Consider the following 72089-nt stretch of genomic DNA (forward strand, 5'->3'; position numbering starts at 1 on the left):
TTAACAATGGGGGCACTCTCCGGCCCCCTTTTTACGTCTATGTCAGAAGCTTTCACTGTCTCTTTCATACTTTAATAAAACTCTGATACACAAAAGCTCTTGAGTGATCAAGACTGGTCCCTGGTCCCAAAGCTAAATCTTCTTCTTCAGAGATCTAGAATCTGACACCATTCATCATAAGCTATCATCTTGAGAGCTCATCCAGGATCTTTTTTTTTTTTTCTTTTTTTCATCCAGGATCTTTAGGACAAGGTAAGAACACTCAGAGATCTAGCCTCTCTGCTTTCTCAGTATATACGTTTTCTACTTTACTTTACTAACTCTATGGTGTGCTTGTGTGAATGAATGACACGCCCTGATACTGTTTACCATAAGCTATCAATATCTTCCTGTTTTGTTAGTCTTTGCTCATTTACATGGGGGAGGTGAGCAAAGTGGATAAATATGGTAGTTTGCTTTATCTGGTGGCTCAGATGGTAAAGCGTCTGCCCGCAATGCGGGAGACCTGGGTTTGATCCCTGGGTCGGGAAGATCCCCTGGAGAAGGAAATGGCAACCCACTCCAGTACTCTTGCCTGGAAAATTCCATGGAAAAAGGAACCTGTAAACTACAGTCCACAGGGTCGCAAAGAGACGGGCACGACTGAGCGATGTCATTTCATTTGCTTTATCTGTTTACCCAAGTGGAGTCGCTCAGTCGTGTTCGACTCTTTGCAAACCCATGGACTGTAGCCCACCAGGCTCCTCCATCCATGGAGTTTACTAGGCAAGAGTACTGGAGTGGGTTGCCATCTCATTCTCCAGGGGATCTTCCTGACCCAGGAATCGAACCAAGGTCTCTGGTATTGCAGGCAGACGCTTTACTGTCTGAGCCACCAGAAAATCCCTTTTACCCTAAACCATTTCCAATAAAAATGAAAACTCTGGAGAGTATTATACAATATAATGAAAGACTTAGATCTTAGATTATTGAAATTTGTGAATATATTTCCCAGTCATTTCATAGAGCTATTATTTCTATACAAATATTTTTACAACCCACTCTCGGATTTGCCTTGTCCTGACTCCATAGATGACTGGGTTAAGGGCAGGTGGGACAACCACATATAGATTAGCCAAAAGAATGTGAATGTAGTGGGGAGTATTATAACCAAAGTGGTGTGTCATAAAAGAAAAAAATGCCGGTGTGTAAAAGCACAGCATGACACAGACGTGAGAACCATAGGTATTGAGAGCCTTCAGTTGGGCATCCTGACAGGGGAGATGGAAAACGGTTTGAAGGATCAGTACATAGGAAGAGGCAATCAGAATCACATCTACAATAACATTAGAAATCACCATGAGCCCATAGATAACATTGATCTTAATGGGTGCACAGGCCAATCGGGCAAGACCCATGTGCTCACTGTATGGGGAACAATGTGGTGCCCACAGAAGGGCAGCCTCAGAATGAGAAACACAAATGGAGTCACAAGAAGTAAATTTATGCCCACAACAACAGAGGCTAAAATGCCAATGGTTTTACTGGTGAGGATGGTGGTCTACTGGAGGGGGTTGCAGATGGCAACAAAGTGGCCATAAGCCATGGCCACCAGTAGAACAGTCTCCATTCCTGTAAACATGTGGATAAAGAACATCTGAGCAAGGCAGCCTCCAAGGCTGATCTCTTGGAGGTTGAACCAGAAGATGCCCAGCATTTTGGGGATGGTGGAGGTGGACAGACCCAGATCAATCATGGACAACATGGCCAGAAAGTAAAACATGGGCTGGTGGAGACTGTGTTCGGTCTTGATCACATATAGAACAGTGATGTTCCCCACAAGGGCAATCAGATACACAACACAGAATGGGAAAGCAATCCAGATATGTACAGTCTCCAGCCCTGGTATTCCTAGCAGGAGAAAGAAGGGAGGATGGAACTGGGTGTCATTGATAGAAGGCATTTTCCTAGAGGTGTCATTGAATTCTTGGTCAGAAAGTAGGATCACAGTGTTTTTCTTATCAATGAGTCCTGGAAAGATGAACGACTTTCAATCATCACTGGAGGTTATGGTAAAAGTAGTTAATTTAGAAATATTAGATATTCTCCTGTTTCCTGAGAGTAGTCAACAACTCTCTCAGTAGAAGTTATTGTTCTGAGGTTCATCAGTTCAGTTCAGTCCCTCAGTCATGTCCAACTCTTTGTGACCCCATGGACTGCAGCATACCAGGCTTCAGTGTCCATCATCAACACCCAGAGCTTACTCAAACTCAAGTCCATTGAGTCAGGGATGCCATCCAACTATCTCATCCTCTGTTGTTCCCTTCTCCTCCCGCCTTCAATCTTTCCCAGCATCATGGTCTTTTTAAATGAGTCAGTTCTTAGCATGAGGTGGCCAAAGTATTGGAGTTTCAGCTTCAGCATCAGTCCTTCCAATGAATATTCAGGACTGATTTCCTTTATGATAGACTGGTTCGGTCTCCTTGCTGTCCAATGGGCTCTCAATAGTCTTCTCCAACACCACAATTCAAAAGCATCAATTCTTCAGCACTCAGCTTTGCAGGCAATATTATTTTTTCTTATATATGAGAATTTTGAAGGAACTGGCCATATTTCAAAAAAGAGTGCATACTATTTTTTATGGTATTCTCTTCCTTTCCTTTTCCAAAAAGTTTTTTGGTTACTTTTGAGAAATTATTATACCTAGAGTTTGTCAAAGTGTGGTCTGGTGTTAAAGAATCCTAGGTCTAAATGAAAACTGCTGACTTATACCACTGTTTGTGTTTGATATTATACAAATATAGGGATTTCCCTCATGGATCTGTTGCAGCCAAATTATGGGAAGCAGGGCTTCCCTCATAGCTCAGTTGGTAAAGAATCTGCCTTCAGTGCAGGAAACCCAGGTTCTATCCCTGGGTCAGGAAGATCCCCTGGAGAAGGAAATGGCAACCCACTCCAGTATTCTTGCCTGGAGAATCCCACAGAGGAGCCTGGCGGGCTACAGTCCATGGTGTTACAAGAGTCAGACATGACTTAGCAACTAAACCACCACCAGTCAGATGGTCTCTCTTAGAATTTTCTTCTTTCTCTTTATACTAGAAAGCCATTGTTATTTTTGATGCGTGCTAATCTTATGGAATTAACAAGCATCATAAATCTAATCTAAGCTGCTAATCTTACTTTGGCCACCTGATGCAAAGAGCCAGCTCATTGGAAAAAACCCTGATGCTGGGACACGTTGAGAGCAGGAGAAAGAGGTGACAGAGGATGAAATGATTGGATGGCATCACTGACACAATGGACATGAGTTTGAGCAAACTCTGGGAGATAGTGAAGGACAGGGAAGCCTGGCATACTGTAGTTAATGAGGTTGCAGTGTCAGACATGACTAAGCAACTGAACAACAACAGCAACAAATCTTATGAAAAGGTTTGGTTTCTGATCTGATACCTACAGATTCCTGTTTATTCTGTAATCCCTTGATGTTCTTACAATAAGTACAGTAATTTGCTTTTTGTTTATCAGCTAAATCATGTTCATATGCCTTACATGCCTTAACATCACAAATTAATATGAAAAGTTGCACTCATGTCCTGAAATTATGCTTAGCTTCAGGTTTATATAGATAAAATGCCTAGCAAATTTAAGTGACATGAAAATTAAAGCATTGTGAATGAATCTTTCCTTAGGCTTAAAAGTAATAAAGTTATGTTTTTTTTAAGTTTTGGCATCTCTAGGATATTATCCAACTCTGCAGCATCTAACATAGCATGATTTTATTTATATATTTTTCTATTCCCTACCAACATAAATGCTGCTATTGGAGGTAACAAACCAGGAGTATTTACTTTAGTATCCCTAACATTGCTATATGAGGATATGGCTCCCAGTTTTTCAGAATGCAGCTGTTGAATAGAATAAGGATTTGTGTATGTGTTTGTTTATATTTATGTATGGGTGAGAGAGAGAAAGTATGTGTGAATGTATGTGTAAAGGAGAGAGAAAGAGCAGAAATATTCTGTGTATAACTCAGTGACATATTACTGTTTTCTCACCTGTGGTCATCTGCTTTAATCCCGTATGCTATGTCATGTTTTGTTTGTGTGGCAAGAATAGAAAATGGTTACTTTGGATAACTTCTCAGCAAAGAGGAGGCTGCTGTCCCATTCTCTCTTCATTTGCCTCTTCTCCTCCTTTCTGTAGCATCTCATTTCCCTCTTTCATGTGTCCTTACCTTTCCAATATTTCCTCCTCCAGGCCTTCCTTGGAACAGCATGTCACAGTATAAGCCCTGGAGCTAAAGATGGTGATGAGAACCCCAAGAAACCTCTGGGTTTCAGTCTGTCCTATCACATGGAAAAAAACTTTATAGTGAATGAGAGTGTCTCTAAGTCTAAGCATGTCCCAGAATTCCCCAAGCTTAGCCTTCAAAGTCCTCTGGGCATAAACATGGGCTCATGGGTCATTAAACCCAGCTAACTCTTTGTTCTTCCCTACTCCATCTGCAGAGACACATCACCATACCAGACATAATTCCTTAGCTCACAGGAAGGGATGTCTCTTGTGCTATTAGGAAGGAAAACATCCGAAAGGGGGAGGAATCAGCATAGGGGATGGCACTGACTCTGTCCATTTCAAAAGGCATGAAAGTATTGAATGTAGACCATTAAGTTTTCAAAGTGTGACTTCCTAGGGATCTATCCTTAGCAAGTCTTTTGCTTTGTTGAATATAAATATGTGAATCCTGATGCAGTTTGACAATGCTACAAGTGAATTTCAAAAGTTAAAGAAGATCTGTCAGGTAGATGCATTGGACTCTGTAACAGTAAATTTTGGTTTGGGGTGGTGCTCATCATACCTGTAGAAAATGATATCAACTTTCTTCCAACCCAGTAAGACTCTCCTTCTTGAATTATAACTAATGGTAACAGGCAAAATCTTCAGAGAGGGGCTTTCTTATGTTTCAATTCTCTGGGCAGAAGGCAAAAGAAGCTCCCTGATCTCCCGAGAAGACAGAATTCAGCTAGAGCTCAAATTTTAGAGTTTACTTAGAATTTCTCCTCCTGGGTGGTGATGGAGTTGACCTGAGAGTACCAGGGTGCGCCATAGATCATGCTTTTCCTGAGTGCCAACAGAAAAAGACTGACACAAAATTGAATATACTAGACAATCAGTTTTTCTTTTTTATCTTCCAAGTTCAGATAATTTTGTGTTATTATGCAGAAGATAATGTTTGTGATAAAAAAGATTCTGGTTCAATCTCAAATGTTCCTGTTTTTTCACTGCTTCTCTTTTTGATTAATGAGACCTGTACTTCCAGTCTCCCCTATCACTTTCTCATGTTATCCATCCTCACCATTGTGTCAATATTTACTTTCCAAATCAAGTCTGACTTTGTCAAATCTCTTGTTAAAATTCCTCCCTATGACTTTCATTTCTCTGGTGTGTATTATAGACTTTATTTGGTAAAGCATACTCAACATTGTTGCTAAAACCTTCAGTCAATACCTAATCAACATTTTAAACTTTAACTCTACATCATGAATCTTCAAAACACTATGCTATTTGGTGATCAAAAGTTCTCTTTACGAAACCATTTATTTCAGTTTTCCTTCAGCCCTCCCTTATTTACCATGTCTTTTATGAAGAGTCTGTATGAAGAAGATATGATCTGTATGTCTCCAGTATCAGTTTGTTATACTATTATAACATGAACAAATTATTTTATTTGATTCTGTGTTTACTCCCTTTCCCATTTTCCCCAATATTTTATTGTGATAGAAACACTTTACACAAAATTTTCTGTCTTATCTATTTTTAAGTATATTTCAGTAGTACTAATGTCATGCGAGTGTATGCTCCTCGGTTCTGTCTCATTACAACAAAGATTTGGAGTGACAGACATTAAGGCCTCCTCGCCGTGTCACAGCTCTCAAGTCTTGGACAGACCGTGTTATAGCTCTTAGACAAATCAATGTTACAGCTCAGTGTTACAGCTCTATTTTATTTAGAAGAGAGCAGGAAAATCCATCTTCTAGGTGTGAAGGCATGTCGATCCAAAGACATGAAGAGAAGAGCGCTCCAGTACATGGGAGAGAGAGAGAGCTAGCTTTGGCTCCTCTTTTTATACGTCCCCCACCCCCACCCCGCCCAACCCCCGGGCCTGTCCTATGTAAATTGGGCCAGCCAGTAGTGTTGTTTGTTTTACCTGAGGTCCTCACTCCGGGTCCTTGGACTTCCTGTATTCTATTTTTGCTAGCTTTTCACTTCCTTATCTTTTAGCCACCGCCATTCTGGATTCCTTTTTCCCTATTCTAACTACCTAACACTAAGTACGAGGTCAGGGGCAGTGGCCAAGTGTGCCAGGCTGCGACGGCGCAGGAACGGCCTAGAGGAGCCACCCCTCATCTGAGGTCAGGGGCGGCAGCTGGGAAGATCAACCCACATTCAAGGAGCAGTGGCTGCACTGGTGCAGGAAGGCCTAGAGGAGCCATCCCACGTTGAAGGTCAGGAAGGGTGGCGGTAAGGAGATACCCCTCATCCAAGGTAAGGAGCAATGGCTGCGCTTTGCTGGAGCAGCTGCAAAGAGATACCCCACGCCCAAGGTAAGAGAAAACCAAGTAAGATGGTAGGTGTTGCAAGAGGGTATCAGAGGGCAGACACACTGAAACCATACTCACAGAAAACTAGTCAATCTAATCACACTAGGACCACAGCCTTGTCTAACTCAATGAAACCAAGCCATGCCCGTGGGGCAACCCAAGACAGGCGGGTTATGGTGGAGAGGTCTGACAGAATGTGGTCCACTGGAGAAGGGAATGGCAAACCACTTCAGTATTCTTGCCTTGAAATCCCCATGAACAGTATGAAAAGACAAAATAATAGGATACTGATTGAGGAACTCCCCAGATCAGTAGGTGTCCGATATGCTACTGGAGATCCGTGGAAAAATAACTCCAGAAAGAAAGAAGGGATGGAGCCAAAGCAAAAACAGTACCCAGCTGTGGATGTGACTGGTGATAGAAACAAAGTCCGATGCTGTAAAATGCAATATTGCGTAGGAATCTGGAATGCAGGCCCATGATTCAAGACAAATTGGAAGTGGTCAAACAAGAGATGGCAAGGGTGAACGTTGACATTCTAGGAATCAGTGAACTAAAATGGAGTGGAATGGGTGAATTTAACTCAGATGACCATTACATCTACTACTGCGGGCAGGAATCCCTCAGAAGAAATGGAGTAGCCATCATGGTCAGCAAAAGAGTGCGAAATGCAGTACTTGGATGCAATCTCAAAAGTGACAGAATGATCTCTGTTCGTTTCCAAGGCAAACCATTCAATATCACTGTAATCTAAGTCTATGCCCCAACCAGTAATGCTGAAGAAGCTGAAGTTGAACGGTTCTATGAAGACCTACAAAACCTTGTAGAACTAACACCCGAAAAAGATGTCCTTTTCATTATAGGGGACTGGAATGCAAAAGTAGGAAGTCAAGAAACACCTGGAGTAACAGGCAAATTTGGCCTTGGAATGCAAAATGAAGCAGGGCAAAGACTAATAGAGTTTTGCCAAGAGAATGCACTGGTCATAGCAAACACCCTCCTCCAACAACACAAGAGAAGACTCTACACATGGACATCACCAGATGGTCGACACCGAAATCAGACTGATAATATTCTTTGCAGCCAAAGATGGAGAAGCTCTATACAGTCAACAAAAAAAAGACAGGGAGCTGACTGTGGCACAGATCATGAACTCCTTCTTACCAAATTCAGACTTAAATTGAAGAAAGTAGGAAAACCGCTAGACCATTTAGGTATGAGCTAAAATCAAATCCCTTATGATTATACAGTGGAAGTGAGAAATAGATTTAAGGGCCTAGATCTGATAGATAGAGTGCCTGATGAACTATGGAATGAGGTTTGTGACATTGTACAGGAGACAGGGATCAAGACCATCCCGATGGAAAAGAAATGAAAAAAAGCAAAATGGCTGTCTGGGGAGGCCTTACAAATAGCTGTGAAAAGAAGAGAAGTGAAAAGCAAAGGAGAAAAGGAAAGATAAAAGCATCTGAATGCAGAGTTCCAAAGAATAGCAAGAAGAGATAAGAAAGCCTTCTTCAGCTATTAATGCAAAGAAATAGAGGAAAACAACAGAATGGGAAAGACTAGAGATCTCTTCAAGAAAATTAGAGATACCAAGGGAACATTTCATGCAAAGATGGGCTCGATAAAGGACAGAAATGGTCTAGCCCTAACAGAAGCAGAAGATATTAAGAAGAGGTGGCAAGAATACATGGAAGAACTGTACAAAAAGGATCTTCATGATCCGGATAATTACGATGGTGTGATCACTCATCTAGAGCCAGACATCATGGAAAGTGAAGTCAAGTGGGCCTTAGAAAGCATCACTATGAACAAAGCTAGTGGAGGTGATGGAATTCCAGTGGAGCTATTTCAAATCTTGAAAGATAATGCTGTGAAAGTGCTGCACTCAATATGCCAGCAAATGTGGAAAACTCAGCAGTGGCCACAGGACTGGAAAAGGTCAGTTTTCATTCCAATTCCAAAGAAAGGCAACGCCAAAGAATGCTCAAACTACTGCACAATTACACTCATTTCACATGCTAGTAAAGTAATGCTCAAAATTCTCCAAGCCAGGCTTCAACAATATGTGAACCATGAACTTCCTGATGTTCAAGCCAATTTTAGAAAAGGCAGAGGAACCAGAGATCAAATTGGCAACATCCGCTAGGTCATGGAAAAAGTAAGAGAGTTCCAGAAAAACATCTATTTCTGCTTTATTGACTATGCCAAAGCCTTTGACTGTGTGGATCACAATAAACTGTGGAAAATTCTGAGAGAGATGGGAATACCAGACCACCTGATCTGCCTCTTGAGAAATCTGTATGCAGGTCAGGAAGCAACAGTTAGAACTGGACATGGAACAACAGACTGGTTCCAAATAGGAAAAGGAGTACATCAAGGTTGTATATTGTCACCCTGCTTATTTAGCTTCTATGCAGAGTACATCATGAGAAACGCTGGACTGGAAGAAACACAAGCTAGAATCAAGATTGCCGGGAGAAATATCAATAACCTCAGATATGCAGATGACACCACCCTTATGGTAGAAAGTGAAGAGAAACTAAAAAGTTTCTTGATGAAAGTGAAAGAGAAGAGTGAAAAAGTTGGCTTAAAGCTCAGCATTCAGAAAACGAAGATCATGGCATCTGGTCCCATCACTTCATGGGAAATAGATGGGGAGGCAGTAGAAACAGTGTCAGACTTTAATTTTGGGAGCCCCAAAATCACCGCAGATGGTGATTGCAGCCATGAAATTGAAAGACATTTACTCCTTGGAAGAAAAGTTATGACCAACCTAGATAGCATATTCAAAAGCAGAGACATTACTTTGCCGACTAAGGTCCGTCTAGTCAAGGCTATGGTTTTTCCTGTGGTCATGTATGGATGTGAGAGTTGGACTGTGAAGAAGGCTGAGCGCCGAAGAATTGATGCTTTTGAACTGTGATGTTGGAGAAGACTCTTGAGAGTCCCTTGGACTGCAAGGAGATCCAACCAGTCCATTCTGAAGGAGATCAACCCTGGGATTTCTTTGGAAGGAATGATGCTAAAGCTGAAACTTCAGTACTTTGGCCACCTCATGCAAAGATTTGACTCATTGGAAAAGACTCTGATGCTGGGAGGGATTGGGGGCAGGAGAAGAAGGGGACGACAGAGGATGAGATGGCTGGATGGCATCACGGACTCGATGGACGCGAGTCTGAGTGAACTCTGGGAGTTGGTGATGGACAGGGAGGCCTGGCGTCCTGCAAGTCATGGGGTCGCAAAGAGTCGGACACGACTGATCGACTGAACTGAACACTAAGTACATTCATATTGTTTCACTTTGTTAAAATAAAATCTATATCCACTAAACAATAACTCCTGATGATCTACTCCCTTCATTCCTTGACAACTACTTTTAACTTTTTAAATAATCTTTTTTCTCCTAAGCCCCAGCATGTGGTAATTGCCATTCTACTCTCTGTTACTATGAGTTTGAGTTCTTTTAATAAAGGTGCCACATAAAACCAAGATCATGTGATGTTTGTCTATGTGACTGGTTTATTTCACTTGGCATAACTTCCTGTTACTTCCATGTTTTTGCAATGACGGGATTTCCTTCTTTTCTAAGGCTGAATAATATTCCATTTTATATATAAAACTAACTTTAAAATGTCTGCATTGAAGTTTTCAGTTCAGTCATTATATTCTTTAGTTCCAGTATTGCTGTTTAGTTCATTTTTATAGTATTTATTTGTTAGCCTTCTTATTTTATTCCCCATGTCCTGTAGCCCACCAGGCTCCTCCATCCATGGAATTTTCTAGGCAAGAGTACTGGAGTGGGTTGTCATTTCCTTTTCCAGGGGATCTTCCCAACCCATGGATTGAACCCAGGTCTCCCGCACTGTGGGCAGATACTTTACCATCTGAGCCATCGGGGAATCCTTTATTTTATTCATGTATTGTTTTCCTGATTGCATGTAGTTGTATATTTTCTCTTGTAGTACACTGAGCTTCTTTAAGATAATTATTCTGAATGATTTGTCAAGCAGTTCATGGATCTCCATCTCTTTAGGAACAGTCATTGGCGCTTTATTAGTTACCTTCATTGGTATTTGTCTGATTCCTTGTGGTCTATCTAGCCTTGAGTTGATATGCACATTTGAAGAAACAAACATGTCTTCCAAGATTTAGATTGGTTTTAGCAGGTAATGTTATTCTCCTGCTAGGATCCTGGGTTGATGGGACTGTCGCTGAGACCATTGTTGGATAAAAGTGGAACTGCTATTATCTGATCTATAGTCAGGTCTGCAATTGGCAGGATAGTTGCCAGGTTGCAAGGGGTGTGGTTTCCACTGGTCTGAGAGTGCTCTCATTGGGTCTTGGGTCTCTATTTGGGAAGAATTGCCCCTAGTCTGTGCTAGAGTGGAACGGCATTGGGGGTCATGATTAGGTCTGAAGCTGCCATATCTATCACATGGGGAACAGATAGGTTTGGTTCTTCATAGGCCCCTTGGCAGCAGTAGCTAGTGATAGAACTACATACAAGAGGGACTGGAGCTGAACTCAAAGAGGACAGGGGTGTTTCCAGTATGCAGTCAGAACCACAACATCAGGCCTGATACTGATGTGCTGGTTTGCATTCCCATAACAGTCCTCTTTAATCATAAGCTCTACCTGGATTCCAAGCTCCCTCAAAGACATTATTTTTCTTCATGGATGGCTGCCAAATATTTGTTTCTCTGGGTGGACATAAGTTGGGCTATTCTTGGTTGAAAGTTTTTTCTTTTAGCATTTTGAATACATCCTGCCACTTCTGATCTGCAAACTTTCTGCTGAAAAATCCACTGGAAGTTTTATTGGGTTTCCCTTGGGTGTTAACAAGTTGTTTTTCTCTTGCTTCTAAGATTTTCTTTATCTTTAACTTTTGACATTTTAATTGTAATTGTGTCTTGGTGTGAATCTCTTTAGGTTCATCTTATCTGGAATTCTCTATGCTTCCTGGGGGCTTCCCAGGTGGCTCAGTAGGTAAAGAATCTGCCTGCAATGCAGGGGAAGCAGGAGACATGGCTTTGATCCCTGGGTTGGGAAGATACCCTGGAGGAAGACATGGCAACCCACTCCAGTATTACTGCCTGGAGCATCTCATGGTCAGAGGAGTTGGTGGACTATAGTCCATAGGGTTCCTGGACCTGGATATATGTTTCCTTCCTCAAATTAGAAAAAAAATCTTCAGGCATTATTTCTTCAAATAAGTGTTTCATCTATTTCTCCTTCTGGGACTCCTACAGTGCAAATATTATTGTGCTTGATGACATATATTCTATTTCCCAATAATGCTATATATTTATTATTTTATTTCTAGATTATCATTAATTTCAGCATGTTTTTGAAGGAGAGCAGAAATGAGTATTTATGCTCAAAATATATCTTGACACAGAAATGTAGGCAGAACTTTTTGAAAAAAATTCAGTTATAAAATGTGTAAATTAAGTGTGTATTTGTCCCTCATTACTTTAAGGCATAAAGAATATTTATCAATATTTCTGGAATTCAATGTATGATTATGAAAACCTGTGGGCATGTTATTTTTTGCTGTTCTCTTCTGTCACCTCAATATTAACTCTTCTGAGATTGAAATATCATTAATAATATATTTTTCAATGTTGACTTTGTATATTAAATTAATAAGAATCACTAGGCTAGGAATGTCATAGAATTAGATGAATTGATTACTGTGGTAATTTTCAAAGTCAAATTTGAGCTTGGAGAATATTCTATTGATACTTAGGTCAGTCATCCTTTAAAAGTTTTATTTTACATTATCAGTTTTCTTTTCTATTGACATTTTTGTAAACCAGAAATACATTGTTTATACCTACTTCATCCACTTTATATATTTCTCTTATATTTACTTTTTCACATTCCAAAATTTTAAGGTCCTTTACAATCCAATTTCTTTATTTGTGTTTTGAAGTTCATAAATAAGTTTCTTTTTTTCTTCTTATATATTTCAACAGTTGAAGTCGTCTAGTTAAAAACCAATGAACAAAATAAATATTAACCCTTGCTCTCTCTTGCTACTGTGTGGCTAAGTTGTGCCCCATGTCTCTCTCTTGTATCTCATACCTGACATCTTCGCTTTACTTGCATTATAATTATTCAAATTACAGTTCTCCTTGAGTCATAAAATTATCAGAAATCAACTTTGTGTTTCACTAATTGTCTATGTCCTATCTTTCCTAAATGCTAATGTGACATAAGACTTTCTAAACTCTCACATAATCATTTTACTCACTAGTTTACAAACTTCAATTTCTAAGTGAATAAACTTCAGGCCACTAAACACACCTTTTTAATCTTTTCAAAGTATTACTCAATTGTTCAGTAACATTTTGCTATATTCAGTCACTCAGTCATGTCCAGCTCTTTGCAACCCCATGGACTATAACCCGCTAAGCTCTTCTGTCCATGGAAATTTCTAGGCAAGAATATTGGAGTGGGTTGCCACTTCCTTCTCCAGGGGATCTTCCTGACTCAGGGATCAAACCCATGTCTCCTGCATTGGCAGGTGGGTTGTTTACCAGTCTGCCACCTGGGAAGAAACATATTCCTTTATTATCTCTGTTTTTAACTAAATTGCTTAATCAATTGCTAAAACATATGTCTTATAATGATTTTCATTCTTTCCACAGCATTTTTAAACTCCAAGAAGGAAGAATGTTTCATTGTCACAAAATAAATAGTGTTAAATTTACCATTTCATGAATGAAAGTGTTTATAGGAGGTTAGGCTTATGAAGCACTTCATAGAATCAGAAACTTGAGAGCATGGAAAGGGAGGAAAACACTACAAAAATGTCAATAGAAAAGAAAGAATGATAATTTAAAATAAAACTTTTAAAGGATGACTGACATAAGTATCAACAGAATATTCTCCAAGCTCAAATTTGACTCAAGCTCAAAAAAATTAGTCTAATTTTTATCATTTGCTTGATCATTCTTTGGTAAAAATTTTACTATTTACTTTTAGGCAGTACTTTATTTTCAAAATTAAAAAAAATATATATGGGAGAATAGTTGCTTTACAATGTTGTGTTACTATCTGCTGTACAGCAAAGTGAATCAACTACATATTTACATATATCCCCTTTTATGGATTTCCTTTCCATTTAGGTCTCTGTGTTATACAGTAGGATTTCACTAGTTATCTATTTTATGCCTAGTATCAATAGTGCATATATGTCAATCCCAATCTCCCAATTTATCCCACTCCCTTCTTCCCCCTTTGTATCCATACGTTTGTTCTGTTGACTTAGAATATATTCACAACTTAAAAGTTCAGAATTATGTTTTATTTGGCAGGAATTTTTAGGACTTCAAGCCCAGTAGGCAATATCTCAAGTAACCCTAATAGAACTGATTCAAGGAGGCAAGCAGGGGAGGGGAGCCAGGAGATATAGAAGTTTTGAAACAAAGGTAGTCTGATCACTGAAAGATTGTTATTAATTTAAAAAATAACAGATATCCAAAGTTAAGAAATTTAGTGTTTTTCTGTTTTTCTATGTATGGGAAGGTGCAAGAGTCTAGGCTAACTGAAATCATTCTTTTGGTATGCACCTTAGTCATCTGGGGCCAGTAACCTGTGTTTTCACATTCAGAATTTCTTCATGGCTCACTCTGAGGAGGGACTGCAGTCTGATGGCTGCTAGACAACAGGTATTCTTTTCCTTCCTGAGTTCCCTCAAGGCCCACCAGCTCATTTATAAAAACTTTGCATTTTACTTGCTACTCGTCATGTGATCTCATTGAATATCCTTATGAAAGAAATCTTATTACTATCTGAAAGAGATCTAGAGCACGTTACAGTTTTAACAGAAAGCTATTTCTTCAGTGGATAAAATCTCTCCTCCTTGAGATTTACTCTTGCATAGCATATTCTATGCCTGGGTCAATAGTGAATATCATTGCAAGTATACATTGAGACATACACAAACATACATGCCTGCAACAATTACAACCAATATTTCTTTTCTATGTCTACATATAATCTATATGGTACTTACACAACTTTAAGGGAATTCCCTGATGACTCAGTGGCTAAGAATCCACCTGGAGTGCAGCAGACACAGGAGAGTACAATCCCTGGATCAGAAAGCTCCCTAGAGGATGAAATGGCAACTCACTCCAGTATTCTTGCCTGGGAAATCCCATGAACAGAAGAGCCTGGTGGGCTGCAGTCTATGGGGTCTTAAGTGACTAAGTTCAAGCATATATATATATATATATATATATATATATATATATATATATATGTATATATATATATATATAATTTGGGTGAAATACATTGCTTTATTAATTTAATCACAAATGTCAGTCTTCCTAGACTATACCTTTATAAGCTGAATGAATTACCTCTAATCCAATCTTTTTAACCAAATATACTCTGTATATGCTCCTGGATTTGCATGGTCCTGATTACATAAATGACTGGGTTGAGGGCAGGGGGGACAACTACATAGAGATTAGCCAGAAGGATATGGATATACTGGGGGATGCTATGACCAAAATGATGAGTGAGGAAGGAGAAGAGAGCTGGACCAAAGAAGGCTAAGATAATACAGATATGAGAACTACAGGTATTTATAGCCTTTAGGCGGGCATCTTGGGAAGGGAGATGAAAGACAGTATTCAATATCTTAGCATAGGAGATAATGATAAGAATCACATCCAGAAACAATATGGAAATATTCCCAAGACAATAGTAGACATTAGCACTAAGGCTGGCACAAGCCAGACGCGCCACTCCCATGTGCTCACAATAGGTATGAGGAATGATTCTGTGTCCACAGTAAGGCAGTCGCAGGAGGAGAAAAATGATGGGGGCAATCATGCATACACTTCTTAGAACTACCACCATACCAATCACACCAATAACTCTATTGGTGAGTATCATGCTGCACCCGAGGGGACTGCAAATAGCCACATGGTGATCAAAACCATGGCAAGAAGTACAATGCTCTCCATGACTGTAAAAAAAGTGGATAAAAAAGACTTGAGCAATACAGCACCCAAAGCACAGCTCCTGAAGGTTGAACCCAAAGATACCCAGCATCTTGGGGATGGTAGCAGTAGAAAGACTCAGGTCAATCACTGACAGCATGGCCAGAAAGTAGAACATGGGTTGGTGAAGGCTACGATCTGTCCAGATAACAAGCAGAATAATAATATTCCCAATGAGAGCAATCAGATACACGACACAGAAGGGAAAGCCAAGCCAGATCTGTGCAACTTCCAACCCTGGAATCCCCAGCAACAGGAACGAGGAAGGATGTGACTCAGTGACATTGGGAGAAGACATTCTTTGGCAGGTGGCATGATTTTTAAAAATTGTTGATGATTACCATTGGACAATCCACAGTTAACTGATATCTATAAAGATTAAAAATAAGAAATTCCCAAACAAAGGGTTGGTATTAGGAATAAGTTCCTCTAAATGTCTTTATTTTTTTTCTTTTCCAGTTCTCCATACATAATCCTAGTGACTCTTCTCACCTGTACCATAAGTATAAGAGTTGAAGTGTCAAATAGAAGTTAACACCATTTTCTCTTAAAATTATGGGTTCAGAGTAGTTAAATGCACTCTCTCTTGTTCTCCAAGAAATAAATACTATCAAGCAATGATAAAGTTGATAATAATAGCAATAACCACCAGAATAATAACCTCTATCTTGAATTGGTTACCTACTATTTTTCAGACATTATTCTTAATGTTATGTGCTTATATTATCTCATTCAGTTCTCTCCACAATTTTATGACACAAGTTTTACTGGCCTCTGGTTTATGAAAGTGAAAGGTTTTGAGATGTTGGTTAACTTATACCATTGCTTACAGAGCTAATAATCATCAGAATCAAGATTTGAAATTAGTTTGGAAGTAGGCTTTGTGACATTGATCTGGACCTATCTTTGCAAACTTGTCAGTAGAGGTAGTGAAAGAGGGTATAAAGAAAAACAAGAGATGAGGAAGAATAAAAGGAGTTGGTTCAGTCAAAAATATCTCAAAGAAAATAAATCTGAAATATTTATACTATCAGATATTGAAATTTTCCATAAAGCTATATCACAGTATTACTGGCAAAGCCAAGAGCAAAACCCAGAGACAGTGGAACAGAATTGAGAATCTAGAAGCAGCTCCACACAATACTTGGGGTCCAGATATCTCAATTTCAGATATCTCCAAGTAGGAATTTAAGGTATATCGTCAAGTGGGGAATGATAATCCATGAAGTTTCCTCTCAGAATGAAGTTCATTTTTAAGAACCTGTCGACTCCTTTAACTGTTGAGAGAAATGTGACATCAGATCTGAGATAGCTAGGCTGCAAAGTTAAGGCACAGTTCCTAAGACTGTCCTTCCTTCTGACACAAACTTCAAGTATATGGGTTTTCCCAAACTATACCTGGGTTCAATAATTTACTAGAAGGGCTCATAGAACTTACTTCTAGAGAAAGATTAAAACCAGATAAAGGAAGAAATGCTTAGGGAAGAGGGTGAGGTTTCCAAACATGAAGCATCTGTTGTCCTTTCACGTAAAGTCAGGATGAATTATCTTCTTGTGAGGTTTCCAAACATGAAACATCTATTGTTCTTTCACATAAAGTCAGGATGAATTACCTTCTTGGCACTGATATGTGGCAATGTGCATTGAGCCAGTGTGCCAACCAGGAAGGCTCACTTGACCTCTTGTTTGGACTTTATATTGAGGTTTCATTACATATACTTGATAGATTTTTTGCACACATGGTTGGACACCCGTTGACTGATGCCACATGACCAAAATCTCCCATCCTATTATATTGTTGGTCTTTATGGCATGGTCAACCCCCACACTCAGGTCTGGTTTGGCCAGCCCTCACCTTAAATAAAGACACTGCTATCAGATATGACATAGATTACTTCATGGAAGCCAAGAGCAAAGGCCAGATCTTTCTCTGGGCAAAGCCAAATTCTTTACTCACATCTATTCATTTAGTTCCAAAGATATTTTTTTACTATTGCTGTAGTTATGTTTTCCACTTCATGCTGCATATTGGGCCATGCCATCAAATTGTTAATTCAGGTCTCCAAATAATCAAATTTGAATTCAGTTTAATCCCTTTGATATATAAATCAGGAGAAAAAAAATCAACAGCTGATCATATTGTATGCTTTTTTTTTTTTTTTTAACATTTTGGTATGTAGGGAGTCACTAAGTTTAAGGGGATTCAGGTTCATCACTCTAGTCTTATTTGCCTACTCAGCTTTTTTTTCACTTTGTGTTTCACTCATTATCATGGTAGTATGTGTAGGAAAAGCATATAATATTTAATATTATTCCTCTTGTGGTATGAAATAGAGTCCTGAGTCTATTCTTACTGGCCTTGTGACCTTAGGTAAGTTGCACTATGTTCTGTGCTTTAATTTTATTTAGAAATAAGCATAGTCATATTTACTTCATATTATTATTGAGTGGGATAAATGAGGCTATATAAGCCTAAAATATTATAGGTGTCCAGCAGGTACTTTCTCTCCAACTTCTTCCCATGTTAGTCCTCCCGGTATCTCTCCCTACACCGCTGATATGTGCCATTTTATAACTTACCCCAATACTCAAAGTCTTAACTTGATTTCTGTGAATCAGAATCTCAATCTTAGGTACGCGTTATTCAGATTTATCACGAACACTTACTAGATACTCTGTCTTCTGTCATAGGGGATCATGTAGCAACTGAAAATTTAGTTATTAACACTTTTTAGATCAGAGCCTTGATACATCCCCGGAGTGGTTAACAAATGTTTTCGTGTCTGTGTGTTGAGGAGGATTCGCAATGTCATCTCTAGGTGCCAGACAGTCTGAAGCATTGGAATTAAAATGAATAGGAATTCCCTTTGGTCATTGCTCCAGCTAAAGAGAAGCTCTAGGGAAATCTTAGTGACCTTGCTGCTTGTTATTTGGTTAACTGTCAATTCTTGCTATTTTAAATAGTATTAGTGATCCATCATATTTAATCATTTTTCCTCCCTTATTTCTTATCCTGTACTCTTTTAGGTCATAAAATGCTGGAACTAATTCTTTGGATTCTGTTGGGCATCTATATAACCAGAAATTATTTTTTTTAATTGTAGTAAAATACACATAATGTAGAAATTGACTATTTTAACCACACCAGTCCAATTCCTGGGTCAGGAAGATCCACTGGAGAAGGGATAGGCTACTCACTCCAGTGTTCTTGGGCTTCCCTTGTGGCTCAGCTGGTAAAGAATCTGTCCATAATGTGGGAGGCCCTGGGTTAAATCCCTGGGTTGGGAAGATCCTTTGGAGAAGGGAAAGGCTACCCACTCCAGTATTCTGGCTTAGAGAATTCCATGGAATGTATAGTCCACGGGGTTGCAAAAAATCGGACACGACTGAGCGACTTGCACTTCAATTCACTTCAACCATTTAAAGTATGCAATTCAGTGGCGCTTAAGACAGTTACAGTGGCAACTATCACTATCTAGTTTTTGTACAATTTTCATCACTCTAAAAGAAAACCTTGCACTCATCAAGCAACCACTCCATATTCTCCCCTTTCTCCAGACAGTGAAGTTGCTTCAGTCATGTCCAACTCTTTGCAACCCTATGGACTGTAGTCCATCAGGCTCATCCATCCATGGGAATCTCCAGGCAAGAATACTGGAGTGGGTTGCCATGCTCTCCTTGAGGGGATCTTCCTGACTCAGGGTTCGAACTGGTGTCTCTTTAGTCTCTTGCATTGACAGATGGGTTCTTTACCATTTAATCCGCTTTCTACCTCTATGAATTTTCTCCAGGAATCAATTCTAGATGTTTCATATAAATGGAATCATATATATGAGATTTTTGTGCCTAGCTTTTATTGCATAAAAGCCTAATACTTTTAAGTTGAACCCTTGTTGCAGTGTATGTCAGTACTTCATTCCCGTTTTATGGCTAAACAATGTTCCGTTGTATGCATATACCAATTTTGTTTATACACTCATAGTTTGGCTATTGTCAATAGTGTTGCTATTACATTCTTATAAGATTTGCTTGAATACCTGTTTCAAATTCTTTAAAGTATATACCAAGGAGTGGAACATTGAGGTCTTATGACAACAGACTGGTTCCAAATAGGAAAAGGAGTGCGTCAAGGCTATATATTGTCACCCTGCTTATTTAACTTATATGCAGAGTACATCATGAGAAACGCTGGACTGGAAGAAACACAAGCTGGAATCAAGATTGCTGGGAGAAATATCAATAACCTCAGATATGCAGATGACACTACCCTTATGGCAGAAAGTGAAGAGGAATTAAAAAGTCTCTTGATGAAAGTGAAAGAGGAAAGTGAAAAAGTTGGCTTAAAGCTCAACATTCAGAAAACGAAGATCATGGCATCTGGTCCCATCACCTCATGGGAAATAGATGGGGAAACGGTGGAAACAGTGTCAGACTTTATTTTTGGAGCCCCAAAATCACTGCAGATGGTGACTGCAGCCGTGAAACTAAAAGACGCTTACTCCTTGGAAGAAAAGTTATGATCAACCTAGACAGCATATTCAAAAGCAGAGACATTACTTTGCCAACTAAGGTCCGTCTAGTCAAGGCTATGGTTTTTCCTGTGGTCATGTATGAATGTGAGAGTTGGACTGTGAAGAAGGCAGAGTGCCGAAGAATTGATGCTTTTGATCTGTGGTGTTGGAGAAGACTCTTGAGAGTCCCTTGGACTGCAAGGAGATCCAACCAGCCCATTCTGAAGGAGATCAACCCTGGGATTTCTTTGGAAGGACTGACACTAAAGCTGAAACTCCAGTACTTTGGCCACTTCATGGGAGGAGTTGACTCATTGGAAAAGACTCTGATGCTGGGAGGGATTGGGGGCAGGAGGAGAAGGGGACGACAGAGGATGAGATGGCTGGATGGCATCACGGACTCGATGGACGTGAATCTGAGTGAACTCCGGGAGTTGGTGATGGACAGGGAGGCCTGGCGTGCTGTGATTCATGGGGTCACAAAGAGTCAGACACGACTGAGAGATTGAACTGAATTGAACTGAACTGATGATAATTTTATGTTGTCATTTAGTTGCTAAGCCATGTCCAACTCTGCAACTCCATGCACTGTAACCCTCCAGACTCCTTAGTACAAGGGATTTTCCTGGGAAGAATACTGGAGTGGGTTGCCATTTCCTTCTCCAGGGGATCTTCCCAGCTGCGTCTCCTGCAGCTGCTGCATTGGTAGGTGGATTGTTTACCACTGTACCACCTGGGAAGTCCAATTCTATGCTTAACTTTTTAAAATTGGAATATAGTTGATTTACAATATGATATTAGTTGCAGGTGTACAACATAGTGATTCAAAATTCTTATAGAGTATACTCCATTTACAGTTATTTAAAATATTGGCTGAATTTCTTCTGTTGTACAATATGTCCTTATAAAACTTGTTTATTTTATCCATAGCAGTTTGTAGCTCTTAATCCTCTACCCTTATCTTGTCTGTCTCCTCTCTTTCCACTGATAAATACTAATTTATTTTCCATATCTGTGAGTCTCTTTCTTTTTATAAAATATTTGCTTTTATTTTTAGATTTCACATATGTGTATTTGTCTTTTTCTGACTTATTTCACTCAACATAAAACCCCCTAAGAACACTCTCAAATAGTCTTTGACATAAATTGTAGCAATATTTTTTTGAATCTGTCTCCTAAGGCAAAGGAAACAAAAGCAAAAATAAACAAATGGGACCTAATTAAACTTAAAGGCTTTTGCACAGCAAGGGAAACTGTTGACAAAACAAAAGCACAACCTAAAGAATGAGAGAAAATATTTTCAAATTACATGACTGATAAGGAGTTAATATCGAAACTATATAAACAGCTCATACAATTTAATATAAAAATAAATAACTGGATTAAAAGATGGGTAGAAGACCTCATAGACATTTTTCTAAAGAAGATATACAAATGGCCAACAGGCACATGAAAAGAAACATTCTTTTCATCATTACTTAGTATCATTAATTATTATAGAATTGCAAAGCAAAACCAGAATGAGATATCACCTCACAGTTGTGTTTTGCTGAAAGTTTTCACTTTCGTCTCAGTTTCAAAGGATTTGTCAACAAAATAACTGAACTCGTTCAGTTCAGTTCAGTTCAGTAGCTCAGTCGTGTCCGACTCTTTGCGACTCCATGAATCGCAGTATGCCAGGCCTCCCTGTCCATCATCAACTCCCGGAGTTCACTCAGATTCACGTCCATCGAGTCAGTGACGTCATCCAGCCATCTCATCCTCTGTCGGCCCCTTCTCCTCCTGCCCCCAATCCCTCCCAGCATCAAAGTCTTTTCCAATGAGTCAACTCTTCACATGAAGTGGCCAAAGTACTGGAGTTTCAGCTTCAGCATCATTCCTTCCAAAGAAATCTCAGGGCTGATCTCCTTCAGAATGGACTGGTTGGATCTCCTTGCAGTCCAAGGGACTCTCAAGAGTCTTCTCCAACACCACAGTTCAAAAACAGACTCGTTATCATCAAAAACCCTCAAATAACAAGTGTTGACTAGGATGTAGAGAAAAGGGGACCCTGATACACTGTTGGTGGGAATGTAAATTGGTGCAGCCACTATGGAAAACACATTGGAGGTTCTTTGAAAAATTAAAAATAGAATTGCCATATGAGTCACCAATTCATTTATGAATATTTATCTGAAGAAAACAAAAACCTTAATTCAAATATTATATACACTCTAAATTTCACTCCTGAACATGGAATAACAGACTGGTTCCAAATCAGGAAAGGAATACATCAAGGCTGTATATTGTCACCCTGTTTATGCAACTTATAGGCAGAGTACCTCATGCAAAGTGTCGGGCTGGATGAAGCATAAGCTGGAATCAAGATGCTGGGAGAAATAATATCAATAACCTCAGATATGCAAATGACACCACCCTTATGACATAAAGTGAAGAAGAACTAAAGAGCCTCTGATGAAAGTAAAGAGAGTGAAAAAGTTGGGTTAAAACTCAACATTCAGAAAACTAAGATCATGGCATCCAGTCCCATCACTTCATGACAAAGAGATGGGGAAACAATGGTAACAGTGAGAGACTTTATGTTCTGTTGGGCTTGCAAGTCACTGTAGATGGTGACTGCAGCCATGAAATTAAAAGATGCTTGCTCCTTGGAAGAAAAGCTATGGCCAACCTAGACAGCATATTAAAAGCAGAGACATTGCTTTGCTGACAAAGATCTGTATAGTCAAAGCTATGGTCTTTCTAGTTGTCATGTATGAATGTGAGAGTTGGAGTATAAAGAAAGCTGAGCACCAAAGAATTGATGTTTTTGAATTGTGGTGTTGGAGAAGACTCTTGAGAGGACAGCACGGAGATCCAACCAGTCCATCCTAAAGGAACTCAGTACTGGATATTCATTGGAAGGACTGATGCTGAAGCTGAAACTCCAATACTTTGGCCAACTGATGGGAAGAACTGACTCATTTGAAAAGACTCTGATGCTGGGAAAGACTGAAGATGGGAGGAGAAGGGGACAACAGAGGATGAGATGATTGGATGGCATCACTGACTCGATGCACATGAATTTGAGAAATCTTCAGGAGTTGGTGATGGACACAGAAGCCTGGTATGCTGCAGTCCATGGGTTGCAAAGAGTCAGACAAAACTGAGCAACTGAACTGAACTGAATTGGACTTTCACTCCAACATTATTTATGATAGGCAAGATTTTGAAGCCATCTAAGTGTCTACAGATAGATGAATGGTAAAGAAGATATGGTATACATATACAATGGAATGCTGCTGAGCCATAAAAAATTGAAGTCTTTTCATTTGTGACAACATGGATGTATCTAGGATTTGTTATATTAACTGAAATAAGTCACATAAAGAAAGATAAACACAGTATCATCTCACTTGCATGTGGAATCTAAAAACAAAACCAAGCAAAATGAAAACAGACTCATAGATACAAATAACAATTATTTGTATTAGTTTAGTTTAGATTAAACTATTAGATTAGTTACCAGAGGGGATAATGTTGCAAGGGTTTAAACAAGTGGAGGGGATTAAGTACAAATCTCTGTTATAAAATAAGCCTTATGCTATATATAACATAAAGAATATGGTCAATAATATTGTAGCAACTTTGTATGGGGACAGATGTTTACTAGACTTATTGCAGTGATTATATCATAATGTTGCAAATTCTAAATCACTATGTAGTGTAGGATACCTAGCACTAAGATAATATTGTATGTCAAGTGTATTTCAATAATAGTAATAATAAAGAATTCTTTGAAGCCTAATAACTGCATCAAATTCCCTAAGATACTATTGGGACCCATCCCAGGGGATGTGGGTTTTAAGAAAAGTATAAATACCTCCCACTTAGCATGTTTCTTAGAGACCATGGTAAGTTGTGTAATGGTTAGGCTGTGAAAATATCAAGATGAATGGGGAAAGAGCTTATGCCAAAATAGTATGAAGAGTTAAAGGAAAACTGAAGGTAAAAAAAAAAAACAAGATGAAATGAGAATGCACACTCACAACCTCCTGAGGCTACACTTTTACCTACATGTTCTTATACCTATGATTGTGCAAAATCTCATTTGGAAAATGTGGAAGGAGATGCACCAATATAGCCTGCACTGATTTAGCTATTGTTTCTGATCTAGTTTGCAATTGTATGTATGTGAATAGCAAGAGGACAAGGACTAGTTTCCTCTGTTTTCTAGAACTGCTTTTGAATTCATGGATTTGTTAATAAACGAATCTTGAAGCATAGCTCCGCAGAACAGATTTGATGAAAACAAGACTCAGGGCTAGGTTGATGAAGCATCTGAGAAAGGAAATAGCAGGATTACCATGAGGTTACAAAATTAGGCCAGGACAAGAAGAAGGTATACATGCTCCTTGTGCTCATCAGTTCCGGGAAATGGGAATGTGGATAGTTGGGCTCTGCTGGTGGTTGGTGGAATAGGGCAGAGTAAGTAGATACCATGTCAGAGAGCTGCTGGAGAGCTAAATATACTCTCATGGAGAACTTTAAAGTTAGAAGGTAAATGAGGGATTGGGACCGGTCTTAATTCTGAACCCAGAGAAACTGAAAGATATATGAATATTTATTGAAATAATAGGCCAGTATACATTATAAAATGATTAAATGATTTGTTGATTTGTTAAGTCTTGACAGACTGGAAATGATGTTGACTTTGAGAGGAGGTAAGCATCCATTTTCAAGTCCACTTCGAAAATTCACAGAAATAAGTGGGATAATTGATTTTCTTGGGATGTAACTATTTATTTTCTAAAGTTTTGCTCTGTGGTGCCCTTACGAGAGACTAAGACATCAGATGATTAAGAATTTGGTCATTAATCTACTGGATTTCTGAGTAAGGTCATTGAGAGAATCTGTTATTCCTTTCTGATGTTCTTTCTGTCCACTGTGCTTTCATTTTCACTTTATTCTTACTCCTCACTCCATTTAAAATAAAACACATTTTGTTCTTTGGCTGAAGAACAGTTCTGTGAATCTTAGCCTAAGCCTAACCACCTCCATGGAAATTTTCTGACCCATTTCTATACTAAAGCATTCTGTGAGTACTTCTAAATTGAACTTACAATACAATTTCCAAATTTCATCTTTGGAGTCTTATCTCCCTTACTGCTCAGTGGTCTCATTGAAGGTATGTGGTTAATTTTATTCAAACTTGTATTCAAATTCCCTAATCTAGGTAGGTACACAGAGGACCTCTTAAGTACCTGATGGACTAAATTGAGAGAGTATGTCTCCACTTGGGCTTCCCAGGTGGCCCAGTGGTAAATCCACCTGCCAAGTAAGGAGATTCAGGAGACGTGGGTTTGATCCCTGGGTCAGGAATATCTCCTGGAGAAGAAAATGCCAACCCACTCCAGTGTTCTTGGCTGGAAAATCCCACTGACAGAGGAGTCTGGAGGGCTACAGTCCATGGGGTCATACAGAGTTGGACACGACTGAGCACGGACGCACCTCCCCACTTACCTTATATATTCTTACTAATGAAAGACAGTAGCTGTCTCTGAAAGCTTAACATGACAAAACTGAGAACTTTAACTGTCTTCTCAGCCCTAGCAGTCCAATTTTACCCCACAGGTATAGTATATAACATAGCATATAAATATATATGTATTTCCTGAGAGGATTTCCCAAAGTATCAAATTATCTCTCATTTTTACTAGTCTTCATAGGCTGTAAAGGACACAGCAAATCTTGACATGGGTCAAAGTCAACAGATGTATTTACCTTCTTGTGCATTTATCTCTGATGGACGCTTCTCAGCTTTGACTTCCCTCAATATTTGAATATTCTTAAATTTGAATCAAAACTTTCCATACAATTGCACACATCAAACGTCCACATTTTCTATACAACTAGTTTTTCCCACAAATCTTCCTTTTTGCTTCAAATATTTATTTATTATAACTAAGTTCAGAATTCCCATGTATTCTGGATGAGTGCTATGAAACAAAGTCACTTGATAATTCTTTTAAATGTCACTATAAGGAAGGTATCCATAAAGACATGACCGCCAGGATAGAATCCTGTTAGAAAGTAAGATTTAGGGTATCTAAAATGCTCTGCCCTCTCCCCACGGTTACAAGGTAGAAATATACTTGAAAGTTGCCTAGTCCAGAATATTTAATCTCTGCTTCCTCAGCTGGGCTGTATCTGGACAATGTCTTTACTGAATGTGTTGACTTATGAACTATCTAAATGATAGGCTTATTTAGATTAGTATGATCTCTCAATTCATGTTTCATCATAACTAGAATACTCTGTCAAGTATTTTCCTCCTTTCTATATTATCTATTTTCCAAAATTGATGGGTACTTTAAAAAATTATGATGAGAACTGAGTTGTTTATTTTCTAAAATAAGACATAGAAATTTCTTGTTCTGTTTCTTCTTCAGCAATTCATCTATTTGTGAAGTTTTAAAATTAATTTTTATGTGGTAGAATTTTTCATTTATATGTGTAAATAAAAATAAATTGTTTCTTCTGCCCTAAAAAACCAGACCATCTATTATTCATAAACACCAGAAAAATGCATGAACATACACACAGGATTATGCACGTTATATTTTGAGGGGTTTTTAGATTCCCTAATATGGCAATAGTTGAGATTACAAACACCAAAGAAATCACCATACACCCTAAGCAAAAAATATATGGAACACTATCACATACATAGACTCTGGAATTTTATTCTTTCCACTTATTTCTGGTTATACTCTAGATTTTTAATTTTCACTGTGCAGAGGATATTATTCTGCCCTCTCTTGTTTATTTCAGTTTTTATTAGGGAAAGCGGCAATAAAGTAAGGTAATTTCTATTCCTGGTACCATATGATGCTCAGGAGAGGCTAGCAAAAAATAAGGAGTGGGAGTGTACTTAACCTTGTTTCCTCTTTCAAAAATTTGATATAATTGATACATAGCATTGTGTTATGTTCAAGGTATACAAAGTGTTGATTTGATACATTTGTATATCACAATATGACTACTGCCATAGCTTTAGCTATCACTCCCCTCACATCACATAGACTTTTTTTGTGTGATGAGAACATTCAGTTTGTTAGCAATTTTGATGTAATCAGTATTGTTGACAAAAATTATTTATATTATTTTTAAATAGAAACAAAGGATGATTAAAATGTTCTTTTTCATCTTAACAGGAATCTGAAAAAATGGAGACATGGAGGAGGTATCACTGACTGGAAACCAACAATTGTTTCTGATATGGACAACAGAAAAATTGTGGCAGAAACGATGGGGCAGAATAACTGTGGCAGAAAAAATGTCTATGCCTAATGACACCCAGTTCCATCCTTCTTCATTCTTTTTGTTGGGCATCCCGGGCTAGAAGACATGCATATCTGGATTGGGTTTCCCTTTTTCTTTGTGTATCTTGTTGCACTCCTGGGGAACACTGCTGTCCTATTTGTGATCCAGACTGAGCATAGTCTCCACCAGCCCATGTACTACTTCCTGGCCATATTAGACTCCGTTGACCTGGGTTTATCCACGGCCACCATTCCCAAAATGCTGGGCATCTTCTGGTTCAGCCTCAAAGATATATCCTTTGGAAGCTGCCTTTCCCAGATGTTCTTTATCCACTTCTTCACTGCCATGGAAAGCATTGTGTTGGTGGGCATGGCCTTTGACCGGTACATTGCCATTTGTAAACCCCTTCAGTACACCACGATTCTCACCAGCAAAATCATTGGCGTTATTGCAGGCATTGCTATTCTGCGGAGCCTGTGCATGGTGGCTCCACTGATATTTCTTCTCCTGAGACTACCCTTCTGTGGGCATCATATCATCCCTCATACCTACTGTGAGCACATGAGCATTGCCCGTCTGGCCTGTGCTAGCATCAAAGTCAACATATTATTTGGTCTTGGGGATATGGCTATCTTATTATTGGATGTACTTCTTATCACTCTTTCCTATATCAGGATCCTCTATACTGTCTTCCACCTGCCTTCCTGGGAAGCCCGGTTCAAAGCTCTCAATACCTGTGGCTCCCACATTGGTGTTATCTTAACCTTTTTCACACCAGCATTTTTCTCTTTCTTAACACACCGTTTTGGCCACAACATTCCTCAGTTTATCCATATCCTCTTAGCCAATCTATATGTGATTGTTCCACCAGCCCTTAATCCTGTAATCTATGGAATCAGGACTAAGCAAATTCGGGAACGAGTTTTGAGGAAGTTTAAAAAAAAAAAAAAGGTTAACCATCAATTGCCTTAGAATGTTTAACAGTTCATATTTTTCCATATGCTTATTAGACGGGGTTATTGTCCAAAAAGATAGAGGGCAGGGAGCCTCAACAGTGATTATTAACAGTAACGACATTCCTTTGTCCATAATTCTTTTAGTTTAAAAACAATAGTGAGTTTATTGATGATAATATAATCATCTGTAAGGATTATATCTTTTGAAAACTGTTTATAGTTAGATTGTTGGATCAAGATTGCCCTGTGAAACAGTTACCCTATTTGAAAGTTTTCAAATGAATAGTTGAATATTCATCTGAAAATTCAGTTGGTAATGGAAGGTAGATTGCTAAGGCAGGTAGCTTTAAAATTACAGTAGTTTCTGGATCACCAGAGGAAATGTGAAAGCAATAGAATAAAATCAGTAGCAGGATTTTAGAAATAATAATAATGATATTACTTAGAATCATTAGTATTAATTGTTCTAGAAAATTTACTTATATTAACACATTTCCTATGTGAGTTCTATGATGTGGTTACTTTTTAAATTTGCATTTTTATATGAGTAAATGATGGGTCATAAAATTCTCCATAACAAATTATGATCATGATTTTCACCATAGGGAAACATGAGAAACCATGCATTAGAAATGAAATAGGGAATTCCCTGGTGGTCCAGTGGTTAGAAGTCTGTGCTTTCACTGTCAAGGGCATGGGTTTGATCCCTGGTTTGGGGACTAAGATTCTGCAAGTCTTGGGGCAACATATAATAATAATAATAAGAAAAATGATACATAAAGAATGCTTCTGCTGCTGCTAGGTCACTTCAGTCGTGTCTGACTCTGTGAGACCCCATAGACGGCAGCACACCAGGCTCCCCTGTCCCTGGGATTCTCCAGGCAAGAACACTGGAGTGGGTTGCCATTTCCTTCTCCAGTGCGTGAAAGTGAAGTTGCTCAGTCATGTCTGACTCTTCATGACCCCATGGACTGCAGCCTACCAGGCTCCTCCATCCATGGGATTTTCCAGGCAAGAGTACTGGAGTGGGATGCCATCGCCTTCTCCCACATAAAGAATAACAGTGCATAATTATGAAAAATACATTCAGTACTATGAAATTAAAAGGTGCTTACTCCTTGGAAGGAAAGTTATAACCAATCTAGACAGCATAATAAAAAGCAGAGACATTACTTTGCCAAAAAAGGTCCATCTCGTCAAGGGTATGGTTTTTCCAGTAGTCATGTATGGATGTGAGAGTTGAACTATAAAGAAAGCTGAGTGCAGAAGAATTGATGCTTTTAAACTGTGGTGTTGGGGAAGACTCTTGAGAGTCCTTTGGACTGCAAGGAGATCCAACCAGTCTATCCTAAAGGAAATCAGTCCTGGGTGTTCATTGGAAGGACTGATGCTGAAGCTGAAACTCCAATATACTGGCCATCTGATGCGAAGAGCTGACTCATTTGTAAACACCCTGATGTTGGGAAAGATTGAAGGTGGGAGGAGAAGGGGATGACAGAGAACAGATGGTTGGATGGCATCACCAACTCAATGGACATGAATTTGGGCAAACTCTGGGAGTTGGTGATGGACAGGGAGGCCTGGCGTGCTGTGGTTCATGGGGACACAAAGAGTTGGACATGACTGAGTGACTGAAGTGAACTGAAATAAATATTTATGAACTTCAACACATGCTAAGTTGTATGTGACTACTGGTGATAGACAGATGGAAAGGGAGAGTCTTACGTCCTGAGAATCCCATGGTAGGAAAATTAGGCTATTAAGGCTAAGAACATTTTGTTATAGGATTGTATATTACTTTATTTTGGGAGGAGCCTTCTAGAAAATTTGCAATAATATCCAATAAATATTACAAATATTGCACCAATATATTGAAGAATACCAAGCAAAGCTAGAAATATATTTGGCTTTTTTCACTTTCTAGAATAATCATACAAAAATTATTGACTTAGTCCATAAAGGAGGTGTCATATGAAACTGCATTCAAGAGGGTCTTCCACAGTTATCTCTTTTACTTCAGTTACTTCAGAAATTTTTACTTCTGATTCTTCATCAGCTTATGAGCATGGACATTTTACTGCATGATGAGAAACCATCATAGAGAAATTTTAAAAATATATATTGTCTTCTAAATCTTAAAGCTAATTTTAGCAAAACTGTTGTAAACAGGACAACATAGGTATGCATATATCATACTTGCTAAAAAAAAAAACTCCATAGCAACTGCTAAATCTTTTGTATTTAGAAAATTTAACAAACCAAAAGAACATACTCAGGCAAATTAATAAACAGATATCAGATAAATTGAGTCAAGCTAGCCTATATATTCAGAATCTTCTGACTCTAGACAGGCAAGAAACTTTTAGTCATCCAAATAGACATCAGAGGAGCTCACATTAAAAAGCAAAAATAATATTATCATATTCAGATATAAGTAAATATAAAAAACTTTAGAACACTTTATGTAGCAAATTGAGCCTTTGGATAAAATCATCACAGTAAGAAAAAAACTCTCGAAGATATTGAGGAAGAACACATAGCTACCCAATTTGTTTTTCAGTAGTCAAAGGATGAAAATTAAAAAATATTTTTTGACACATTTAAGTTAGGCATTCCTTCTGCTTACCGACATTTCCAAGTTTTCTTTTTCTTCCAGGATCATGGGGTGGGGGGGCGGTTTATGTGTGTAAATCTTGCCTGGAGAATCTCAGGGATGGGGGAGCCTGGTGGGCTGCCCTCTGTGGGGTCACACAGTCGGACACGACTAAAGTGACTTAGCAGCAGCACGTGTGTAAACCTTCTTGCAGTTAGACTTGGCCATGGGACTTGCTATGGCAAAATATTTGTAGAAATGACATCTGTCAATTCTTAGTGAAATATTTAAGACTAATTGTGTACTTTTTCATTTTCTCTCCCACCTCTTGTGTTCACTGAAGGCTTTTGTTCAGATGTCATGTCATAAAATTCTGACCTTTGTCAGAATAACTCCCTGAGTGACTACAATAGAGCCCCTCCCCACTCCCAAAGCTTGTATTAGTCATGTAGTAGGAATAAGAATTAAACCTTTTATTTCTTTAAACACTGAAATTTGGGAGGGAGTGGGTATTATCTCAGCATTATCTACACTATCTTGAATAGTATCATATTTATGAAAAGTGTCCAAGAATAGCCAATTTTCTTCCTGAAGAACTATATTGGAAGACATACAGACAAACAACAAGACCTGTTCTAAAGCTATAGTAGTGAAGACCTATAATAAAGCATAGTGATTTGGAGAGTATTGTTTTGGTGCAAGTATAGAGGCATTGAAACATGTATAATATCATATATGAAACGAAACGCCAGTCCAGGTTCGATGCATGATACTGGATGCTTGGGGCTGGTGCACTGAGACGACCCAGAAGGATGGTATGGGGAGGGAGGAAGGAGGGGGGTTCAGGATGGGGAACACGTGTATACCTGTGGCGGATTCATGTTGATGTATGGCAAAACCAATACAATATTGTAAAGTAACTAGCCTCCAATTAAAATAAATAAATTTATATTAAAAAAAAGAAAACCAGTCCAATGAAACTGAATAGAGAGTTCAGAAACAGACCCACAGATACATGTTTGTACGAATTATAGGAGAGATAACATTGTAGTACAGTAACAAAGATGATATTTTTGAAAAGATATTGGATAAATTGGAGAGTCACAGAAAGGAACAGTGAATTTTGATGTTTATCTTACATTATACAAAAAATCCTCTCCAAATGAATTGTACATGTAAACTTGAAAGGGAAAACCATACAACTTCTGGACAGATAACTTTCCAAAAAGAAGGGATCATAAAGACACAATACATACACATATATGTGCTAACAATATGAGAAATATATTCTTAAAATTAAGAACATCTTTTATCAAATAAAGCATATCAAACATATATATTTTATCAAATAAATAACAAGGAGAATAGACAAACCAAATGCCTCAAATTAAATAATATATACATGATGCTTATGAATTGATAAGAAAATGGAACACTACCACCTAGAAAACTTAGCAAAGTGTTTGTATGGGGCTTTTGCAAAGGAAGATGTCCAAATTTCTAGTGAGCATGAAAAGATGCACTGTTTTCTTAGTCACAAAGGAAATGCATATAAAATCACAAAGCAATTCCACTACATACTGACCATAATGGATAAAGTGAAAGGATCGCAAGAGTCAGACATGGCTTAGCGACTAAACCACCAAAGTACCAAATATGTGCAACTAGAATCCTCAAACCTTGCTGGTGAGATGGTAAATTGGTAAAATCATTTTAGAAAACTATTTGGCAGTATCTCAGGAAGCTATCCTTTGCACCCCAGTTCACTCCATCATCACAAACATAGAGTGATTTTGTCTGATGTTCATCTCTTGAAAAGTTGCTTATGTTAAGTTGGTATTGTCATGGTCAAGATATTGCTGCCAGTCCAATGAGCCAATGCCAACTGTTAGAACTGCTTTATTCTGTCTCTGAAGAGAGTCAGCTTCATAATTCTATGCTTATGCAGGCTAGACACAGTGCCTAATCCTTCTGTAATGTCCACAAGTAATGTAAGTTTATGTTTTCCCTTGTAGTTTTTATTGCGCCATCTTCCAAGTCCTTTCTAAAGGAAATTAGGTTAGAAAGCATAGAAAACATACAAGTTCTCTGAGTTTCTGTAGCTCTAAATTTAACACTGTACAACTTAAACTTAATTATTTGCACATTTATAAGTTGTTAGTGGGGCTTCCCTGGTAGTTCAGGGAGAAAGAATCTGCCTGCGCAACAGGAGACAAAGGATTCAATCCCTGGGTAGGGAAGAGCCCCTGGAGAAGGAAATAGCAACATACTCCAGTATTTTTGCCTGGAAAATCTCATGGACAGAGAAGCCAGACAGGTTACCATCCCTGGGTTTGCAAAAGAGTCAGACATGATTTAGCAACTAAACAACAACATCTTGTGGTTAGTATTGTCCATGCAACCAGAATATAGGCCTCATGGGGAAAAGATTTACAGACTAAAACAATCTGGCCACATACTTCATCTTTTTTTGGCCATGTGGCAAAAGGGATCTTAGTTCCCTAACCAGGCATGGAACCCATACCCCTCACAGTGGAAGCATGGATTCAACCACTGGGCCACCAAGAAGTATAGACATTCTTAATTTTAAATAAGTGTTCAATGGCTACTTGACTTCTAGATCATGGCAAAGATATTTACTGGAAAAAAAAAATGTCACAATAATTAGAGAATATAACAGCCTTGGGGGACCAGATAGAAAAATCATAGGTTGCTTCAGGTATTATTCTTATAGGACTGACGGCAAGGGAATAATTAGAACTATTGGGTTCTTAGAGAATTAGAAATACTTTGAAATTGGGAACCTACAGGGAGAAACTTGAAAGTCCCAAAGGCTTCCTTTGCTCATGTCCTTTTTTATGCCTTCAAACCTGTGGTAAGAACTTGTGAATTCATTTTCTTTGATGCTTTCATACTGTGGAGCCCCAGAAGAGTAGCTACTCCCAGTCTGGGAGGAAATTTTCCATTCTCATAAGTTTTACTCTTTAGACCACAGTTACAGTGCTGAGACATGCTTAGCACATTTATTAGTCTGGATTGTACTTTTTTTTTTTTTTTTTAACGTTGGCTATTCCTGAAGCTGGTAAGTTGGTGGAGGCTTAGCTGTGGCTATATGCATTTGAACACATAGATTAGGAAAGTTTGGACTTGAATCTGTTGATTTAACCCCCTCACTAACTTTACATATGAAATTAATTTGGAGGAGATAAACCAAAATATTTTACATTCTTCTTTCTTTTTTTTTTTACATTCTTATTTCTAATTGATAGAATTGCAGGTAAGTCTGTGTATTTTAGTGTTTTATTACTTTTTTGTACAAGTATTTCTAATTTTCATGAAAAGAGGACTAAAAAGAAGAAGCTAAACAGTCAACTAAGCAACTCGTTATGATATTGCTCAACTAAGCAACTCATTATGATATTGCTAAATTCTCTCTCTTCCTCTTCGATCTTTTCTGTCCCTTTCCCTCACATATTCTGACTTCTTTGTTTTTTTCTGTATCTCTTTCTCCCTCCTTCCCATTTCTAATTCTCTCTTTTAGTTTAATTCTACTGAACTTTTTCATGCTACAGGTTATTTTGAAATATTACTTGGTATTTAATATCCAAAAGTAGACATTCTAAAATTTTTTTCAAATCAAACCAACATATGATAAAGAGCCTCAATATGTTTAATTACTTTCAGATTCCAAATAGTTTGTAGTTTCTTAAAAGCATACAATGAAATTTCCATGCTGATTTATATACATAAGACTCCTTGTTTACAAATATATTCATTCTTGATTTAGTCTTCCATATTATCAAGCAAGTTTAGTGTTAAATGGACTTACCTGGTGGCTCAGCTGGTAAAGAATCCACCTGCAATGATGGAGACATGGGTTCAATCCCTGGGTTGGGAAGATCTCCAGGAGAAGGGGATGACTACCCACTCCGTTATTCTGGCCTGGAGAATTCCACGGAGTGTATAGTCCATGGGGTTGCAAAGAGTCAGACATGACTGAACCACTTTCACTGTTTACTTTAGCATTAAATATATAAGCTGTACAGAAAACACACAACACTAGCAGGTGGTGCCGCTGGTAAAGAATCTGCCTGCCAGTGTAGTAGATGCAAGAGACATGGGTTTGATCCCTGGGCTGGGAAGAGCCCCTGGAGAAGGAAATGGCAAACCACGCCAGTATTCTTGCCTGGAAAATCCCATGAGCCTGGTGGGCTACAGTCCATTGGATCACAAAGAATTGGACACGACTGAGCAACTGAGCACACAAAAACACATAACAGTTGAAAAATAATCAGTTTTTAAAATCATATCTCTTCTTTCCTGTAAAAGTAGCTATTTGTAGAACTCAATCATTACTTGCTCTTCCAGTTTATTTATCATTTAAAAAAACATTAGAGTCTCCTTTGATGCCCTGTACATACACACAGACATAAAGAACACACTTTAGCTTAGTGGGAGGAGAGGCTGGGATGATTTGAGAGAGTAGCATTGAAACATATACATTATCTTATTTAAAATAGATAGCTGGTGGGAGTTTAACATATCATGCAGGGCACCCAAAGTTGGTGTTCCATGACAACTTGGAGGGATGGAGTCGGGAGAGACTTGGGAGGGGGCTTTGGGAGGAAGGGAACACATGTGTGCCTAAGGCCAATTCATGTTGATGTATGCAAAGCCATCACAATATTGTAAAGTGATTATCCTCCAATTAAAATTAAAAAACATTTTAGGGTCAAATTTAGAAAAAGTAAGATGATAGTCTCTTTCCCAAATTATGAACATGTATTTATTTATTTATTTAGCTACCCACCTGTTCTATTTGGTATAGAATGGAAAGGCGAATCTCATTTGAGTTGAAATATATCTGATATATAACAATTGCTTCTGAACTAGGCTGGTTCAGTGTTGTGCAAAAGAATAATTTTGATCTTACAGACAGGTACTCCTTTATCCAGGACTGCAGAATACCTGATTGAACATCTTTCTGGTTTTAGCACTGTTACTGAGCTTTTGTTGTTCATTGTACATAGGAATAAAGATCTTTTAGAGTGAATAAGTATCTTTTAGATAGGTGACATGCAGGATGAGACTGTTTTGCAGTAATTTCCCCCCTATTTTTACTTTTAATTTATTTCTGTTGCCTTATTCAGGAAGTTTTGATTTAAGGTCTCACAAGTCTTTGGCATCACCTTTTGCCCCTTGTACAATTCTGTTTAGGCACTCTAATATAAATTATGACTTTATGTTGAAAACAAGTTGACATTGCAAAAGACTGATTAACTTTAATTTTTGGAAAATGTACCACTATGAAACTATATTATTGATGTTTTACTGATGTGTTTGAGTAGCCAAATAGTCAGGAGGTCCCATGGGAGAACAAGTAATGCATGAACAAATCTACCAGTTACGTTCTACTTCCTATTTTTGATTGTCATGATCACCTGCTTTTATAACTTTTATAAAATTCTCTCTAGAATGTCCTCCTTGTATTTTCTTTTTATTACATCACAGGCCCATTGATAGCTTCCCTATCAGGAAAGCCTCTGATCAGAGTGCTCTTTCTTATGTACTCAGAGTACCGTTTTTGAGGATTATGGTTTTCTTTTTCATTTCTCTATCCTTAACTGCCAGATATACTGTGTGATATCTGTTACCATTCTTCTAACATGAGGACTTTTCACCAGGAGTCAAAATGAATAATTGCCTACTCATTCAGTCTTTTTGTAAAAGAAATGTTTTGAGTCTCAGCTTTCCACCAAATCCTGTGCTAGAGAAATAATGATGAACAAAACCACTTCCTGGCCTCTGATGCAACTCTGCATGAAGCTTACAATTACATGGGGACTTGGACATTGATTAAATAACCATACAGAGAGCTATGGAGTAGAATTAAGGGTCCTGGGAGAGAAATATAACAAGTCAACACTGAGTTCCATGAAGCCTTTCTGAGCATGAGTAACTAAAAGACCTGGGAGATTAATGGGAGGATGATGCTGGTTCTTCTTTCTCTTCCTCATATCAGCCTTGATGTATATACCTTACAACAGATACATTTAGATATTTAGAGACTTTAGCTTCCTATCTTTTCTCTTAAAGGATCATGCTTCTTTTATTCTTAGAATCTTCTAAGATTCCTAAAACCTTAAGGGAACAGTGTACTGTGATGTCCCCTAACTTCCTTAGCTTCAAAGAAAAGGTCAAGTCTCTTATTATTAATACTATTTCATTCTCTTCAAAGAGAGAAGAGAATCTGTCTTTCACAGATTATAATTAAGAACACACTCATATTTGGTTCCCTCTTCTTTAGAAATGTGTATTTAGACCAATTATGTTAAAATTTGCAAGAGGTAGTACGGAACAAGGAAGAGTAATTGGAAGAAACTGGAGATTGCTAACCACAAATTTAATGTAGCACAAGAAAAAGAATGAAGGACTGACTGCTTAGTTCTAAAATAAGCACATTTGGGCAGAACGCTGGGAATACCAGAAGGTCAGAGAGCTGGGTGACTGGAACAAAGCAGTTTTGTTTTGAGGATTAAGACCTGCACCTGCGATTCAGACTAAAAAAATCACAATGAGGTACCATCTCACACTGATCAGAATGGTTGCTATCAAAAAGTCTACAAACAATAAATGCTGGAGAGGATGCAGAGAAAAGGAACCCTCTTACACTGTTGATGGGAATGCAAACTCAAGTTTGTATTTGAGTACAGCTACTATGACAGTGTGGAGATTCCTTAAAAAACTGGAAATAGAACTACTGTATTACCCAGGAATTCCGAGGAAACCAGAATTGAAAGAGACATTTGTACCCCAATGTTCATCACAGCACTGTTTACAATAGCTAGGAGATGGAAGCAATGTGACTGTCCATTGGCAGATGAATGGATAAGAAAGTTGTGGTACATACACACAATAGAATATTACTCAGCTATTAAAAAGAATGCATTTGGATCAGTTCAAATAAGGTGGATGAAACTGGAGTCTACTATACAGAGTGAAGTAAGTCAGAAAGTAAACACCAATACAGTATATTAATGCATATATATGGAATTTAGAAAGATGGTAACCATGACCCAATATGCGAGATAGCAAAAGAAACACAGTAAAGAACAGACTTTTGGACTCTGTGGGAGAAGGCAAGGGTGCGGTGAGTTGAGAGAATAGAACTCAAACATGTGTATTACCATATGTGAAACAGATCGCCAGTCCAGGTTTAATGCATGAGACAGGGCGCTCAGGACCGGGGCACTGGGATGACCCTGAGGGATGGGATGGGGAGGGAGGTGAGACTGGGGTTCGGGATGTGGAACACATGAACACCCATGGCTGATTTATGTCAATGTATGGCAAAAATCAGTACAATATTTTAAAGTAATTAGCCCCCAATTAAAAAAAAAAAGAAATCCACTTACTCAGGAACCAGAATCAGTCTTGATTTCCCATGTCTGAATACCAAGTAATATAATTTATTTGAAATTTCCCTGTGAGACTGAGATAATTTTAAATACTTGTATAATGTTATTATTTTAGAATTATTCTCTTCCTTCTTATAACAATGACAATATAATAATGATATAGGTGTTTTAGAAATGAAGTAAGACCAGGTTGTTGGTGCAAGAAAATAGGGGAAAAATGGGGAGCCTGAAGCATTGTCAGAGTTTTAAACTTGAGTCAACCTTGCTAAAAGAGAGATGGTTTTATATCTAAAATTAATTTTGTAGCATTGAATTTTGTGAAGTCAGTGACCTTATAAGGGAAGGTTCTATTTCAAAGAATAAAGCACATGTCTTCATATATTGATGACAAAAGTAAGAAATAACACAAATTTAGAAGCAAAAAATATATATGCTTATATATGCTGCAGCTTCCCACCAGCTATCTATTTTATACATGGTAGAAGGCAATGGCAACCCACTTCAGTACTCTTGCCTGGAAAATCCCATGGATGGAGGAGCCTGGTAGGCTGCAGTCCATGGGGTCGCGAAGAATCGGACACAACTGAGCAACTTCACTTTCACTTTTCACTTTCATGCATTGGAGAAGGAAATGGCAGCCCACTCCAGTGTTCCTGCCTGGAGAATCCCAGGGACGGGGGAGCCCGGTGGGCTGCCATCCGTGGGGTCGCACAGAGTCGGACACGACTGAAGCGACTTAGCAGCAGCAGCAGTGTACCTATGTCAGTGCTACTTTCATAGCATGTTGAGAAAGAAATATATGTCACAGTAAGTACTGGGGGGGAAAGCTCATTGATTTCAACTGGAAACCCCCAAGGGCATATGTTAGAGTAATATTTCTAGTTAAGCAAATGGTTTTAAAGGCTGCTTCTGAAATCTATAATAATGCCAATGCTCACAAATTGTAATCATTTATCAGTGGGATATGAATGTGTGTATCTTCTCTCAATTTATAATTAACATTTCAAAAAGTTAGAGCCTAGTATAGAATCTTATATTAACTGACTTGGTCTAATTTCTCACTAAAACTAATTTAGATTATCTTGTCCAATGTCTCAATATCCATTCATTTCTTAAGGAATAGTCTCCTTCACGTGCCGTATATAACAATGAAAGTAAATGAGATGAAGAGAAGTCTGTGGAATAACATGCTCTTTCTTCCATATTTCTAGAGAAAGTGTGCATACTTATATCTTATTGTTCTGCTGCAGTATTAGCAATATTGATGAGGCATTGGGAAGCCATATGCAGAACTAAAGATTCCTTCAAATGAGTGGAGTGTGACCATCAAAAGCCTTTGCCGATATGTCTCCAGCCAATAACTCATGGATTCACCCCTCATCTTTCCTGTTGTTGGGAATTCCAGGACTGGAAAATATGCAAGTCTGGCTTGGCTTTCCATTTGGTATAGTGTATCTGATTGCCCTCCTTGGGAATATTACCATCCTCTTTGTCATCCAGACTGAACACAGTCTTCACCAGCCCATGTTCTATTTTTTAGCCATCTTGGCTCTCACAGACCTGGGCCTGTCCACAGCTGCTATTCTCAAAATGCTAGGCATCTTTTGGTTTAACCTAGGTGTGATTTCCTTTGGGGGATGCTTAACTCAAATGTTTTTCATACATCTGTTTACAGGCTTTGAAACATTCATGCTTGTAGCCATGGCTTTTGATCGCTACGTTGCCATTTGCCACCCTGTTCGATATAACACAATCCTCACCAACAGAAATACCTGTATTATTGTGGAAATAGGAATGTTGAAACATCTGGTTTTTGTTTTTCCACTTATATCCCTCCTTCTAAGGCTTTCATTCTGTGGACATAATACTATACCCCACACCTACTGTGAGCATATGGGCATTGCCCGTTTGGCCTGTGTCAGCATAAAGGTCAATATATTGTTTGGATTAATCCTTATTTCTATGATACTTTTGGATGTTATTTTGATTGCTATATCTTATGTGAAGATTCTACATGCTGTCTTCAGACTCCCATCCCAGGAGGCCAGACTCAAAGCTCTTCACACCTGTGGTTTCCATGTGTGTGTCATTTTAGCTTTCTTCACTCCAGCCTTTTTCTCCTTTATGACTCATCGATTTGGACACAATAGTCCACATTATATCCACATCCTCCTGGCTAATTTATATGTGGTCATCCCCCCTGCTCTTAACCCCATTATTTATGGGATGAGAACAAAGCAGATCCTAAATCAGGTGGTGACAATATTTCATTTTAAAGAAGCTTGACTCTGAACATTTGATTTGAAAAGAGCCTTAAAATAATTTTGTTTTCCATCCTTTAAAATTAAAGTGTCCTTAAGATTTAATGGAGAATATGCTTTACAGAATATGATATTAAATATCATATTGAGATATCATATTGAGAGAGTTAATTCCTAAGCAGGTTAATAAGCTCAGGGTTCCTGAGGAGGAGAAAGGGGTCTGGGGCTCTCAAGGAGGAGATCGGGTTCTGGAATTCTCAAGAAGGAGGAAAGGGCAAATTTTTTCTTCCTCTCTACATTCCTGAGTCTTAGTCACATACAACGTTTTTCCTTTAAGCCTGGAACTGATGATTACAGAAAAAACAACTCAGTTTAAACTCTGTACTGAGGATTATATAACAACAATATATCCCGCTTGAGGACAGTTTCTCTTTCCTGAAAATCTTTTGGCTAATCCTGTTATCTTAAAATGTAAATTATGGGAGTGGGTCTAGTAAGATCTTTGTAGCCTTGAGACATTCTTTTGATTTATTGTAATAACTGATTAAAAAGTATAGAACTCCCTTGCTAACACTAGCAAGGGGGGCATTCTCCTTCCCCCTTCTGATGTCTATGTCAGAAGCTTTCTCATCCCTTTTCTTACTTTAATAAAACTCTGATACACAAAATCTCTTGAGTGATCAAACCTGGTCCCTGGTCCTGAAGCTAAATTTTCTTCGGAGATCATGAATCCAACATCATTCACTGTAAGCTATCAGTATTTCCTTATTTATATGCAGTATCAAATTGGAATTAAATTTACAGAGCAATTATTAGTCCCAAGACAAAATTTAAGTTTTATTGTTAATAGTTAGGTATAATTCATTTCTGTAACAGATATTAAAATCAGCATTTGAGAATTAAGTCTTAATGCAACTCAAGTAGTATTAAATAGTCTTTCTATACAGAATTCATTAATTATGATAGAGGAGCGTTGTGCTGCCAAGAACTATCTTAGCTGTAATGGGTCTAAATAGACAATGCTGCAAGATACGAGTTCCAGAAAAACTAATCAAAGAATCTGAACACAGACCTTTTTGCTTCCCTGGTAGAGTTGGTTCCCATGAAAAAAATAATTATAATGTAAAAAAAAAATCAACGAACAACATAGACATAATTTTTTATTAAATTTCATGCTTTGTAATAGCAACTGAAGCAATTACACAGAAGTAAAACAACTCAAAGGGCTTATAAGGCTTTACAGGATACACTCATTTTACGCTGTAATTAAGATCAAGGTAAATAAAGTACAGCGGTAGAAAGAAACAGATATAGCAGGCAAGCATAGAAAGAAATTGAAAATGTTTAGGCACAACTCCTGGGATGCTTTATCAATTGTGTATAATGAACTTCATCTTTGTTGTGAACCACCAGAAAATGTTCAGACAACTTGTGTATGTGTGCTCAGTGGTGTCTGACTCTTTGCAACCCCATGGTTAATGTTAGCTCACAAGGCTTCTCTGTCCACAGACTTTTCCAGGCAAGAATACTGAAGAGGGTTGCCATTTCCTTCTCCCGGCGATCTTTGCAACGCAGGGACTGAGCCTATGTCTCCTGCATCTCCTGCATTGGCAGACAGATTCTTTATCACCTTGCCACCTGGGAAGCCCATAGTTTTACCCAAGCTGAGGGCACATATTTACTGAGAATCTTTTAAACATTACTGTTTGCATAGAGAAATCTGGGATTTCCAAAGTATGGATGGACATTATTGAATCAGTTGAAGGCTTAGATAGAACAAAAGACTGACCTTCCTTGAAGAAGTTCTGCCAGCTGCTAAGTATATCTATTCCAATTATGCATTCTGGAAAAAACCACAAAAGAGTTTCAGAGACTGAGTGGGCCAATGTGAGATGGGCCTGTGTTAAAATTTCATTGCTCCTCTGACTTCCAAAAGTCCCTTTCTGACTGTATGGACTTTTTAAAATATATAGAGATATAATTTTTTTTCACAATATACTACTAAGAAAATAAAAAACCCAAGCTCCAGACTAAGAGAAAATACTTGCAACATATATATCAGACAATGGATTTGCATGCAGGCTATACGAAGAACTTTTTCAGGCCGATAATGAAAAGACAGCTCAATTTTAAAAATGAAGATAAAGTTTTAATAACTATTTGCAAAAAGATTATGAATGCACAATAAACAAATGAAAACATGCTCACTACCACTGGTCATTAGGGAAATACAAATTGAAGCCACACAAGATATGATTATAATCAAAATTGTTAAAATTTAAAAGACTAGCCATACCAAATATTAGCAAGGATGTGAAGCAATCAGAACTCTCATATGTTGCTGTGCATGTGTGCTAAGTCGCCCAGTCCTTTCTGACTTTTTGTGATCCCATGGACTGCAGCCCACCAAGCTCCTCTGTCCATGGTGATTCTTCAGGCAAGAGTACTGGAGTGGATGGCCACATCCTCCTGTAGGGGATCTTCTAGACCCAGGGATCAAACCAAAGTCTCTTATGTCTCTTTCATTGGCAGGTGGGTTCTTTACCACCAGTGCCACCTGGGAAGCCCCTGCTACCTTGATGTAAAACGGAAGAATTTGGAAAACAGTTTTGTAGTTTTAAAAATATTGTTTAGCATATGCCTATCATATGACCCAAACAATATACTCCTAGGTGTTTACCAAAAAGAAATTTAAAAAAAATTTTTTTACTAAAAACATGGCTGCACACAGATATTCATAGAAGCTTTATCTGTAATAGCTTCGATCTGAAAACAAGTTATTGAACCTGCAAGATTTTAATTTTCTAACATAATGGCATAAGGGGAAACAACCTTTAAATATACAATACTTCATGAGTTTTACAACACCTATTCAGCATACTTTGGTTAATCAAGAGATGAACTAAAAATAAGAACACAAGATGGTGCAAAATCAATGAGCACTAACTAAAGCAAAATGAATAATTCCATTTACATAAAGACAGTCATCATAAATATTACTAGACATTGGATATATTTCCTAAAATGTATATACATATTTAATATTATGATCCAAAAATATTTAAATGTAAATAAATAATTATAGATAAATAAATGTATCCACTGAACATACTTAATGGGTTAATATTTAATGTGTTAATATGTATCTTTGTAGGTATTTGGAAAGTTCTGGTACAACATCCTATTCTAGATCATCAATTTCATCTTTAAATACTTACTGGTTGTGCCTGGAGACTAGACTTTGCTATGCATTGTTGTTGTCACCTTTTATAGTATTATCTAAAACATAAATAAATAATCCAGAAGAAATAAAAATAAAACTTTTCCTATCCAATTGGAGAAAAGAAAAGCAACTGGTATTAATATTCTAAAGAACTGCTTACTATATTTTAACTAGTTAAAATAATAACACAAGAACTGTATTTTTAGTAGTCTATTATTTATTTAAATTAAAGTATAGACTCTTGAGAGTCCCTTGGACTGCAAGGAGATCCAACCAGTCCATTCTGAAGGAGATCAGCCCTGGGATTTCTTTGGAAGGAATGATGCTAAAGCTGAAGCTCCAGTACTCTGGCCACCTCATGCGAAGAGTTGACTTACTGGAAAAGACCCTGATGCTGGGAGGGATTGGGGGCAGGAGGAGAAGGGGCCGACAGAGGATGAGATGGCTGGATGGCATCACTGACTCGATGGACGTGAGTCTGAGTGAACTCCGGGAGCTGGTGATAGACAGGGAGGCCTGGGGTGCTGTGATTCGTGGGGTCACAAAGAGTCGGACACGACTGAGTGACTGAACTGAACTGATAGTTGATCTACAATGTTGTGTTAGTTTCGGGTGTACAGTAAGGTGATTCAGTTATATAGACATGTACAATATATCTAATTTTTTCAGATTCTCTTCCCTTATATGTTACTGCAAAATATTGAGAGTATATTCCCTGAGTTATACATTAGTTCCTTGTAGAGCATAGTTTTTGGAGAAGTTTTAGATTCATGAAAAAATTGAGTGGAAGATACAGAGATCTTTCTTATATCCTCTGTCCCCACATGGGCATAGTCTCCTCCAACATCACTCACCAAACTAATTACATTTGCTACCACTGATGAACCTATATTGACACATCATTATTACCCAGAGTGAGTGGAGTTTATGTTAGGATTCACTCTTTTTTTTTTAATTTACATTTTATTAAAATGACATCTATAGAAGCAAAATATCTAAATACATATTATCTGTTCTACCTATCATGTAAATTGCTCTAACTGTCACAAGTCTTAGCTTATTATTACTACTTAAAATTCAGCTCATCCTGACTAGATTCCTGGGCCAATCTTCTCAAATACTTGTTTTATTATAAATTTCCTTTTATTTAAACAACTGTCAGTTAGTAATAATACAGGATTAAGAGTGGTTAACAACTGAGAAATTATAAGGAAAATGTAATTATTGGGTTAGAAAATACAGCATTCAGCAGAGCAAATTTCAAGAGTGAACATACAGACACTTATGTTTCTGAAAAGGCTGAATCGCACAGCCCAACACAATGTGAGTCAAAGAAGCAAAAAAAAAGAAGGGAGGGGCCACAAGAGGCAAAGTATTTTATTCTAGTGTCCCCTAAATTGACTGTGGAAGTAAAAAGTTTCTACATTAAAAAAGTTTATATGAATTATATGAATAGTAATTTTCATAAAAGTCAAAATGAAACGTTCTGCATAGGACAAAAGATATGCCTAAGCAACATACCATATTTGCACAAGGCCACTGAATGTCATGGGTACTACTAACAAATGAAAAAGCTTAAGTCTATGGCAGACTGAGCAAAGATTTCAGTTTGGCATTCTATAACCCCAAGACTATAAACTACTCTTACTATACAAAAGCTCTAATGACATACAGAGTTTTTTGTAGGAACTCTTGTGCTTCTGGTTGGCACATTATCTACTCTTTAATATGTGAAAGTAATACAGACAGTTGTGAGAGGCTGTGCAAAACTATTGTATTTACAAAAATGGCACAAAAGTGAATTCAACAGTCGATGCACATGCACACTTCATTCACATCTTCAATGACAAAAGGTATTCTGAACACTATAGAACTGAACAAGAACACTAGCTTCAACAGCAGCTGTTAAGCAATAGAGTCACGTAAGTTACACCAGAATGGGCAAATATTGCCCAAGTAAAGTTCTATTGTTAAAGCTGAAACAGATTTAAGGCCATTCACGTTCAAGCACAGGATACAAATCTTTTGGAGCCCCATTTATTTGTGTTTGAAATATGTGTCCTTTCTTATAACTTGTGGTCTTAAACTTCTGTTTTACAAAATCCAAAAGGAAAATCCAGAAGAAACCAACAGTAGAGGTTATATCAAATAAGAATAACATACAAAGCTATAGTTAAGATGAATTAAAGAAAGCCAACATTAAAACTGCAAAACTTGTTAGTTACTTGTTGGATCCAGCCCTACACTAGAAGTTAGGTAATGTATACAATTATTTTCAAGTAGATTACTTTATGTTGCTCTAACATGTTCTTTTCATCAGTGCACTGTTAAACGAATCAAAAACTCTACACATGTATATTCCCTTAAAATAGCAGCACACACTACCGCTACCTGCAAAGCCATCACTCTCAAATGACATAGGGAGTAAAAGGAAATAAAAAGCAGGGGAGTAACATATTAAGGAGAAATAATGGGAATTAGAAGATTCATGCAGTTCAGCTCTTTTTAATCAGCCAGCCAGTTTGCTAGCAACAAGAGATGGTTTCCCTTGAGGAAGGTCCTGTGGAGTGGGAATGTGGTCACCAGTGACCTCTGTCTTATCCGGGGTTGCAGTAGGAAGTTGCTTGTTCTTCATTTTTGCTTTAGCCATGTTGTAATCCCCAGAATCAAAATATTTTTGCCCTTTCTGCAATCGTTTCCTTAAAAAATCGGAACCTCCAGGCTTTTGTCCCAGATGAGGATACCTTGCTTTTAATTTTGCTTCTTCAGCTTTCTCTGGACTAGTCACTTTATCTTCCATTTCCTTCTGCTCCTCCGCGGAGGCTGCCTCGGGGACTTCCGCAGACATACTGCTCCCTCTTACTCCGCTTCTCCAGTTCTGCCAGGATTCACTCTTAGTACTGGTATTCTTCATGAGTTTGGACAAATGTATAATGACATATATTCACCACTGCAGTATCAAATAGGGTCTTTCCCTGCCCTAAAAATCCTCTGTGCTCCTGTGCTGTTCATCCCTTTCCTAGCCCTCAACTACTGGAAACCACTGACCTTTTTACTGTTGTCATACCTTTTCCAGGATGTCATATAGTTGGAACCATACAGTATGAAGCCACTTTATATTGGTTTCTTTCTCTTAGTTATATGCATTTAAATTTCCCCCATGTTTTTTCATGGCCTAATAGCTCATTTCTTTCAATGTTAGCCAATAATCTGTTATTTAAATGTACATCATCTTTCATCCATTGAAGGACACCTTGGCTGTTTCCAAAATTTGGCAATTATGAATAAACTTGCTATAAACATCTGAATGCAGGCTTTTCTATGAATATAGTTTTCTACTCCTTTGGGAAAATATCAGCAAGCATGACTGATTTATGGATTATATGGTATTACTGCATTTAATTTTGTAAGACTACCAAAGGTCTTCTAAAGTGGCTGTACCATTTCATTTTCACCAGCTATGCAGAAAAGTTTCCTGTGAGTATGGTTTCAGTGTGTCTGCCCTCTGATGCCCTCTTGCAACACCTACCATCTTTCTTGGGTTTCACTTACCGTGGGTGTGGGGTATCTCTAGCAAAGCAGAGTCGCTGCTTCTTACCTTGGACGAAGGGTATCTCCTCACCACCACCCTTCCTGACCTTCAACGCAGGATAGCTCCTCTGGGCCCTCCTGCGCCCGCACAGCCACTGCTCCTTGGATGTGGGGTTGCTCCTCCCAGCCGCCTCCCCTGGCCTTGGAAGTGGGATTTGGGGCTCCAAAATCATTGCAGATATTTATTGCAGCCATGAAATTAAAAGATGCTTACTCCTTGGAAGAAAAGTTATGACCAACCTAGACAGCAAATTCAAAAGCAGAGACATTACTTTGCCAACAAAGGTCCATCTAGTCAAGGCGATGGTTTTTCCAGTGGTCATGTATGGATGTGAGAGTTGGACTGTGAAGAAAGCTGAGTGCCAAAGAATTGATGCTTTTGAACTGTGGTGTTGGGGAAGACTCTTGAGAGTCCCTTGGACTGCAAGGAGATCCAACCAGTCCATTCTGAAGGAGATCAACCCTGGGATTTGTTTGGAAGCAATGATGCTAAAGCTGAAACTCCAGTACTTTGGCCACCTCATGAGAAGAGTTGACTCATTGGAAAAGACTCTGATGCTGGGAGGGATTGGGGGCAGGAGGAGAAGGGGCCAACAGAGGATGAGATGGCTGGATGGCATCACTGACTCGATGGACATGAGTCTGAGTGAACTCCAGGAGTTGGTGATGGACAGGGAGGCCTGGCGTGCTGTGATTCATGGGGTCGCAAAGAGTCGGACATGACTGAGTGACTGAACTGAATTGAACTGATGCAGAAAAGGCAGAGGAACCAGAAATGCCAAAATCCATTGGATCATCAAGAAAGAAGAGAATTCCACAAAAACATCTACTTATGGTTTATTGACTACACCAAAGCCTTTGATTGTGTGGATCACAACAAACTGGAAAGTTTTCAAAGAGATGGGAATACCAGACCACCTGACCTGCCTCCTGAGAAATCTGTATGCAGGTCAAGAAGCAACAGTTAGAACTGAACATGAAGCAACAGGCTGGTTCCAAATAGGGAAAGGAGTACGTCAAGGCTGTATATTGTCATCCTGCTTATTTAGCTTACGTGCAGAATGCATCATGCGAAATGCAAGGCTGAATGAAGCACAAGCTGGAATCAAGATTGCCGGGAGAAATATCAATTACCTCAGATAGGCAGATGACACCACCCTTATGACAGAAAGCAATAAAGAACTAAAGAGCCTCTTGTTGACAGTGAAAGAGGAGAGTGAAAATTTTGGCTTAAAACTCAACATTCAGAAAACTAAGATCATGGCATCTGGTCCCATCACTTCACGGCAAATAGATAGGGAAACAATGGAAATAGTGAGAGACTTTATTTTGGGGGCTCCAAAATCACTGCAGATGGTGACTGCAGCCATGAGATTAAAAGATGCTTGCTCATTGGAAGAAAAGCTATGGCCAATCTAGACAGCATATTAAAAAGCAGAGACGTTACTTTGCCAACAAAGGTCTGTCTAGTCAAAGCTGGTTTTTTACCATTTTTTTTCCAGTACTCATATATGGATGTGAGAGTTGGACTATAAAGAAAGCTGAGCACTGAAGAACTGATGCTTTTGAACTGTGGTATTGGAGAAGACTGTTGAGAGTCCCTTGGACAGCCAGGAGATTCAACCAGCCTATCCTAAAGGAAATCAGTCCTGAATATTCATTGGAAGGACTGATGTTGAAGCTGAAACTCCAATACTTTGGCCATCTGATGCTAAGAAATGACTCATTAGAAAAGACCCTGATGCTGGAAAGGGTTGAAAGCAGGAGGAGAAGGGGACGACAGAGGATGAGATGGTTGGATGGCATTACTGATTTGATGGACATGAATTTGAGCAAGCTCTGGGAGGTGGTGATGGACAGGGAAGCCTGGTGTGTTGCAGTCCATGGGGTTGCGAAGAGTTGGACATGACTGAGAGACTGAACTGAACTGAGCAATGCTTTTTCCTTTTCCTAGTCTTTCTCATTTCCCGTTCAGTTAACTTCAGTAGTTTTCATAACCCTTGGCAATAAAAATCTGGAAAGATTTCAAGCTTTTTCCACTGATCACTTTGTTTTCATGTTTTGATAGGCCTACTTATCTGTAATATGGCTTGATATCTGGAATATTCATCTGTTTTGATCTGAACTCCTAGATATGAGATATAGGCCTTGTGCTGTGTGTGCATATGTGTTAAGTCACTTCAGTTGTTTCCAACTCCTTGCAACGGTATGGGCTGTAGTCTGCTAGGCTCCTCTGTCCATGGGATTCTCCAGGCAAGAACACTGAAGTGGTTTGCCATGCCCTTCTCCTGCAGGGGATCTTCCTGACCAGGGATCGAGCCCTTTTCTCTTATCTCCTGCATTGGCAGGCAGTTTCTTTACTGCTAGTGCCACCTGGGAAAGCCATATAGGCCTTACCAGAAACCTATATTTACTATTATAAAAGGCAATGGCACCCCACTCCAGTACCCTTGCCTGTAAAATCCCACTGGACAGAAGAGCCTGGTAGGCTGCAGTCCATGGGGTCGCTAAGAGTTGGACACGACTGAGCGACTTCACTTTCACTTTTCACTTTCATGCGCTGGAGAAGGAAATGGCAACTCACTCCAGTGTTTTTGCCTGGAGAATCCCAGGGACAGGGGAGCCTGGTGGGCTTCCGTCTATGGGGTCACACAGAGTCGGACATGACTGAAGTGACTTAGCAGCAGCAGCAGTAGTATTGGCACATGGATAGAAAAGTGGATGAGTAAATCAAGAAATGGACCTATCTCTATATTAGAATCTGACTTACTCCAGAAGTGTCCTGAAATACAGTGCAGAAAAGATGGACTTTTCAATAAATGGTTCAGGATTAATTGGGATATCATATAGCAAACTTGGTCTTAATTTCACCTTAGACACAAAAATCAATTCTAGATGGGTCATAGAGCTAAATGTAAAAGTAAAATAATAAAGCATATCGAAGGTGTTGTTTTTCAGTCACTAGGTGATGGCTAACTCTTTTGAAACCCCATGGACAGTAGCCCAACAGGCTCCTCTGTTCATGGGACTTTTAAGGCAAAATACTGGAATGGGTTGCCATTTCCTTCTTCAGGAGATCTTTCCAACCCTGGGATTGAACTTGTGTCTCCTGCATTGGCAGGCAGATTCTTTATCACTGAGCCACCAGGGAAGCCCATATTGAAGATAGCGTAAGAGAATATCTTCATGTTATTGAGTTCAGCAGAAATTTCTTCAACAGGACTAAAGAACAATAGCTTTATTGAAAAATATTTATAAATTGAACTACATTGAACATGACAACTTTAATTTCTCAAAAAACACCACCTAAAGGGTTAAAAGCTAGATAATATAGTGGAAGAAGATACCTGCAGGATATACATATCTGAGAAAGAACTCAAATACAGGCCAGAAAAAGAACTTTCATGATGTCACTGGGAACAATTCTGCAAAAATGAGCACAGATTTTACAAAGTGTTCTGAATAAAACATCCAAAAGGCAAATAGCCATAATTTTTATGACACCATCAATGATCAAGAAAATGTATACTGATGCATCACATATCCCACATAATGATAACAAAATGGTAACATCAACACCCACCCACAAGCATACATAAAAAAGAAATAGTGCTGGTGCGGATGCACAGCAATTGGCTGACACGTAACTGCTAAAAATGTAAAATGATGTATAGTTCTGGAAAACTGTAACTTTCTATTAATACAAAAATAATCACTCAGCAGTCATACCCTTAGAAGTTATAACTGCCTGCAAGTATCTCCCAAACAACATGTAGAGAAATATTTAAAACAACTTTATTGAAAATAACCAAAAATAGGATAAAGCCTAAATGCCCATTCAGAATGGATAATTAAATTTTGTACATTCATAAAATGGAATGCTATACAACAATAGAAAGTAACAAGTTTCACCATATGCAATCACATGAATTCATCTCATAGATATAATTTTGAATAAAATCAGCCACCACAAAGGATGCATATTATATGACTTAATTAGTATTAAAACTAAAACTAATTGATAGTACCAGATGTGAAAAAATGATGAACTCTGAAAGTTACTGACCAGCAGTGGCATGAAGTCTCCTTATGAGTTGTTGGCAGTGCCACATATTTTGATATAACTAGTAGGTTACAAAGCTTCTGTGCTGTCCTTAAGAAGCACAGGTACTCAAACAAATGCTTTTTCTGGGGCCGCTGACTATGTGAACAGTTTGAATCATGTCCAAATCAGCATGCCAGAACTATTTTGATAGATCAACCTTTAGCAGTCTCATGAAATGAATATGGTGTCACCCAAGGAGCAGTCTGTTTTCTAAGTCACTACCCTAGAATTGGGGCCACTTAAAAGACTCTTGGCATCTCTATAGGCAGTATTTCTGGAGCTCTATAGGCCTTAATCACATTTCATTATGAATGAAATAATACTGAGCTCTTTTTTTCTGTTCCAAGATTCTGTAGTTGAGAAACACAATCTCCTTTCCCTAGACTAAAACAAATATCTCTGAGACACCTTGTATCAGCCTTTTCTCAAAAAGATGCTTGAAACCTTCTCCCGAATCTGCTTAGTCCTCACTCCATAGATAACAGGATTAAGGGCAGGTGGAACAACAACATATAGATTAGCCAGGAGAATATGAATGTATATGGGGACATTCCTGCCAAACCGGTGGGTCATGAAGGAGAAAAATGCTGGAGTGAAGAAGACTAGAATAACACAGATATGGGAGCCACAGGTATTAAGGGCTTTTCGTCTGGCCTCCCGAGAAGGAAGGCAGAAGACAGCTTGGAGTATTCTCACGTAGGAGATGACAATTAGAAGCACATCAACAAATACCATGGATATGAGAATCAATCCAAATATTATGTTCACGTTTATGTTGGCACAGGCAAGTCGAGCGATTCCCATGTGCTCACAGTAAGTGTGGGGGATTATATGGTGTCCACAGAAGGGAAGCCTCAAGATGAGAAACACCAGAGGGATAACCAAAATGAAATTAACACCAAACACCACAATGAGGATGAAACCAATAGTTCTGTTAGTGAGAATCAGACTATACTGCAAAGGATTGCAGATGGCGACATAGCGGTCAAAGGCCATGGCAACCAGCACGACAGTCTCCATAGCAGTGAATATATGAATGAAGAACATCTGGGTGACACAACCCCCAAAGCTGATTTCCCTTAAATTAAGCCAGAATATGCCCAACATCTTAGGGATGGTGGATGTAGACAGACCCAGGTCAATGCAGGCTAACATAGCCAAGAAGTAAAACATAGGCTGATGAAGACTTTGCTCATTCTTGATCAGAAACAGGATAGTGTTGTTCCCCACAAGGGCAATGAAATATACAGAACAAAAAGGAAATCCAATCCAAACGTGCATCTCTTCAAGGCCTGGTACTCCCAGTAGGAGGAAAGAGGAGGGGTGGAAGTCAGTGGCATTTGAGGGGAACATCTTCTCCCTGTTCTCTTGGAATCCCAGAGAAGACAAACAAATGATCAAATAATTTAAAAAGTCAAACTATCTCAAAGGAAAGAATATAATAAATTGTGAGTGCTAATCAGTAGAAAATTGTGAAAGAGATTAGATGCTAGCTTTTAAAGTATGGGTTCATTCAGATCTTCAAAAACAATAATTTTTCTAAGTGTAGAAAACAAAGTCTTTGGTTTCATAATATTACTAGTTCAGGAATGAGACAGTAGCCAAACAAACAACAGATATGTACATGTATACATGTGTATACATATATGTATATATATAACGCACATATACATTTATATATACACATGTACAGCAGGTAGATGGTAGAAAAATAAGTGCCTTGAAGTAAAACAAAACATGACAAGTAGATGAAGCTGGTGTCATTTTAAATTTATCGTGAAGAAAGTCCTCTAACAAAGTGACATATAAGAGGTTACATGAATGCAGTATGAGGATGATTCAGCTTAATGTTAGTAATGAACACTAAAGACCTTTGACATGGAATGACACTTCAGTTTTAATTCTAGAAAGAAAAATTTTTAGAGCTGTGGAGTATAAGCTGAAAGTAGTGATAATTGTTCTCTAATAAAGCTATGAAATAATGGCTTCAGGAAACTCAGTAACACTCTCTGGGGGATGAAGAAGCAGGTTTGTGAGGAGCAGTAAAGAAGAAATTGAATCCTCCCTCCTTGTTTTATTTTCTTGGGCTTCCCTGGTGGTGCAGAGGTTAAAGCGTCTGCCTGCAATGTGGGAGACCTGGGTTCGATCCCTGGGTCAGGAAGATCCCCTGGAGAAGGAAATGGCAACCCACTCCAGTATTCTTGCCTGGAGAATCCCGTGGACGGAGGACGGAGGAGCTTGGTGGGCTACAGTCCACGGGTCGCAGAGAGTCGGACACGACTGAGCGACTTCACTTTCTGTTATAAGTGGCTGGTATGGCAAATTGGAGCTAGGGGTATCTCTGCTTGGGAGGTTCTCCGAACACCTCAGCTAAGTGAGACTCACTTAAGATGGACAGACAAAGAACGTCATTACATCTTTTTTTTTTTTTAATCAAACTTTCTATTGAAACATCTGTAGAAATTGACTAAAAATTTTAGACAGAAGGAAAAAGATTGTGTCTTATTTTAAAATATCCTTTTTGGTCTATGCTTTTAAGAAAAACTGAGATTAACAAAAAACAAAGTGGAAGACTTTACCCTACTCCTACCAAAAATATTCCAGCAACACATACCTTACGCTTCTCTGTTCCTTATAGCCCCTGTCCTATTCAGGGGATCATTGTTTGTCAATATTTGTCAGAACTCATGTCCCTCATGCCTGGCAATTCCTTACTCCTAGAGCCCAGCCTTGAGCAGCACCGCCTGCCTTAGCCATGTCCGTGCTTCATATGCATGATCCTTTCAGGATCAGATTACAGCAATATCTCCCCATCTGACTTTATATAATCGTCATAACTATAGAGAAAATTTATTCTTGTGCTGCAATTAGTCCCAACCCCCAATCCATCTCACACAGAACCATTAATCCCTAGGGTCTAGAAAGTCCCTCTTCTGAAAAAAAATAGTCAATCCTCCTGTGACTGTATTTTTGTACCATGAGGTCTATGGTTACCACCTTCATTATTAGTGTCCACTCTACCCAGTTCCACAGACTCTATCCCTAAATTTGGCCTAGCAGCATTAAACTCTTAAAAACTGTTGGTTTTGATTTACAAAAACAGAAGGAAGATGATATAATTAGAATGTATGATATAGCCTGGAATAATAATGAATATAAAAATGCTAATGCTGTGGCTGGTAAACATGGTACTGAATTCTGTGAGCAGGAGTCCAGGCCTTCTGGAGTACACGTGCCAAATCTTCTAGAATTGTGCTAATTCATGGAATTTCAAGGAGATTGGAGCAGTAATAGTTTCTTTACTATACACACTCTGAACTCACAGAGATCCAACATTCCCTTCCCCTTGGGATCTAACATCATTGTGACTGAAAGTAGCAGCCTTAGTCTTCTATGTCGGTATTCAGATTTCAAACATGCCATCTCATGATGTCTAAGCTCCTTGTCCTTTTTTGTTGAGATGACCAACAAAGCACCAGAAGACTCTGGTGCTTCCAGAGTCTAGATTGCACCATGGATGAGTAGATTTACCCAATCAGGACAAAAGAGTGGTTGGCGTAAAAAGGCTAGAAATCCTCCCACATGTGAGTGGATACAGGTAAATAAATGTGAAATGGAAATTTGAGAAGTCAGTGAACAGGGAAAAATAGTTTAGGGGGAAGGAATAGCAGAGAACAAAATAACCTACTGTCAAAGATGGCTGAGGAATTGGTGGAGACGGAGTATATCTCTCTCCATGATACATTAGGAATACAACTTCATGCACAGAAGTGCATGCGGAACACCAGCTGAGAGCAGACAGGAGTACCTGACCAATGGACAAGTATATATAGAACCAAAGTAGGATGAAGGAACTGGGGGGGGGGTGACAGGAATGTTAGTAGGACTGGACCTGCCCTCAGCAGGTGGGGGAACTGAAGCAGGGGTCCGATAACCACATTGGGGCAATTCTCTGAGTCAGAAGAGAAACAGGCTGAGAGTGAAACAGCTGATCTGTGGCACCTTAAATAGAATGAGAATCAGACAGTCCTTGCTGCAGCCGCACATACTTCAGACAGGGATGCAGGTTCCCTAGAAGGCACAGCAGCTGGGAGCTGGATTTTAGGGATTGTGGAGCAATCTTAGGGTGAGGGCTGCTGTTGACTGCAGAGAGACAGATTGAGGGGCTGTGAGGGAGGAGACTGTGGTAGAAAATGCCTGTGGAGGAAAGCCAGGAAGCCATGGAAGCAAGGGAATACTGCTGAGTCATGCGTAGGGGATGAAGTCATCACCATAGACTCTCTCTCCCCAACTGCACCACCTCCACACCTGGCCTTCACTTGGGCAAACCCAAGTCCTCCAGGGTAGCCTCAGGAGCAAACTCAGTGGACAACCCACATGCAGAGGTGGAAATAAAACCACAGTTAAAAGCCAGGGGCAGTGTGGATAAGGAAGAAGACTCAAAACCTTCCAACCAGCTGTACAAGCTGCAGATTAAATTCACACAATCAACGAGGCAGACTCTGTGTCTATGGAATGTATAAAAAGGACACTGTGAGAGCCCACAAAAGAAAACGCACTAGTTCTGATAGCTGTGGACATTGGAGGCAAGAACACACAGGAGTAGGGCTAGATTAGAATCTGAGCAGCCCCCACAGCAGGTCCCAAGACCAGCCCAGTTTTGGAGGGCATCCTGGGGAGGTGAGGTGGACTGACTCCCAGCGAGGGAAAGGACTCTGACAGAAGTAACTCAAGAAAAAATTTTATTATTCTTATGTTTTGACTTGTTCTGTAGATTCTTCGGGATTTTTTTTCTTTCTTTTTTCCCCTCTCACCACCTCTTTTTAGTTGTTGATTTTATTGGCACTGTGAAACCTAATTAAGCTTTTGAGCTTTTTTTTTTTCTTTTTTTGCTCAGTCACATTTTTTATTGTTATAAACCTCTGCCTCTACATTGGGCTTTTGCAGATCTGTGAAGTTTTCCTTTTTTTACTCCCCTTTTTTTACTTTCTCATTTTTAATTTTTAATTTTAAAACTTATTACTATTTTTTCTACATTTATTTCTTTATTTGCTTTTCCTGCTGTTCTTTTCCCCTTGCAGTTAATCTTTAATATATACAAATCTTTATCTACCTCTATTTAACTTTGCATATCTGATCTTTCTTTCTTTTCTTTGTTTCCTTTCCTCTCAACATATTTGTTAGTTTTGTTTTCATTGCTTTATTTCCCACTTGGCATCTTTCTTTAGTTTTGTTTTTCAGTTTGTGCTTTAATTAGTTTTGTTCTTAACTGGTAGATATAAATGTTGGTTTCCTTTGTTTGCTGGGTCAAGCTATTGTACTTTATTTTTGTTGGGCTGTTTTGATTTTGCTTATGGGTGTATATGCATATGTGGATATTCCATTATTCTAATTATTACTCGCCTGATTTTGTAACTGCCATTTGTTTTAATCTCACTTAATGCCATAATTAAAAGATGCTTATTCCTTGGAAGAAAAGTTATGACCAACCTAGATAGCATATTCAAAAGCAGAGACATTACTTTGCCAACAAAAGTCCGTCTGATCAAGGCTATGGTTTTTCCAGTAGTCATGTATGGATGTGAGAGTTGGACTGTGAAGAAGGCTGAGCGCCAAAGAATTGATGCTTTTGAACTGTGGTGTTGGAGAAGACTCTTGAGAGTCCCTTGGACTGCAAGGAGATCCAACCAGTCCATTCTGAAGGAGATCAGCCCTGGGATTTGTTTGGAAGGAATGATGCTAAAATTGAAACTCCAGTACTTTGGCCACGTCATGTGAAGATTTGACTCATTGGAAAAGACTCTGAGGCTGGGAGAGATTGGGGGCAGGAGGAGAAGGGGATGACAGAGGATGAGATGGCTGGATGGCATCACGGACTCGATGGACGTGAATCTGAGTAAACTCTGGGAGTTGGTGATGGACAGGAAAGCTTGGCGTGCTGCGATTCATGGCGTCGCAAAGAGTCAGACACGACTGAGTGACTGAACTGAACTGAACGCCATAACAAAACACTTGTGGAGTATTCATTCCTGACCAGAGATCAAGCCCTGAGCCTTTGGACTAGGAGCACTGACTCCAAGACCCTAGACTACCAAAGAACTAACCCTGGGGAGTGTCAAATCGTGAGAACTCACACAAAGGAAACCACTCGAATACTAAACCCTGCATCACCCAACCACCAGTAGCACCTTGTGCAGGACGCCTCATCTAAACAACTAAGGAAGCAAAACTAAAAACCCAATCATCAGCAGACAGGATTACCACCTCACTCAGCCTTTCCCATCAGAGGAAAAGCAAACAAAAACAAAAACTCAACACAAATCTCACCCAATAGTAAGCTTACACAAACCACTGGACTATTCTTAGGAGGGCAGAAACCAAAAGGAAGAAAGAATTTGACCTTGAAGCCTGGGAAAAGGAGACCTCAAACACAATAAGTTAAAAAATAATAATAATGAAAAGGTAGAGAAATACTACACAAATGAAGGAAGAAACACAGAAGTCCAAATAAATAAAGGGGAAATAGGCAAACTACCTGAAAAAGAATTCAGAATCATGATAGTAAAATTGATCAAAAACCTTGAAAGCAAAAGGGAGAAAACACAAGGATCAAATAAGAAAGACCTGGAAGAATTAAGAGTAAACCTACAGAGACAAACAATTACTGAAATTAAAAATACTCTAGGAGGAATCAGTAGCAGAATATCTGAAGTAGAAGAACAAATCAGTGAACTGGAAGATAAAATGGTGGAAATAACTTCTGAAGAGCAGAATAAAGTAAGAAGAATGGAAAGAACTTAGGATAGTCTCAGAGACCTCTGGGACACTATCAAACACACCAACATTTGAATTATAGAGGTCCCAGAAGAAGAAGAGAAAAAGAAAGGGTATGAGAAACTTTTACAAGAGATTATAGTTGAAAATAGCCCCAACATGGAAAAAGAAATAGTCAATGAAGTCCAAGAGGCACAAAGTGTCCAATACAGGATAAACCCAAGGAGAAACACTCCAAGATACATACTAATCAAACTAACAAAGACTAAACACAAAGAAAGAATATTAAAAACAGCAAGGGAGAAGCAACAAGTTACATACAAGGGAAACCCCATATGTTTAACAGCTGATCTTTCAGCAGAAACTCAGCAGACTGGAAGGGAAATGGCAGGATATATTTATATATATAAGTACTGAAAGGGAAAAATCTACAACCAAGATTACTGTACCAGGCAAGGATCTCATTCAAAATGATGGAGAAATAAAAAGCTTTTCAGACAAGCAAACGTCAAGAGAATTCAGTACCACCAAACCAACTTTACAACAAATGTTAAAGGGACTTCTATAGTCAAGAAATGCAACAGAAAATACTATCTACAAAATCAACCCCAAACAATTAAGAAAATGGCAATAGGAACTTATATATCAAATAATTACTTTTAATCTAAATGGATTAAATACTCGAACCAAAAGACACAGACTAGCTGAATGGATACAAAAACAAGACCCATATATATGCTGTCTACAAGAAACCCACTTCAGACTTCAAGACACATATAGACTGAAAGTGAGAGGATGGAAAATATATATTCCATGCAAATGGGAAGCAAAAGAAAGCTGGAGTAGCAATCCTCATATCAGAGAAAATAGACCTTAAAATAAAGAAGATTATAAGAAATAAGGAAGGAAACTACATAACGATCAAGGGATCAGTCCAAAAGGAAGACACAACAATTGTAAATATTTATGCACCCAACATAGGAGCACATCAATACATAAGAAAAACACTAACAGACATAAAAAGAGAAATTGATAGTAACATCATAATATAGGAGACTTTAACATCCCACTCATACCAATGTACAGATCATCAAAACAGAAAGTTAATAAGGAAACATAAGTTTTAAATGATACATTAGATGGGATGGCTTTCATTGATATCTTCAGGACTTTCCATCCAAATACAGAAGAATACACCTTCTTCTCAAGTGCACATAGAACATTCTCCAGAATGGACTACTTTTTGGGTCACAAATCAAGCATCAGTAAATTTAAGAAAATTGAAATTGTATCAAGCATCTTCTCTGATCACAATATTATGAGACTAGGTTTCAATTACAAGAAAAAAACTGTAAGAAACACAAACACATGGAGATTAACAATACATTTTAAAATAACCAACAGGTTACTGAAGAAATCAAAAGGGAAATAAAAAAATTTCTAAAAACAAATGACAATGAAAACATGACAACTCAAAACCTATGGAATGCAGCAAAAGCAGTTCTAAGAGCAAAGTTTATAGAAATACAATCCTACCTCAAGAAACAAGAAAAACATTGAATAGACAACCTAACTTTACACCGGAAGCAACTGAAGAAAGAAGAACAAAAAACCCCAAAATTAGCAGAAGGAAAGAAATCATAAAGATCTGAGCAGATATAAATGAAAAGGAGTGAAAGAAGCAATCGTAAAGATTAATAAAATTAAAAGCTGGTTCTTTCAGATGATAAACAAAATGGACAAACCTTAGCCAAACTCATCAAGAAAAACAGAGAGAAGAATCAACAGAATTATAGTTGAGAAAGGAGAGGTTACAGCAGACAATGCAGAAATACAAAGAATTACAAGAGACCATTGTGAACAACTACAAGGCAATAAAATGGATAACCTGGAAGAAATGGACAGGTTCTTAGAAAAGTTCAATCTTCCAAGACTGAACCAGGAAGAAATAGAAATTATGAACAACATAACTAAAATAACTGAAATTGAAACTGTGATCAAAAATCTCCCAAGAAACAAAAGCCCAGGACAAGATGGCTTCACAGGAGAATTCTATCAAACATTTAGAGAAGAGTTAATGCCTATCAGTCTAAAATTTTTTCCAAAAATTGCAGAGGAAGGAAAACTTCCAAACTCATTCTATGCGGCCACCATCACTCTGATACCAGAAGCAGACAAAGGCAACACAAAAAAAGAAAACTGATCAATTTTCACTGATCAATATAGATGCAAAAATCCTCAACAGAAATTTAGCAAACAGAATTCAGCGACACATCAAAAAGCTCATACACCATGATCAAGTTGGGTTTATTCCACAGATGCAAGGATTCCTCAGTATGTGCAAATCAATCAATGAGATACAACATATTAACGATTTGAAAGATAAAAAACATATGATAATCTTAATAGATGCAGAAAAAGCCTTAGACAAAATTCAGCACCCATTTGTGATTAAAACTCTTCAAAAAATGGGCATAGAAGAAACCTATTTCAACATACTGCTGCTGCTAAGTCGCTTCAGTCGTGTCCAACTCTGTGCGACCCCATAGATGGCAGCCCACCAGGCTCCCCCGTCCCTGGGATTCTCCAGGCAAGAACGCTGGAGTGGGTTGCCATTTCCTTCTCCACTGTTTCAACATAGTAAAGGCCATAGTAAAGGCCATATACGATAAGTCTCCAGTTCAGTTCAGTGACACAGTCATGTCTGACTCTTCGCAACCCCATGGACTGCTGCACACCAGGCTTCCCTGTCCATCACCAACTCCTGGAGCTTACTCAAACTCATGTCCATTGAATTGGTGATGCCATCCAACCATCTCATCTTCAGTCATCCCTTCCTCCTCCCACCTTCAATCTTTCCCAGCATCAGGGTCTTTTCAAATGAGTCAGCTCTTCACATAAGCCCACAGCAAACATTATTCTCAGTGATAAAAACAGAAGGCATTCCCCCTAAGACCAGGAACAAGACAAGGATTTCTGCTTTCACCACTGTTATTCATCATAGTTCTGTAATTCCTAGCTACAGCAATCAGAGAAGAAAAATGAATAAAAAGAATCCAGATTGGAAAAGAAGAAGTAAAGCTCTCACTGTTTGCAGTGGACATGATACTGTACATCAGTCCAGTTCAGTCACTGAGTCATGTCCGACTCTTTGCGACCCCGTGAATCACAGCACACCAGGCCTCCCTGTTCATCACCAACTCCTGGAGTTCACTCAAATTCACGTCCCTTGAGTTGGTGATACCATCCAGCCATCTCATCCTCTGTCGTCCCCTTCTCCTTCTGCCCCCGCAATCCCTCCCAGCATCAGAGTCTTTTCCAATGAGTCAACTCTTCCCATGAGGTGGCCAAAGTACTGGAGTTTCAGCTTTAGCATCATTCCTTCCAAAGAATACCCAGAACTAATCTTTAGAATGGACTGGTTGGATCTCCTTGCAGTCCAAGGGACTCTCAAGAGTCTTCTCCAACACCACAGTTCAAAAGCATCAACTCTTCGGCACTCAGCCTTCTTCACAGTCCAACTCTCACATCCATACATGACTACTGGAAAAATCATAGCCTTGATCAGACGGACCTCTGTTGGCAAAGTAATGTCTCTGCTTTTGAATATGCTATCTAGGTTGGTCATAACTTTCCTTCCGAGGAGTAAGCGTCTTTTAATTTCATGGTTGCAGTAACCATCTTTAGTGATTTTGGAGCCCCCAAAAATGAAGTTCTACACTCTTTCCCCATCTATTTCCCATGAAGTGATGGGACCGGATGCCATGATCTTCATTTTCTGAATGTTGAGCTTTAAGACAACTTTTTCACTCTCCTCTTTCACTTTCATCAAGAGGCTTTTTAGTTCCTCTTCACTTTCTGCCAAAGGGTGGTGTCATCTGCATATCTGAGGTTCTTGATATTTCTCCCGGCAATCTTGATTGCAGCTTGTGCTTCTTCCAGCCCAGTGTTTCTCATGATGTACTCTGTATATAAGTTAAGTAAGCAGGGTGACAATATACATGGCATATGGTCCCATCACTTCATGGGAAATAGATGGGGAAACAGTGAAAACAGTGTCAGACTTTATTTTGGGGGGCTCCAAAATCACTGCAGATGGTGATTGCAGCCATGAAATTAAAAGACGCTTACTCCTTGGAAGAAAAGTTATGACCAACCTAGACAGCATATTAAATAGCAGAGACATTATTTTGCCAACAAAAGTCCATCTAGTCAAGGCTATGGTTTTTCCAGTGGTCATGTATGGATGTGAGAGTTGGACTGTGAAGAAGGCTGAGTGCCGAAGAGTTGATGCTTTTGAACTGTGGTGTTGGAGAAGACTCTTGAGAGTCCCTTGGACTGCAAGGAGATCCACCCAGTCCATTCTGAAGGAGATCAGCCCTGGGATTTCTTTGGAGGGAATGGTGCTGAAGCTGAAACTCCAGTACTTTGGCCACGTCATGTGAAGATTTGACTCATTGGAAAAGACTCTGATGCTGGGAGGGATTGCGGGGGCAGAAGGAGAAGGGGACGACAGAGGATGAGATGGCAGGATGGCATCACCGACTCAAGGGACGTGAGTTTGAGTGAACTCCAGGAGTTGGTGATGAACAGGGAGGCCTGGCATGCTGTGATTCACGGGGTTGCAAAGAGTCGGACACGACTGAGCGACTGAACTGAACTGAACTGATGTTGTAAGAATTATTCCACTGAACAGAACAGTGATGTATTTATAGTGATTTTCCCCCCTACTATTCAACAAATTCTGTACTTGATGCTAAAATCCCTGCTCAAAAAATTATTTTCCTGTTTATTTGACATGAATTAATTTCTTAACATTGACTTTATGTTTTATACCTTTTTTCTTTTTAAGATTTATTATAAAGTTTATTTTTTAAATTTTTATTTTTACTTTATTTTACTTTACAATGCTGTATTTGTTTTGCCATACATTGACATGAATCCACCATGGGTGTACATGAGTTCCCAATCCTGAACCCCCGTCCCATCTTCCACCCCATATCATCTCTCTGTATCATCCCTGTGCACCAGCCCCAAGCATCCTGTATCCTGTATTGAACCTGGACTGGTGATTCATTTCTTACATGATAGTATACATGTTTCAATGCCATTCTCCCACATCATCCAAAGAATGTAGATTGTCAACTGAGCACTACTCTGATTATTGTATACCAATGAAATGGCTTTCAAAAGAAACGAGAAAACATGCACAAACCGAAGTCAGTAAGTATCATTTATAAGCTCATCTGTTATCTTTTTAATTAGTTATCTTTTTTTAACCTCTAAATTGAAGCATGATTGACATAAAAAAATGCTGTGCATACTTAATTTCTATGACAATGAGTTTGGGGATAAATATATACACATGGAACTATCACAACAATAGTGCAATAAGCATATCGGTCACTTCTAAAATTTTCCTTTTGGCCTCTGTCTTTGTTCCTGTTCCCTTCCTTACTTTCTTCCTTTTTTCTGTCCTTTCTTCCTTTGGTTTCTTCTTTTCTCAGTTTCATTCAACAAATGTGCTGAAGTTTTGCTTAAGCTATGCCAAAGGCATAAGTCCCTTCAACTTATGATGCTAGAATAATTAGATAGTCATACATACAAACCAGCAAAACAAAGAAATAAAAATGGAAACTTTCATCCTTATCTTTCATTATTTAAAAAATTATGCCAACTATCACAAGAATAAATGTGAAATATGCTATAAAATGTCTAAAAGAAATCATAGGGAAAAGTTAGAGACATTGAGTTTGGCAAAGAACTTGAAATTATACTATAAAAACAAGATAATGAACTGTTAAATCTGGCTTATTCAAATAAAAATAAATTGTTCTTCAAATATTGTTGTTTCCAAGAGAAAGGCAAGACTTAGATTGAGACAAAGCATTTGCAAAACCTATCCTGGTTTGCATTCAGAATATAAAAAGGACTTTGCAAGTTAATAAGAAGGAGGAAAATAGCCCAATTTAAAAGTAACAAAATATTTAAACAGATATTTCAAAAGCACAGATGTACAGATGAGAAGCAGAGGTAAAGATGCTCAACATCTTTAGATAAATACTAAAATAAAAAGCCAGTAAAATACCAACAAACTCTTACTAAAATGACTAAAAAATAATAATAATAAAGCTGGCCATACTAAATGTTTGTGAGGATGTGGAACAAGTAGAACTTTTGTATATTACTTGTGGGAATGTAACAGAGAATTATTCTGGAATAATTTTAACAGTTTTTTAATTTTTAAGTTTCATGTATATCTGCTATTCTACCGTTAAGTATTTATTCAAGAGAAATGAAAATACATCCTTGACCAAAGACTTGCATATGAATGTTCATAAAACCTTTTTTGTAATATACTGGAATATATTGTAAATAAACTGGAAGCAAACCAAATGTCCAACAATAGATAAATGCATAAGCAAATTTTCATGTATCCATGAAATAGAATACAACTCAGCAGGGAAAATATTTGCATAATTAACCCAAACAATAACTTGATGAAACTCAAAGTGACTGGGAGTGAAAACGACCAGACTAAAAAGATTGCATTCAGTAATATTTCACTTATATAATATTTAAGAATTTTATACAGCTAATCTATAGTGACAGAAAGGATGTCAGTGGTGTCATGTTTGGGCAATGCATGGATCACTAAGTACAGGGAATTTTGAAAGTTATGATTTGTTAATTAACTTGACTCTAGTGATAGCTTCATGTGTGTATATGTATGTAGCAATGCTTTGTTTTTATTAGTCTTTGTACTAAAAATTCATAAGACACAAGGTATTTAAAGATATTTATGGTATGTATGGGAGAAGGCAACGGCACCCCACTCCAGTACTCTTGCCTGGCAAATCCCTTGGACAGAGGAGCCTGGTGGGCTGCAGTCCATGGGGTTGCTAGGAGTCAGATATGACTGAGCAACTTCACTTTCCCTTTTCACTTTCATGCATTGTAGAAGGAAATGGCAACCCACTCCAGTGTTCTTGCCTGGAGAATCCCAGGGACAGGGGAGCCTGGTGGGCTGCCTTCTCTGGGGTCGCACAGAGTCAGACACAACTGAAGCGACTTAGCAGCAGCAGCAGCATGGTATGTATGAATAAATCAATGGGCAGGATTGAACTTTATTCCTTAATAAATAATACATTTTCTAGTTTAATGAAAATCTACAGTTCAAGAGGCAGTGGTTTCACTATACAATATCGGTATTTTTGATTAACTGGCATGGTGCCTTTTCTCAGTTTTATCTACTAGTGGAGAAGTTTTTGCTTAGGAACAAAACTCCTATATACTACTTCCAAATAGCATCAAATTCAGTACTAGGAGTAAGGGAAAGGCTAGCGATAGTGTTATTAGATTTAATTAAATTGATTTGTGGGTATTTTTAAACGGAAAGGTTCTCAGCTTTATATATAAGGTCCTAGAGAAGTATAAGAATGATCTGTTAACATTCATGGATTGAAAAATGAATAGATGCTGTCAAATCACGTACACACAGCCTGGTACAAATGTCTTCATCTATGAAGATGTTTTGCTCTCATTTTGTTGGGATTTACTTTTATCTTTCTTCAGTGCTCTTTTGCTAAAAAAGGTTTGATCATTCCTTCCTGTATTTGCTTAGTATTTATTCCATAGATAATAAAATTCAGAATAGGTGGCATAAATAGGTATATGTTAGCCACAAAAGTGTGAATGCTGTAAGAGATTGTATGACTCCCAAATCAGTGGGTACAAAAAGTGAAGAAGGCTGGGACATAGGTAATTATGATGGCACAGATGTGGGCAGTGCAGGTACTGAAGTTCTGCTGAGCCTCTGCTGAGGACAGGCTCACCACTGCCTCGAGGATCATGGTGTAGGAGACTGTGATGCACAGATGTCAAAGCCCCCAGTCAAGAGGGCAACCATTAGACCATAGATGGCATTGACATTGATATTTCCACAAGGCAACTTGGCCAAAGACACGTGGTCAAAGTAGGTATGGAAAATATTATTGCCTTTGCAACAGAGCAGTCTTTTGGTGAGTACTGTAAAAGGAATGACAAGTATCATGCCTCAAAGGAAGGTGAGAAACCCACCTTGGCAATGACAGAATTGGTGAGCATAGTAGCAAAGCATAGAGGGTAGCAGATGGCCACATAGCGGTCCAGGGCCATGAGCATGAGCACTCCAGATTTCATCCCTTTGAAGGTGTGGAGAAAAAACATCTGCACCAGGCAAGCACTGAAGCTAAGCTCTTTGAGATCAAACCGGAAATGCAAAGCATTTTGGGTACAATACTTTGTACACTGAACAATGTCTGTGAAGGGCAGTAAGGCTAAGAAATACTACATGGGCCAGTGTAGGGACTCCTCAAGATAAATGAGTTAGTTCAGTTCAGTTCAGTCGCTCAGTCGTGTCCGACTCTTTGCGACCCCATGAATCATAGCACGCCAGGCCTCCCTGTCCATCATCAACTCCTGGGGTTCACTCAGACTCATGTCCATCGAGTCAGTGATGCCATCCAACCATCTCATCCTCTGTCGTCCCCTTCTCCTCCTGTCTCCAATCCCTCCCAGCATCAGAGTCTTTTCCAATGAGTCAACTCTTCCCATGAGGTGGCCAAAGTACTGGAGTTTCAGCTTCAGCATCATTCCTTCCAAAAGAAATCCCAGGGCTGATCTCCTTCAGAATGGGCTGGTTGGATCTCCTTGCAGTCCAAGGGACTCTCAAGAGTCTTCTACAACACCACAGTTCAAAAACATCAACTCTTCGGCGCTCAGCCTTCTTCATAGTCCAACTCTCACATCCATACATGACCACAGGAAAAACCATAGCCTTGACTAGACGGACGTTAGTTGGCAAAGTAATGTCTCTGCTTTTGAATATACTGTCTAGACTGGTCATAACTTTCCTTCCAAGGAGTAAGCATCTTTTAATTTCATGGCTACAATCACCATCTGCAGTGATTTTGGAGCCCAAAAAATAAAGTCTGACACTGTTTCCACTGTTTCCCCATCTATTTCCCATGAAGTGATGGGACCGGATGCCATGATCTTTGTTTTCTGAATGTTGAGCTTTAGGCCAACTTTTCACTCTCCACTTTCACTTTCATCAAGAGGCTTTTTAGTTCCTCTTCACTTTCTACCATAAGGGTATGGCATATCTGAGATCTTTTTTTGTACAGTTCTTCTGTGTATTTTTGCCACCGCTTCTTAATATCTTCTGCGTCTGTTAGGTCCATACCATTTCTGTCCTTTATCGAGCCCCATCTTTGCATGAAATGTTCCCTTGATATCTCTAATTTTCTTGAAGAGATCACTAGTCTTCCCATTCTGTTCTTTTGCTCTATTTCTTTGCATTGATTGCTTAAGAAGTCTTTTTTATCTCTTCTTGCTATTCTTTGGAACTCTGCATTCAGATGCTTTTATCTTTCCTTTTCTCCTTTGCTTTTCACTTCTCTTCTTTTCACAGCTATTTGTAAGGCCTCCCCAGACAGCCATTTTGCTTGTTTGCATTTCTTTTCCATGGGGATGGTCTTGATCCCTGTCTCCTGTACAATGTCACGAACCTCATTCCATAGTTTATCAGGCACTGTATCTATTAGATCTAGGCCCTTAAATCTATTTCTCACTTCCACTGTATAATCATAAGGGATTTGATTTAGCTCATACCTGAATGGTCTAGTGGTTTTCCCTACTTTCTTCAATTTGAGTCTGAATTTGGCAATAAGGAGTTCATGATCTGTGCCACAGTCAGCTCCTGGTCTTGTTTTTGTTGACTGTATAGAGCTTCTCCATCTCTGGCTGCATAGAATATAATCAATCTGATTTCAGTGTTGACCATCTGGTGATATCCATGTGTAGAGTCTTCTCTTGAGCCCACAATTCCCCAGTACAGTCACAAGGTACATGGAGCAAAATGAGAGGGAGATCAGATATGTGTACCTTCTAGCCCAGGTACCCCATTCAATACGAGTGATTCTGGAGTCAGTCTAGTACAGTTGTAGCCATGCATAGTGGACAATAGTGGATAGGTTACTCTCTTCAATTTTGATGCATCTCTGAAAAGGAAGAGTTATGAAATGTATATTAATGTGTTAGTTATTATTTTAACATTTTTGCATAAATCATCTCAATGATATCAATTACCCATAGACAGAAATTATTATATCATAGTTAAAAAAATTGATATTAGTGATGTACCATTGACTGTAAGTCTTGGCTTTTTTTACCACAAAGAATGTATGTATGTATGTATGTATGCATATATATATATGTAATTTTTCTCCTTTTAATCCCTTTAAGATCTCAAATTCAATGTTATTACCTAATCATTAGTGTAATTTTGACCAATGATAATGTGTCAACTAGTGAGCATTAAGGTGGTTAACAAATTCTTTTCCAGGAAATTGTGAAGTGAGTTGTAAGAATTTTTCTACTTTCTAACTGTGGACATGGATGAGGAGATCTTCTTACCAGCATGAGTATCAGCTATTCTTCAGGTTCTGAGATAGGAGATTTCAAAACATTGTCAGTTATTTTCTTGGTTATTCTCCTCTTCGAAATCTAGACAGTCTGATCAGCAGTAGATAATGAAAATGGACTCATTAATAAGGGACAGCACTAATGTCTTTATGTGGCTAAAAAGTGATACTAAACCTTCAGCACAAATACACTGGCACCACATCAGAATCCATGTTACTCTTTCAGGTTGCTGTTCGTTTCTTTATCTTTGAAACTAAGTCCCCCAAGAACGGAGTTCCCCTGCTAAATTTATGATTAACCTCTCTATCCAAATCTTTATTCCCTTTTTTGTCCCCCACCACTCATTCCCCTCAAGATTGATGTGTATAAAAGAAAAGGGGGAATTGAAACCAAGCAGGACCCTATGGGATATCCCAGGCACAAGCCCTTCTGTGTCCACCTCTTGCTTGTGAAATAAAATTTAGTGTCCTAGGTCTCCCCAAGTTCCAAAGGACAGGCTCAAACAGTTAATCATTCAAAAAGGGGTAAAATGGGAATGAAGAAGGTGCAGTCAAACAAGGAAGGAGGTAAGAATAACAAGAAATACGTCAAACTATGGGATAGCATCATAAGAACATAATTTTCCTTGAGGAAAGCAGATATCAATGTATGACACAAATTCTTCAGTTGTTTTAACAAAAGCCAGACCCCTGCCCTGTCCTCCTCCGCCATCCCCAATCAGGTGGAAACTGCTGACCTCAAACATGTGGACCCTGGACTGGAGTCAAAAGATTGATGATGTTAATTCCTGAAACACCACCACCACCCTACTACCTCACCTAATCAGAAAATAGTCTATGAACTGATCACACATCACATGAGCCTCTTCCCTAACACTGTCTTTAAAAATCTTGCTTAAAAGACATCAGGGAATTTGAGGCTTTTGACAATGAGCTGCTCATTTTCCTTGCTTGGCACCCCTGCAATAAACACTGTACTTTTCTTCATCACAACTCAGTGTTAGTAGATTGGCTTTGCTGCATGTCAGGCAAGCAGATCCAAATTCAGTTTGGTAGAATCTTAGTCTCCAGCTGTATGTCAGGCTTCTAATATTATTAAAGAACCTTATTTGAGTCCTTTAGATCTGGCTCCAAGACTTATTACTGAGTGAGGCAAAACATGTTGCTCACTAAATACCTTTGACTTAATTGAAAATTTCAACATCCACTCCTATTTTCAGTCTCAAGTACCTCTCTGTGTCTATATATTTTTTTTCTCCCATGGGCAGTGTAACAAGGTATATATTAAATCTGCTTTAGTAGATCTGGCATAATTATATATGTACCAGAAGTATAAAGAAAGGACAATGTCCTAGGAATCCAGTGACAGTGATGTATATGCTATCCACAAATTACTCACCAATGTTCTTCCTCTTCTATAACCTAGGTTAGTCATACTGACTTTAGCCTCTCAGGGTGCACTGATTCCTAGAATTTTTGATAAAGTATCAAGGATATTGACCATCCTATTTACCTGTTACAACCTCAAATGTGTTCTATTTCTTCTTTCAGTCACAAACAGCATTAAAAGTCAAGACAGAAGAAGTAGAGCAAGGGATTATTTTTTGGAACAATACATGGAGAAGTTAATGAAACTCAGTTTCCCCTTCTAGGGCTCTTCTATGTTGCCACAGCCTTTCCCATGGTTTTCTCATTCTTACCAAGAAATTACTTACCAGTTTCCAGCTTTTCTCTTCAAACAGAACTTTAATTCTCTACCTGTTATATGATCACCACATACATCTGTTTTTACACTCTTCCGGGCCAATGTCTCTATTCTCGTACTTCAGAGACAAATATGTATGATGAATAGCATTCTGTATTTTATTTCTTAAATATAAATTTATTTATTTTAATTGGAGGCTAATTACTTTACAATATTGTATTGGTTTTGCCATAAATCAACATGAATCTGCCACAGGTGTACAAGAGTTCCCTATCCTGAATGCCCCTCCCACTTCCCTCCCTGTACCATCCCTCTGAGTCATCCCAGTGCACCAGCCCCAAGCATCCTGTATCCTGCATCAAACCTGGACTCACAATTCATTTCATATATGATATTATACATGTTTCAATGCCATCCTCCCAAATCATCCCACCCTCTCCCTCTCCCACAGGGTCCAAAAGTCTGTTCTTTACATCTGTGTCTCTTTTGCTGTCTCGCATACAGGGTTATCATTACCATCTTTCTAAATTCCATATATATGTGTTAGTATACTGTATTGGTGTTTTTCTTTCTGGCTTACTTCACTCTGCATAATAGGCTCCAGTTTCATCCACCTCATTAGAACTGATTCAAATGCATTCTTTTTAATGGCTGAGTAATACTCCATTGTGTATATATACCAAAGCTTTCTTATCCATTCATCTGCTGATGGACATCTAGGTTGCTTCCATGTCCTGGCTATTATAAACAGTGCTACAATGAACATTGGGGTACACGTGTCCCTTTCAATTCTGGTTTCCTCGGTGTGTATGCCCAGCAGTGGGATTGCTGGGTCATAAGGCAGTTCTATTTGCAATTTTTTAAGGAATCTCCACACTGTTCTCCATAGTGGCTGTACTAGTTTGCATTCCCACCAACAGTGTAGGAGGGTTCCCTTTTCTCCACACCCTCTCCAGCATTTATTGCTTGTAGACTTTTTGATAGTAGCCATTCTGACTGGCGTGAAATGGTACCTCATTCTGGTTTTGATTTGCATTTCTCTGATAATGAGTGATGTTGAGCATCTTTTCATGTGTTTGTTAGCCATCTGTATGTCTTCTTTGAAGAAATGTCTGTATAGTTCTTTGGTCCATTTTTTGATTGGGTCATTTATTTTTCTGGAATTGAGCTGCAGGAGTTGCTTATATATTTTTGAGATTAGTTCTTTGTCAGTTGCTTCATTTGCTATTATTTTCTCCCATTCCGAAGGCTGTCTTTTCACCTTTCTTATAGTTTCCTTTGTTGTGCAGAATCTTTTAAGTTTAATTAGGTCTCATTTGTTTATTTTTGCTTTTATTTCCAGTATTCTGGGAGGTGGGTCATAGAGGATCCTGCTGTGATTTATGTCGGAGAGTGTTTTGCCTATGTTCTCCTCTAGGAGTTTTATAGTTTCTGGTCTTAGATTTAGATCTTTAATCCATTTTGAGTTTATTTTTGTGAATGGTGTTAGAAAGTGTTCTAGTTTCATTCTTTTACAAGTGGTTGACCAGTTTTCCCAGCACCACTTGTTAAAGAGATTGTCTTTAATCCAT

At 38.6% G+C, this 72089-nt stretch overlaps 5 protein-coding genes and 2 pseudogenes across 5 annotated transcripts; 2 read left to right on the forward strand and 5 right to left on the reverse strand.

Annotated features, from left to right (window-relative positions):
- Positions 1-1016: 1016 nt before the first annotated feature.
- LOC101120948 (olfactory receptor 52E4-like) lies at positions 1017-1942 on the reverse strand. Its single transcript, XM_012095897.3, is given in 2 exon segments — positions 1017-1405; positions 1408-1942. Coding segments are annotated over 2 exon segments (924 nt in total).
- A 13036-nt stretch (positions 1943-14978) lies between these two features.
- LOC101115309 (olfactory receptor 52E8-like) lies at positions 14979-15908 on the reverse strand (annotated as a pseudogene).
- Positions 15909-27433: 11525 nt separating this feature from the next.
- LOC101115569 (olfactory receptor 52E8) lies at positions 27434-28398 on the forward strand. The gene is given in 2 exon segments (XM_004016631.4): positions 27434-27491; positions 27494-28398. Coding segments are annotated over 2 exon segments (957 nt in total). The 5' UTR covers positions 27434-27439.
- Positions 28399-39737: 11339 nt separating this feature from the next.
- LOC101115824 (olfactory receptor 52E4-like) lies at positions 39738-40679 on the forward strand. Its single transcript, XM_012096567.3, has one exon. It carries the CDS (start codon positions 39738-39740, stop codon positions 40677-40679), a length of 942 nt encoding a protein of 313 aa, XP_011951957.2.
- Positions 40680-45634: 4955 nt separating this feature from the next.
- On the reverse strand, positions 45635-46760 carry LOC105606072 (cAMP-regulated phosphoprotein 19-like). Its single transcript, XM_042233121.2, has one exon. The coding sequence runs from the start codon at positions 46723-46725 to the stop codon at positions 46387-46389; it is 339 nt and encodes a 112-aa protein (XP_042089055.1). The 5' UTR covers positions 46726-46760; the 3' UTR covers positions 45635-46386.
- Positions 46761-51987: 5227 nt separating this feature from the next.
- On the reverse strand, positions 51988-52926 carry LOC101121198 (olfactory receptor 52E4-like). Its single transcript, XM_004016220.3, has one exon. It carries the CDS (start codon positions 52924-52926, stop codon positions 51988-51990), a length of 939 nt encoding a protein of 312 aa, XP_004016269.3.
- Positions 52927-65918: 12992 nt separating this feature from the next.
- On the reverse strand, positions 65919-68344 carry LOC101116088 (olfactory receptor 52N1-like; annotated as a pseudogene).
- Between the last annotated feature and the right edge of the window lie 3745 nt (positions 68345-72089).

The sequence above is a fragment of the Ovis aries genome, chromosome 15, assembly GCF_016772045.2.
Source record: "Ovis aries strain OAR_USU_Benz2616 breed Rambouillet chromosome 15, ARS-UI_Ramb_v3.0, whole genome shotgun sequence".
NCBI lineage: Eukaryota > Metazoa > Chordata > Mammalia > Artiodactyla > Bovidae > Ovis > Ovis aries.

What these genes read in the sequence shown, in the direction of transcription:
- LOC101121198 (XM_004016220.3), bottom strand. Translation starts at nt 52,926, where the DNA reads ATGTTCCCCTCAAATGCCACTGACTTCCACCCCTCCTCTTTCCTCCTA.
- LOC105606072 (XM_042233121.2), bottom strand. Translation starts at nt 46,725, where the DNA reads ATGTCTGCGGAAGTCCCCGAGGCAGCCTCCGCGGAGGAGCAGAAGGAA.
- LOC101115824 (XM_012096567.3), top strand. Translation starts at nt 39,738, where the DNA reads ATGTCTCCAGCCAATAACTCATGGATTCACCCCTCATCTTTCCTGTTG.